Raw genomic sequence first — 71,106 nt, 5'->3', positions numbered from 1 at the left:
CAAATCAAATCCGGAGAAGATCAAGTCAACGACCCGACTCCGAAATTCAAAGTCAAACGCATATTGTTCTTGAGAGAAGAATCAGAGGATTAAATTAGAGTTTGTAACCCGCTATATTTATTTTAATTCAATAAATTATTTTTGTGCAAGTTTTTCTTGTTTGTCTAAATCGCAGATAAGAATTTGTTGCTACAAATTTTGGCACACCCGGTGGGGACATCTCTACCTCTCATCTCTTCTCTCTCTCGAAGATCCTCGAAGTGTTGCAGTGACTGCTCTACGTTCGCAATGAAGAGTGCTACTTTAGATTCATCAAGTGTGGGCTTAGTTACAAGGAGTATGGCTAAGAAGCTGCAAGCATCCTCAGAGACTAGCTCGACGCCCCAAACCATTCAGAAAGGCTTACCACCTCTTGTCAATACAAGCGCAGACATGGAAGGTTCAAAACGAGAGATTTCACAGCCCACGCCTCGTTCAACATCAATCTACTCAGAGGTGGCATCCGTCATGACAACAAACGCTACAACCATGGAAGAGCAAATTGCAAGTTTAACAAAGGCCATTGAGGGACTCGCAAAGCATGTTCAACAACGAGATTCTCAAATTGCCGAGTTGATCAGCAAGATGGACAAAGCCGAAGCTATTCAAGCTGTGGAGAATCAGATAGAGGTTCAAGACGAAGTCGAGACATCCACAAAGCAACAACCAGTTGAAAACGAGAAGGCTCCAGCTCAAGAACTTCAAGTTTCTCCACAAGGGATGATTCATGTAGATCAAGTGATGACGCTGATCAGTGGAACCATCAAAGACAAGTTGGAAGGAAGCTCGAAGTCTCCATCAACCTATGTCAAGCCATACACGCAAAGGATTGATGATCTAAGGATGCCAATGGGCTATATACCTCCAAAGTTTCAACAATTTGACGGCAAAGGCAACCCCAAGCAACATGTGGCACACTTCGTCGAGACTTGCAATGATGCCGGGACGTACGGAGATCACCTCGTCAAGCAATTCGTCCGATCGCTCAAAGACAACGCGTTTGATTGGTACATTGATTTGGGGGCAAACTCCATCGATAGTTGGAAGCACTTAGAGGAAGAATTTCTCAACCGCTTTTACAGCACTCGAAGAACAGTCAGCATGATTGAGCTCACCAATTCCCGCCAATGGAAGAATGAACCTGTCATCGACTACATCAAACGTTGGAGAAATTTGAGTCTCAATTGCAAGGATCGACTGTCTGAGACATCAGCTATTGAACTGTGCATCCAAGGAATGCAATGGGGACTCCGATATATCCTTCAAGTAATTCAACCTAAAAGTTTTGAAGAGTTGGCCACTCGAGCACATGATATGGAGTTGAGCATACTTGCAAATCAAATTGAAGAATCACCATTCCAAAAGCCGTACCGGCTCAAAGAAGTGCATCTTGAAGAAGAACAAGAAAATCATGAGGATGGGGGCAAGTCTTTTGAAGAAGCAACACCCTATGCAATATGACAAGTCAAATCAAATGAAGCACTCATCGACACGAGTTTAAAAGGTCTACAAGTTCAAATCAAATCAAAGCTCCTTGATACGAGCATAAACTATCTACATATCCAAGTCAAGTCAAAGCTCCTTGATACGAGCATAAACTATCTACATATCCAAATCAAATCAAAGCTCCTTGATACGAGCATAAACTATCTACATATCCAAGTCAAGTCAAAGCTCCTTGATACGAGCATAAACTATTTACATCTCCAAGTCAAATCAAGGCTCCTTGATACGAGCATAAACTATCTACATATCCAAATCAAGTCAAGGATCCTTGATACGAGCATAAACTATCTACATATCCAAATCAAGTCAAGGCTCCTCGATACGAGCATAAACTATCTATATGTCCAAATCAAGTCAAGCCCCTTGATACGAGCATAAACTATCAACAAATTCAAGTCAAATGCTCCTTCAGTATGAGCTTAAACTGCAAATGTTTCTCCTTGTCCACATGAGTATAAATTGTGCACGACATCCCTCAAAAGGATATATTTTGAACTACGTTATGACTTGATCCCTTTATAGGGTACGTAGGCAACTTAGAATCTCTCTAAGTTCAGTCATGATTTCAAAAGATATATGTTCTTTGCTAGATCAAGCTGCAATCAAAGTTGAGCAATTATCGAGACTCATCCACTCCAAGATGCATTGTCCGTGAACAAGTCTCGAGGGGGCATTTGTAGACGCATAAAATTAATTAATTGGTTAATTAAATTAGCCAATTAAATTGTGTCTAAATTAAATTATAATTTATCTTACAAAATAAGTTATGGAGATAATTATCAATTAATTATTGGCCAATAGGATTATTTCTTCTATTCCAAGTTATAAGAGATAAATATCAATTTAAAGAGAGCCAATCAAATCGCGCCACGTCATCAAGTAGACTTTAAGTAGGACTCTCATTCTACCACTATAAATAGGGACCCTCTCTACACAATTCAAAACACAACTGAAGAAGAATAAAAACCGTAGGAGAAAATTCTCTCTACAATATTCAAGTCGTTCTTCATCAAATTCAAGGCGTTCTTCATCAAATCGAAGGAGTTCATCAAATCGAAGGTGTTCTTCATCAAATCAAGGCGTTAAAGCGTTTAATTCGAGATTACGGTGCTAAACCCTCGAATTAACGTTATTAACATCAAATCAAGATCGAAGGAAGATTGAAAGGCCAAATCCATCAAGAACTCCAAGATCTTCAAGTCAAAATCCGTCAAAGTTCAGCGTTCGATCCGAGATTCAAGTCGCAAGACCCTCGGAAGACGTTATTCAAATCCAAATCAAATCCGGAGAAGATCAAGTCAACGACTCGTCTCCGAAATTCAAAGTCAATCATATATTTTTCTTGAGAGAATAATCAGAGGATTAAATTAGAGTTTGTAACCCGCAATATTTTATTTTAATTCAATAAATTATCTTTGTGCAAGTATTTTCTTGTTTGTTAAATTCGCAGATAAGAATTTGTTGCTACACATACTATTAGTTCGAGCCAATGGTGGAGTCAACATAGAGCTAATGTGACATGATTCTCCTAACATTTCTCAAATTCTTATTATTTAATATAATATTTATAAATTTTTGTCTATGGTAGCATTTAACGATCCGGGCGGAAAAAAAAACCTTGACTCAGATAATTATTTCAGGGGTGTGACTGTAATTATCAATACCACATGGACCTTAAAGTTATTTTAACATATCTCATAAGTGTATGTGTAATTTACCCTTTTTATTTGATATTTGCACCTCCAAAAATATCACTAAAAAGATTATGCTACCCTCGTTAACTAAAAAAATCAATATGGGATGTATTTTGAATGATTTGTTATATTTAGCGTACAAATGCTAATAACATAAAATGAAGGGTGCAATGTGGAATTAAGTCAATTTCTCAGCTGGGACTTTTTCTTAATTCCTCTTATTCTACTTATATGGCGGTTTTATTATTGCTATTTCTCATTTTTAGTATTTCTGTAGAAATTTTGTTTTCGTGATAGTTTGTATTGGGAGATTAAACTATATATGGATGGCTATATAGGTATGGATGAATAAATTGATTATATAATTATCTAAAGTAACAGATTACATGAAGATTTTTTTTATTAAAAATAACAAATATTATGAAACAGATCAAGTGATTAATGTAGGTAGTTGGAGGATTTACTTTAAATATAATAATTTTGTAAGTGATTGTCTCAATTACATTATTACAGTGACGTGCATGGTTCGAAAATAGTACACTGCATTAAATATATAGTTGATAGTGATGGTCTGATTAATGTAAAATTGAACGAATTGATAATGATATATAGATAAAAAAGTATTTCTGCAAAAAAGGATAATTTCGATATTTTCACTTAAAACATATCAAATAATACTCTTCTTTTGCTGGTTTTACATATGGTTAAAATCCACAGAAAGAAAATCAAATGGGGACTATTTGTAATATACATAATTTTTTGCCTTTAAATTTTACTCACTGTATTACTTAATACTTGTAAGTGGTAACATTGCATACTATTATTTATCCGACTTATATGTGTGTTTGTCCTTTGTTTTGATTTTATTTTATCTGTATAGTTTTGTTTGTTGTCTTGGATTATGATGATGCTAAAATATAGCTCACCTAGGGTGGTGTAGAAAATGAACTGGGAGAGCAAAGCGGATCAGTAGTTCGACAACTTGATGATCCTGAGGTCCCTGCGAAAAGAGCACACGTGAACTAAGCCGGGGGTTGATCCGGCGGAAACCCCTCCGCGCTCAAGTCAGATGTACGGGTCGTAGAGAGAATAAAACTCGAGATGGATTGCCAATAATTAGAACGTACCTTTACAAATGATTAAAACACCTATTTATATATCGGTGATTGGGTTGGGCTTACTTTGTTGGGCTCAAGCCTTACTTTGAAGGTATATGGGCTTTCGTGTAGTGGGCCTAATTAGTAGATATATTTGAGGGCCCATTGGGCCGGCCCATTTAGGTATATCAGATTATATCGGAGATCTAGCAAGAAATGCAAGACAATATCAAATAAATATCGAACGAGATGGCTCTGAGGATAAATAGTCGAAAGAGCTTAATTATTTGATTTCTATTGCATGACAAGCAATTGAATATATTCGTAGATTATAATGAATTCGAGAGATGATTCCTTGTTAGAAGTTTCAAAAACGAAGTTTATGGTTATTGTTTTCAAGACGAATTTATGACCTTTAATTGACACGTCATTATATTTGGGTAGATCTAATAACGCTCGAGAGATAAATTATAATAAATTAGTATTATGGATTAATGAACCACCTAAATAGTACTCAATTGTTATGAAAAAAAAAACTTTTCTTCTTTTCAAAGAAGTTTGGCTTAGTCCTAGATTAGGTGGTATTTACCTAAGCTTTTAAAAATAGATTATTAGTTTTTTTTTTCTGTACATAATTTGTTTTTCGGTATTTACAAAACAAATTTTTGCTTGTGCTTCTTTTAAAATAAGTTGTTTTAAGTTATAATTTTAAAATCACCCATGCATTTGTTTTATTAGTTGATTTTTTCAGCTAATATGCAAACACCCCTGACTTTTAGAAATTAGGGTAAATTACACCCACACCCATGTATTATGCTTAAATAACTTTAAGGTCCATGTGGTATCGATAATTACACTCACCCCCTGAAACATAGTTAGAAACTCTAATGGAAAAATGCATTAGATACGTTATTCCGATAGATTTCTAACGGACTATTGGTTTCAAGAAGTGGTTGAGACAACAAAGAGCTATCTATGGGTGATTTAAGAAATGTTAGGGGAGCCATGTCACCCCATAACTCTATGTTGTCTCCACCACTAGCTAAAAGTATTAGTCCGTTAGAATCTTATCGGAATAATGTATCCAATGCATTATCCCATTAGAGTTTCTAACTACGTTACAGAGGAGTGAGTGTAATTATCGATACCATAAGGACCTTAAAGTTATTTAAGCACACTTCTGGGGTGTGGTTGTAATTTACCCTAGAAATTAAATAAGCATTTAATCTCAATTTAACTCACAATTACTGACTTCTACTCTTAGGGTGCATTTGGATGGAAGGATTTGTGGGAGAGATTTCAAATCCATAATAACAAAACCCTCGGACTTGTTTGGATTGAGGGATTTGGAGATGGATTTCAAATCTCCACCCCTCCTTTTTAGTTGATTTTGGAGCAATAATTATGGATTTCAAATGACTCCAAAATTGGAGTAATTTCAAATCCATTCCCCAAATCAAATCCTTCTCCAAATCCCTCCATGTAAATGGACCATTAAATAATCTTTTGCAAACGCCTCCTAAGTTAGTTAGTCTATCGGGCGGTACGAAAATACCGACAAATGGAGCCTACTAAATGAGTTGAACAATGTTAAATGCTGCAGATTTGACTGAAAATAGTCGTTCGTTAAAACTATTCAAAAGTTTTCGTTTAAGCGTGAAAGAAAACAGTAATAGATGCCACTCCTCATTATTAATTAAAACCCACATTTCTCTGACATTCATCTCTCTCCCTTTGAAATGCTGTCTCAATAATGGAATATGTAGCAAATTTGTACTCTTAACCAATTTAATACTATGCTCCAAAATGTTGTCCCACATTCCATAATTCAATGTTCTCATATCAATAGCCTATAGAATTGGGTGAATATATAACTCAGATCTTTCATATAATATTATTATCCCTTCCCGCAACATACGTGATAAGTGCGACCTAAAATTGAAATCGCTGCAATATTATTCAAATTCAGTCAATCGACGTGGCGCTCTCTTACCCCACCTACTAAATCATTCAGTACGGGGTACGTACAACAATTTGTAAAAAAACTCAACAAAAACGAACGCTAGTTGTTAAGATCGTAACTTGACATTTTTATGATGTTAGAATAAAGATACTTCATAAATACAACGCACCATTTAGTAGGCACAGAAGTTTTTTATGAACTAGTTACATTCAAAGTGACAATATTCAATATTGTGTGATCATAATTATAAAATATATGTCATGAATTAAAAGATTATTATTTATGCATGTCAGAGGTATAATAAGTAAAATTAAGCAGGTTGATTAAAATAGTAGTGTTGTACTAGTGAGGTTAGGATAAAGGGAAAATGTGCCCTCATCTTCATACAATGCACCACGTGCTGAGGGGGAATCCTTTCTGCAACTATTTTTTTATTTATTCTGTTTTATTGCAGAAAAAATGGTGATTGGTTGAAGTGGTGGATTGGGAATGCAGAATCAATCATCTCTCTCTCTTCTCTCTCTCTCTCTCTCTCTCTCTCTCAATTAATAAAAGAAACTTGATGGGTTTGGTTCAGTGGATAGATAAGCTTGGAATATTAATTTCATGAGTAATATGTTTATTTTAATCTACCGTGACGTGGGATTATGTGGTATCATCAGTTTGTCAAGAATAATTAGGCTGTCCACCACATGCTCTGATTATATATATCGATCTTCAATTTGGATCATATTATAGGATTAAGATTTAAGTGCACTCTGTATTATTGTAGATTTAAATCGAGCTTAATTACATTAAATCATCTTTTTAGCTGTGCTGTCAGCCAATAATTATTTGGTCATCAATAAGTTATTATTTGGCGGAGTCCATAACATTATAACATTAATCACGTGTACACACTGGCAGAGTCCAGAATCTTTGAGAGGGTGGGCTTAAGCATGTTGGGTGTTCTGGAGCAGCCTCCCTGAAAAAAAGAAGAAGATATTTTTCTCCACTTTTAGAAGATAAAATATACTAAGGCAATCGCAAAAGCTCAATTACTATGAAAATTCAAGAAACATGAATATCAAGTTGATTATCAAAATTACACAATCGACTTCTAATTGATATTCAGCCTGAAATTTAAGATGAGTGAGAAGACGTAAAATTAAACCTTAATCGATCGTCGGTGGGTGATAATTTCCTACGAGCAATGGTTGTAGACCTCCAACTATGCCAGAGAACAATTTTTTTTTTATTTTAATGGAATGTGAACGGAGTTGGAAAACAGAAAATGAAGGACAAGTGAGAGGTGATGGGGCTTTGAATAAGTGAGCTTCAATGATATAATTGAGTGGGCTAAAAAGATACACCAGGAGAAAAAAAATTAGAAACGAGGGGGGCTTGAATTCAGCATAACCCTTGAGTGGGCTCGCCCCTGCATGTATATCAAATACCGTAGGAGGAAGCTAGAATAACTGTGTAAATGAGTTAGAATCGATTCGACATAAAGCTTGGTCTCGAGTTCATTTTTAAGTGTCACTTTTTTCTCTAACTTGAGGTCATCAAACTTGACTCAAGTTTTTATTAATATATTTATACCAATAAAATTATTTTTCATATTTTAAATTAATAATTTGTTTTCCCCTTTTCTATTTCCCCACTAGGATAGTGCAATCACAAAGTGGAAGTCTGAATTGCAGCATCGTGAGATTGACTCGGCATTTAAATCCCGGTCCAATTATGTATAGATTGAGCTATATGAGTCGATGGTGTTGTAGATGCTACACTACGTGAATACATCGAATGATCTAGAATAGGGGTGCAAGTTGGAACGGAATTTCCAATTTCCGCCGGTTCCGATCCGAAAAGTTCCGATTTTGGAACAACTTTTTTCATTCCGACTTCCGAAATTCCGATTTCCGAATTTTTCCGAATTTTTTGGATTGGAATTGGAATTATATAAAATAAATATGGAATTTCCGATTTCCGATCCGATTTAATTCCGAAATTAATTCCGAAAAATTTCGATTTTTTTCCGAAAAATACACCTAAAAATAATATATTTTATAAAATTCTTATTTTCCGAAAAATACACCTGTAAGGTTTGTTTTAGGATTTTGACATAATGATTTTTTGTTAGAAGTTTTATTGGATATTATGTTGTGTTTATTTATATTAATTTTTTTGAACTGAAATTTAGTAGTTATTAGTTTTACTTTTATCGACATGGATGTTCTTATTTTTGAAAAATTATGAACATTTTAGAAAATTTCGGCTAAATTTTGAAATTTTAAAGCTTATGTGATTTCCGATTTTTTTCCGAAATTCCGAAATTTCCGGGGCTTTTGGAATTGGAATGAATTTTTAGATTCCGAAAATTTTGGAATTGGAATTGGAATTGATTTTGTACTTCCGAAATTTTTTGGAAATTTTCCGAAAAGGCTAATTCCGATCCGATCCATCCGACTTTCACCCCTAATCTAGAACTATTAATTTACACATAATAAGACACACATATTTATGTACGTGTGTTTAGTGAATGATTATTTTATAGATATATGGTTCAAACCCACTTGATATGTTACACCAAGTATAACATTTCATAAATCGTGTTGACCGACGATTTTGTAGATGCTACACCCGGTGAAATACACCCTGCGAATTGATATAAGAACTAGGCGGGAAGCCGTGTTTTTTGAATCAGTCAAAGCCAAATTTAAGAATTTATTTAGAAAAAAAGAAAAAAGAACATATATATTTTCCTTCAATTATTTTTGGGAGCATCAAAGATTTCATGAGCACAACTGCACAATTAGTAAAGACAAAGATCGGATGCACCACGTGACTCAAGAATTAGCCAATTAGGTTTAAAGAATCAAAGTAGTCGGTGGGTCTTTAACTAATAGCTAAAACGCAAAGGAATCTGCAAAAAGTTAGCCTAAAGCAGATATAGCAGAGTTTTATGAATTAATAGTTGCCTATGCAAAGAAATACATTAAAAAGAGAATAAAAACATTCCAAATGCTGAAATGCATGCATACCTATTGCTTATGGTCTAAAGATTGTAGCTAACCTCATGAAATAAATTAAATGAATATTTTTTTTAAGTGTTTCTTAATTAAGTAAGATTCAATAGCTAGAGATGTTTTTAATGTACTCGGTGAACCCGGCCTCTTACAATAGTCGCAACGCAAATCACACTATATGCATAAACTTAATTAGAAAAGCTATTTGCCACGAACTTGATATAGAATATAGGGCTAAATACAGTTTGCACCCTTAAAGTATAGGGTTGGTAACACTTACCTCCTTAAAGTCACAAATGTAACACTTACCCCCTCATTAATGAATTTAATGATAAAACTTTGACTTTGAATGATGTGTCATTTTTTCTTCCCAAATTGTCCTTCTAGCTATTATATTAATGCATATATAATAATATATTTTCAATAATATTTCAAAAACTAAATTTTATAAAATATAATAATTATTAAAAAAATATTTTGATTTATGTTTAACTCCACATTTTAATTACTATAGACCCTAATATAAATAAAAATCTCAATTATTTAAAAAATATATAAAATACGTTAAACATTTGAAAGAAAAAAATATTTTCAAGACTTAAACATCCAACTTTTTTATAATAATTATTGATTTGGAAATTTATTTCAGTTACTTAAATATAAATTTCAATAAAAAAATATTTAAATATTTAGACGTTTAAATTATAATTTCTTATTAAATTTTGAATACATTTTGTGATTCTCAAAGTAAAAAAATGGGATGATTACATTAGAGTCATATACGCATAAAATAACTATATAAACTATAAAATCATAATAAAAATTCAAATAAGTGTTAATTTTTTATGAGCTACAAATGAACACAAGGTAATACAAAAATGAAACTAAAATTCCATTTTTTTCATTCCTAAATTTACAATATTGAAATAATAAAATTAAGTTTTTGCAAAGTTGCCGATTTTTTTATTATTACATATTCATTATTTATATAATTGCTAGAAGGACAATTTGGGAAGCAGAAATGCCACATCATTCAAAGTCAAAGTTTTACCTTTAAATTCATTAATGAGAGGGGTAAGTGTTACATTTGTAACTTTAAGGGGGTAAGTGTTACCACCCCTATACTTTAAGGGTGCAAACTGTATTTAGCCCTAGAATATATTGACGAAACGCACTCTTCTTACTTTATCACTAACTAGCCCATTTTTACAGGCATAATCTATATATAATATAAAAAGAGGATCTATGCCCTCCAGGCCCGGCCCTAGGCTATAAGCAACTTAGGCATTTGCCTAGGGCCTTCAATTTATAAGTATTATAATTAGGGCCCCAAAAATTATGTTTACTATAATTAGGGCCTGAAATACAAAATAAATTTTATATTTATTTATTTAAATAAAAAAATATTAACACATATGGCCTGAATTTTGTATAAATATAATATACTAATAACTAATTTTAATACATATATTTAAATTAAAATAATAATATCCAAAACATTAAATTTTATATTAAAAAAATAATGTAAAGGGCCCCAAATTTTTTTTTTTGCCTAGGGCCCCATATGGCCTCAAGCCGGCCCTGATGCCCTCAATGATTGACATGTGGCAAATGATGATGTCATTTATCAAAATTGCTTAGTTGGAGTTCAATTGATGAGGTGGATTCTTCAATTGGTGAGTTGTCAATTTTATTTTGGTATGTATTTAAGTTATTTCCTATTTAACATTTATACACTCATTTAAACAATTACCACATGTATATATATTATTTCCAAAGTTAATATTTTATAAATTCGAAATAAAAAAAAAATCTTATTTATATTTGAAGAATTTCAACATACATTTATTAAAAAAATTCATGATACTCAATTATTTTACGAATATTCAAATAATTTTCAGAAAAAAATATTTTTTTAATATTAAAATATTAAAATAAAGTAATACAATTGTTTTTTTTTTTTTGAGTTTTCAATATTTTGGAATATTCGAATATCCATTCAATAAAAAAAATTGGGATATAGGTATAAAATAAATATATTAATAAATTAATATATATTTCATAATTTTTTCATTATATATATATATATATATATATATATATATATATATATATATATATATATATATATATATATATATATATATATATATCTATATATACATATATATCATCAATATCATATCTATTATATATTGATAACTTATGGAAATAATATCACCTTAATTAATTTTAATTTATGTAAAGTTTGACTTTCAATTATTAATTATTAATTATTAATAAGTTATTTGAATTTGCATCAAATAAAATCAATCACCGGATTTGTTGTCAATCATGTCTATTTTTTATTTTATGAAATCAATTTACATTTATTTTAATTATGTCCAATTATGGTATATATATATATATATATATATATATATATATATATATATATATATATATATATATATATATATATATATATATATATATATATATACATATGTTAGTATATATGCATTTATATATATATTAACTAATATAAACAATATATGATTTCCTTAAAATCGTTTTATTTACTTATTTAGTGTGTGAAAATTAAGTATAAATACCCCAAATCTCAACCCCAACTCATTCATCTCTCTTCATCTACATTTTTTGTGTTAATCATGCTAAACTAAGGTCCTCATCTAAAACTCTTTTTTTTTTTATTCCTTTTGTTTTGTAAATCCATAATGCAATTAGTATTTATCGATGTGTTCGCTTTAAACATTTATTTGTCGTTGAATATTTATGATGTTATTCATTTATTATGTATGCGTACATATAACAATCTAACTTATGTTTGTTTTATTTTTTTTGTTTTTACAGATCCATGGATATCATCGTTTGTGTTATACACGGCGACATTAGCAAGAGAGAAGCCTTACGACGTTGTATAGCACGCATAAATATGAGCCGTGTATATTTTAAGGGTAGATTTAGAAAAAAAAATAGTTATGCATTTCCATCTTTTGACTATACGTGAGATGATTGTACGCTTGGTTTCGATGCAAATAAGATTGAGATTAATGAACTTGATTGAGCATGTAATAGATTATTTAGTGTTTATATATTTTTGTAAAAATATTAATTTTTGTGTCCATAAATAATGCTTATTTTTATCTATTTGTTCATATGTACATACATTATTATTAATTTGTACGTTCATATTAGTTTCTATAATTTTATTTCAATAAATTTGGATCATATTTATTTGTTTATTTTTATTATTATTGTAAATAAAACTGTATTTTCCATTTATATATAATATAAAAGAGGATCTATGCCATCTATGAAAGAAATGTGGCAAATGTCTGTCATATCTCCAAATTGCTTAGTTGAAGTTCAATTGATGAAGTGTATTCCTCACTTGATTAGTTGACATTTTGATTTTGGTACGTATTTAAGTTCTTACATATTTAACATTTCTACACTCATTTATATATATATATATATATATATATATATATATATATATATATATATATATATATATATATATATATATATATATATATATATATATATATATATATATATATATATATATATATATATATATATATATATATATATATATATATATATGTATATGTATATATACACATATATATATATATATGTATATATATATATATATATATATATATATATATATATATATACATATATATATATATATATATATATATAAACTTATTTTTATTGTTTATCATATATTGAGAATAATAATTAGAGAAAAAAAGAAATTAATTTTGGATATTAATTGATATGATTTTATATAAAGTGTAAATGGAAACTATATTTTTGAGAAGTAGTAGTACCTACATTTGACACATGTTTTATGTATCTTCTTTTAATTTGTCTCAAATAATTATAATTTTATTCAACTAACAATAAATAAATAATCACTAATTTCATTATGCGGCAAAATTACTAAATTTAAACGTTTAATTTATAATTATGTCAACATTACTTACTTATGAGTATTATTATTAGTATCAATATCAATATTAGTATCGGTATCAGTATCAGTATTATTATTAGTATTAGTATTAATATTAGTATTAATATTAGTATGAGTATTAATATCCATATCAATATCAATATTAATATTAGCATTAATAACAATATCAGTATCACTATGAGTATGAGTATGAGTATGAGTGTGAGCGTGAGTGTAGTATGAGTATGAGTATGGGTATGAGAGTATGAGTATGAGTATGAATATGAGTATGAGTATGGGTATAAGTATGAATATGAGTAAAAGTATGGGTATGAGTATGAATATGAGTATGAGTATGAGTATAAGTATAAGTATGGGTATAAATATCAGTAACATTAATAGTATCAATATCAATATCATTATCAGTATTAGTATCAGTATCAGTATCAGTATTAGTATTAATATGAACATCACTATTACTATTTGTCTTAGTGTATTAGCATTAACATTAGCATTAGTCTTAATATTAGTATTAGTATTAGTATGAGTATTAGTACGTATGATTATTAATAGTAGTGTTGATTTTTTATTTATTTTTTTGATTTTTTTTTTGAGTAAATTCAAGTTTATTACAAGGGAAGTAGGGGAGAGGAGACTCGAACCCTAGACCTTTACCTTATTGGTAAATGCTAGGTACCAACTCTCCTATTGAGGGTTGGTTAATAGTAATGTTGATATTCATATTAGTATTAGACTATCGGTATTAATCATCGTATTAATATTAGTATTATTAGTGTTGATTTTAGTATTAATATTAGTATTGGTTTTAGTATTAATATTAGTATTGATATTAGTATTATCAATGTTGGTTTTAGTATTAGTATTAGTAGTTGTTGTTAGTGTAATATTAGTGTCATATTAGGGTGGCATATACAATTGTACGCCGCAATGTCCAGAGTTAAAAGTAGATTTGAGATAAAGATATTTATCAACTCAAAATCGGACGATATAACTAACTTTACGAGCAATGTTGTGTGCACAAAAGATTTTCAACGAATATAAAGGTAAATCACAAACAAATGTATATTTTGATTCAATAAAATATTTTTTTTGGGTATTATTTACATGTATGTCAACTATTCAAAGTTTTCATTCATTTTATTTTATCCAAAATAATTTTTAAAAAATAATTGATCCCGTGCATCGCACGGGTGAATTACTAGTATTATTAGTTAGACGATCCTAGCTTGTAGAAACTCTGGACGAATGCCTTCTTTTATTCAGGGTGCATTCAAATGAAAAGATTTGACGGAGACATTTCAAATTTTAAATTCATAATAATATAATAATTGATTGAATTTGTGTGGATTAAGTTATTAGAGCATAAATTTTTAATTTGTATCCCTCTTTTTCTTTAATTTTTTTTTTCTTTTAGCAATTGCGATGAATTTCAAATTATTTCGTACTTAGACTCACTTCAAATTGTTCCTATTTGAATCCATCGATTTCAAACCCTTCAATCAAATTACCACGGTTCGGTTTGGTTCCGGTTCTGATTTTGGAGGAACTGGAACCGAACTGAATATTTCCGGTTCTTTATGGTTCGACTCCAAACGGTTCCTTGTTCGGTTCCCAATTTTAACCGTAGAACCAGACGATTCTTAATACTTTTTTATTTTATTTTATTATTATATTTAACTTAAAAAATACTTCAAAATAGTTATTTTTTTATTAAAACAGTGGAAAGCGTACTTAAAAAACTTACATTTTTTTTTCTTAAAAAAATATTTTTTAATTTTAAAAAATTTGAAGGAACTAATTGTGGTTTTAAAAATTAAAAAAAGAAAAAGAAAATAAATTGAAAGGGCTTAAAAAAAGGAAAAGGTAAGAATTAGTTGTAATTATAATTAATATTTAATTATTTAAAAAAAGCGGTTAGAATGGTTCTAACCGAGGTTCTAACCGCCAATTAACGGTTATAAAAATGAGGAAACGGAACCAAACCAATTTTTTCGATTCCGATTCCAAGTCAAACCGGTTCCAGTTCATTAAAAAACCGTTGACCCCGGTTCAGTTCCGATTTCGATTCTAATCGAACCAGTGGTCATGTCTGAATGTACCCATTAAATGAAAGTTTAATAGGAAACATCATATCAATTTTTTTTTTTTTTTTTGTATATTTAGTTATATATAACATTGGTTTACGATGGGCAACGATCTATCATAAACATAGTCCAGTCCCCTAGCCCTTTCCTAAGAACCCAATCAAGAATCACAAGGCTGTAAGATTTAGAGTAAAATACAATCTGCACCCCTGTACTATAGCTATTATCATATTTACCCCTTGTACTGTTGAAAAATCCAAAATGATCGCTACCGTTTCCAACCGTTAGCTATTCGTTAGTCAAATCTGATGTGGCGATTTGACCTTGGTTGTTGCCTTGTTGGTATTTTTCAAATGAGTTTAGCCTTCAAGTGTGTAATTATTTAAAGAGATATATATAGTTTCAAAATAAACTTCATTATTTCAATAAGTGGTAAATAATTAAGATGCTTCTCCAATGAAAATTTCATAAAACGTAAAAGGCATAATAGCATAAGAGCAACTCCAATTTTAAATATCAAAACTGAATTATCAAATATTCTTTGATATTTGAGATTCAATGTTGATTAAAATCTATCTATTCCAACCATGATTATCAAATTAATTATCAATTAAAAATTCATGGGTGATTTTATTTGTAACTGTCACATCTCTAACTTGTGATTGGATGTTTAGACAGTTACATTTTTGAGAACTCAATTTCCGGCAAGTATATTTGCATTCGTCCCAAGAGGTGAATTATCAAAATAGAACTCTCATTTGATAACCCTTTGGGGTTAAAAAATTCTATTTTTTAGTGTATAAATGATAGTTAAATATTTGAATACCATGTTTGATAAACTAAAAAATAAAATAAAATAAAATAAAATAAAATAAATAAAAATAAAAATATATTGGGGACAAACATAGAGTAATATTAAAATTTAACGAAAACATGACACAATATTAAATTGATCAAACTCAGAAAAATTAGAAGAAAAGAAAGAAAACAAATGGAGATCCGAAATGGCAAAATGGGCATAGAGCTGTTGGGCCGATGAACAGTCAAATTCGTCGTTCTGTGTGATTTTGTCCGTAGGTCTTCGTCTTCCTCAAACCAGCTCCGTCCGTACTCCGGTGAGGATACCTGCAACGCCGTGAGGGGTTCCCGGCGGGAAAGCTCCGACGATCAAGTCAGTGATCGGAATAAAGGGAAAGACGTGTATGTAATGTAATAGTGATTAGTGTATTTTTCTCTAGTGTGTGTGCGTGTGTTGATTCTCTTATTTATAGATGAGGAAAGCTTGGCCTTCAAGGCTTTCCTTTTTTAGGGTTTCTCTTCTCCCCCAAGTCATGTATCTTGGGCCTGTATTGTCCTGGGCTCGCCTTACCCCGTTTTGGTATTGGGCTGGCGAGTTAAGGTACTCCCACGTAGTTCCGAGGTTCGTGCCATACGACGACTTCGCTCATAGTACCGAGCTAAGTCATCATGGGTTCTTCATTATGGGCATATCATATTGGGCTTACCCTAATGGGCTTATGCTTATTTGTTACTTGTCAAACTAGCCCATATCAACTACTCCCCCCTACTCCTTATTTATAATACGAGTTTGCTCCTTCTTACCTCGTGTTATAAGTACGGAGTACGAGGTGCGAGCTCGGACTTTGGTTCATGTCTGGTTGATGCACGCAACCTTTCCACTTTTCCTCCATTTAATTACTCTGACATCCCGTGTGGTCGATTCGAGTTCCCTAGGTCATCATGGAAAAATTTCAATCAGTGCTTTCAGCGTCGGATTCGAGGCATTCTGCATTGAATCTTGGCCGCCCGAAGAAACGGTTATGATTGACCTTCCCTTTTCCCTAGGTCATTATTGAGGAATTCCAATCGGCGCCTCTTGCATCGGATTCGGGGTGACCTACTTTGAATCTTGTCCATCCGAATAGACGGTCACGATCGAGCTTTCTCCTTTTCCTTCTTCTATAAATACCTGGCCCTTGCCATTTTTTTAAGATTTTTCCTTTTTCCACCCTCGTGCTTTCTCCTTTTCTTATTACTTCTTCTCCGGCGAACCTGCTTTTCCGAGACAGAGATCTTATCCTTCGTGCCCATTTTCTACCCCGACAAAGGTACTACTTCTTTCCCCCATCTCTTATTACCCCCGCCTTTACTCTTCGAATTGATAATGTCTGCCCGTTCTCCCGATCCTTTCGGCCAAAGAGTGCCCTCCGGGGAGGGGGGTGAAAACCCCGCTTTTTCTATTTCTTCCTCGTCGGAGGAGGGACCCTACTTCTCCCCCTCGGGCAAACTCTTAGAACGGCCCAAGAAGAGGGGCAGAAAAGAGATTTCGTCTTCTGCGAGGAGTGGTTCTCCTTCCTTATCTGAAGGACGGGATCCGGATGACCAGTGGGGACCTAGTACCTTAAGCGAAGTAGATCTAGCTAACTTAGTTCGTGACATAGGCCTCCCTACCGATGTCGAGTTAATTCTGCCTTCGCGAGATGATCGCCCTCTAAACCCTCCTTTAGGCTTTAGTACTTGGTTTTCCGAGCAGTTATACTTTGGTCTTTCTTTCCCCATCTCGCCTTGGTTCTCTGAAATTGCCCAACTATGTAATGTATCCCTTAACCAAATTCCACCCCCATGCCATAATAATCATGACCGGATTTCGCATGCTGTGCGCCTGGTCGGGGGTGATTCCCACACCAGCTCGCTTCCGGAGTGTAATGGTATTAAAGAATTCGAGTCCTTTCCATGTCTCTATCTCGGCTCGTCCGGGTTTTAAGATTCTGATGCCACCTAATAAAACCGATGGGTGGCAAGGTCACTATTTCTTTGCCAGAAATCCTGTTGACACGCCCTATTTGTGTCCTTGGCTCGCCACCCTGCCTGAAAAGAAAAGGGGGAAACCTTTGGCGGTTGACGAATGTTTGTTAAAAATGATATCCCACTTTCAACCGAGCCACGGCGTCCCGGATAGCCTCACCAGCTTTCCGCCGATGCTTCGCCACTTCCGTTTTCACGACAACGGCACGTATTCTCTAACTCGGGAAGATTTAGGTGGGTTTGGTTATAACACTAATTCTTACTTCGACTCATTGTCTTACTTCGGTCGGTTTGTTTTTTGTTGCTTTGCTAGTTATGTACTTGTATGTCTTGTTTCTCACCCACTTATCTCCCCTTGCCCGTCTGTTCCGGTGCGTAGATCTAAGGATGAAGAGGATGTTCCGAGGTGACAAGCCGGCTACCCGTCCCTCCGAGCCAGAACCTGGGTTCGAAGCGTCCGAGTTTCAGCGCCCTCTAATCGCTGAATCCGAGAAAAGATCTTCGGAAGAAGGGGCTCTAAGGCCCAGGCCGTCGAAGAAAAGCGCCGCTCCTCCTCGCGCCCGCGGTGGACCTCCCTCGCGAACTGAGGATTCTGAACCTCCTAAACGATCCTCCGCAATAGTTCTCGCCTCGTCACCGCCTCCTTTCTCAACCGAAGAGGTGGTAGAGAGAGAACCTGCTCCGAAGAAACGGAGGTCTGAGTTGGCCCTTGGGGCGGCTGGGTCATCTTTACCGGCCGACTTTGGACTGCACCTCTGCCGGAATGCTGAAAACGCTATTGCTGCTTGCCGGTCCTTGGCATTCCCCAGCGATGTCGCCCACTTCGGGCAAATGAGTAAGGGCGACCGACTTGAGTTGCTTCTTCATAACATTACACAGGTTTGTTTCACTCTGTTCCTGTGAATCGGTCTTTGCCATTGCATCTTGTATTCAAGATTAACTCTATTTAACCTCTTTGTGAGTGCAGCAATTCGCCATCGCCTTTTCGGGTCCCCTGGGGTGGGATGATGTCTCGCGCGAGGCGTATGATAATCAGAAGAAAGAGGTGATTCAGCTCCGGAAGGAAGTCCGGGGCTTGAAGGAGAGTCTGGCGATGTCGGAGTCATCGAAGGAGGGGCTGTTTGCCGAAGTGAAGAGGCTGAACGAGAGAGAGAAGACCCTTGAGGCTGAAAAAGACTCCCTTGTATCCCACAATGCCAGCTTGGAGGAGAAAGCTAAGGGACTTTCCAACGAGCTATTCGCAGCTGGAGTACAGGCTTCCACTAATTTCACCGAAGGGGTGAAAGATGGGCAAAGGTTGTTCCCGGGGTCGCCTGAGGGTCTTCGCTTCATCGAGGAGTTTGTTCGCCGCTTCTTTCACCGATTATGGCGTTCCACCACTTTTACTCGAGAAGCTTCAGGTTTAGCTCGTTTCTTCTTTTCGTCGGCGGTTGCGGCTGTTCGGAAGAGGTTGGGCGGTGCCGGCATCGAGTTCCCGTTGGTGGAAAATGAACTGGCGGAGGACCTCCCCGACGACGTGATTCCGGGTTTTGAGGGGGATGTTAATGAGGATCCCAACTTAGAATGGTGGAGGCCGGTTTATCAAGGCCTCGTCGAAGAGTTCTCCCGTCAAGGGGCCATTACCGACTTCGCCGGAGACATTGGGGCCCTTGGGACAGTGACCATTCCAAACGATGTGCAGCCGGAACTTGTCTCACCGTCCGCTCCAGATGCTGAGAATCGAAGTGAAACAGACGCGGCGGTCCCGAAGTGAAGGCTGCCAAAAACTTAGCCATTTTCTTGCTTGTATTTTGATTATGTATTTTTAAACATTACCTTCTTTATTTCTTTCTGTCATGTATCTTTAACAATTCCTCCGTTTTTCAAGTTTTTACTTCGAGCTTTTATATTTGTGTCGTTTCGAACTTCGGACGTAGTCTGTCAATATCCTCAATGATCTTCAGTAGTGATTATTCCTTAAGCTTATCCATCAGTTCAATCCTGTACCACTCTTGTATTTTAACTTAGTACCCAATCTTAATACCTTGCTTACGAATGCGCGAGTTAACGCCACCATAAAACACGCGAGTTAATCGCCACGCTGAAACACGCGATTTAACGCCGCAACGAAACATGCGATTTAACGCCACAATAAAACACGCGATTGAACGCCACAATAAAACACGCGATTTAACGCCACAATAAAACACGCGAGTTAACGCAACAGCGAAACACGCGATTTAACGCCACAATAAAACACGCGAGTTAACGCAACAGTGATACCGCGAGTTAACGCAACAGTAGGACACGCGAGTTAACGCCACAATGAAACACGCGATTTAACGCCACAATGATACCGCGAGTTAACGCAACAATAAAACACGCGATTTAACGCAACAGTGATACCGCGAGTTAACGCAACGGTGGGACACGCGAGTTAACGCCACACGCGATTCAACGCCACAATAAAACACGCGATTTAACGCCACAATAAAACACGCGAGTTAACGCAACAGTGATACCGCGAGTTAACGCAACAGTAGGACACGCGAGTTAACGCCACAATGAAACACGTTATTTAACGCCACAATGATACCGCGAGTTAACGCAACAATAAAACACGCGATTTAACGCAACAGTGATACCGCGAGTTAACGCAACAGTGGGACACGCGAGTTAACGCCACAATGAAACACGCGATTCAACGCCACAATAAAACACGCGATTTAACGCCACAATAAAACACGCGATTTAACGCCACAATAAAACACGCGAGTTAACGCAACCATAATAACTTAAGTAAATAACGCAAGTACTTTTTTAACGTGGAAACCCTCCAGATAAGGAGAGAAAAAACCACGGGGCCTAGCCCAGATCGGAAAATGGATGTTTATTAATGGTTTTTTGTGCGTACAAGGTGTGTCTCAATCTTATTGACTACCTGCCTCTTTCTTCTCTCTTCTTTTTTTTTTTTTTTTTTTTTTTTTTACGCGAAGAAGCGTTTCAGATGTACTATGTTCCAAGCCCGAGGTAACGGCTTCCCGTCGATGTCTGCCAACTCATACCCTCCGCCGGCCAAACACCTGGTGACTGTGTATGGTCCTTCCCAATTAGCCTCCAACTTTCCCGTGTGTTTTAGCGCGTCAGCTCGTCGCAAGACGAGGTCTCCGATCTGGAATGAGCGGGACCGCACCCCCTGATCATACCGAGCTTTGATCAAGTTTTTACTTCTTTCCATGTGCAAATACGCCGTTTCCCGGAGATCGAAAACTTCGTCCAGCTGTGATCTTAAAGCATCATCGTTTGTTACTTCGTCAAATGCGGCGATGCGGAGCGTGTCCATTGCCACTTCGACCGGTATAACTGCTTCAGTTCCATAGGTTAGCCGGAACGGTGTTTCGCCAGTAGCTGCTTTGGTTGTGGTCCGGTAAGACCAGAGGACGGAGGGCAACTCGTCTACCCAGCTTCCACCTAGCTCGTCTAACCTTTTTTTCAATCCATTGACAATGGTCCGGTTTACGGACTCCACTTGTCCATTGGCCTGGGGGTGCGCTACTGCTACAAATTTTTGTGCAATTTTCATCTCTTCGCACCACGCTCGAATTTTCTTGCCGTTGAACTGAGTGCCGTTGTCCGATACAAGGCTTCGAGGTAGGCCAAACCGACAGCAGATATTTTTCCAAATGAAGTGCATGACCTCGTCTTCTGAGATTTTCGATAAGGCCTCGGCTTCAACCCACTTGGTAAAGTAGTCTACCGCAACAATGATGAACTTTTTTCGGCCAGTGGTTTGAGGGAATGGCCCCACCAGATCGATTCCCCATTGGGCGAAAGGGCATGGAGCACTCATGATGGTCATTTCCTCCCCCGGCTTGTGGATGAGCGAGGCATATTTTTGGCATTGTACGCAGTGTTGAACATATCGGTGCGTGTCCTTCTTCATGCCAGGCCAGTAATATCCGGCCCGATGTAATTTCTGCATGAGGGCCCGAGCTCCTCCATGCTCACCACAACCACCTCGATGTACTTCATCCAGAACATGCTTTATCTCCTGCTTTCCCAGACACCTTGCATCTACTGTGGTGAAGTTCCTTTTATATAATGTCCCATGCCGTACGTAAAAGTGCCTTGCCTTATATGCCAAGCGGTGCTGCTCTCTCTTGGTGCCAGCTCGCTCTCCTCTGAAGTATTTGAACAAAGGCGTTCTCCAATCGGGCTCTTCGTCTATTACCATTATGCCCGGTGTTGGGGTAGGGGCAATAAGGATAGTGATCTTTCTTTCAATACAATCGACGACTGACGACCCGACTTTAGCGAGGAAGTCAGCTCGCTGGTTGTCGTTTCTCGGAATTTGATGCATGGTACAGACCTCAAAAGTTTCTTGTACGGCTCGGGCTTTATTTACATAACTCTTCATTCTATCGTTTTTTATTTCGTAGTCCCCTTCGAGTTGGTGTATTACCAATTGAGAGTCGGAGTATATTCGCACCACTCGCGCTCCGAGCTCTTGAGCGATCTCCATACCTCGGATAAAGGCTTCATACTCTGCTTCATTATTGGAGACCCGAGGTAACCTAACGGCAAACTCGACTTCCGTTCCAGTGGGATCAATAACTATTATCCCTGCCCCCGCTCCCGAGGTCGTAGATGAACCATCCACGTAAATTTTCCACTCTTTTTCGATGGGTATCCTGGTGGTTTCTCGGATGAAATCCGCTAGCGCTTGTCCTTTGACCGAGGTACGGGGTTGATATTGAATCTCGTACTGTCCCAGCTCGATGGCCCATTTAACAATTCGCCCTGACGCGGTAGGTTGACCTAGGGTCTGCCGAAGGGGTAAGCTTGTGCGAATCACCATGGTATGCGACAGGAAATAAGGCCGGAGTCGTCGCGTAGTGAGGACCAGCGCGTACGCTATTTTCTCGACTTCAGAATATCGGCTTTCCGACGTAGTGAGGATCTTACTAGTATAGTAGATCGGTCTTTGTTGATTATTAACTTCCTTAAACAAAACCGAACTGATGGACTCATCGCCCACTGACAAGTATACAAACAGGGTTTCACCCTTTTCAGGGGTGCTAAGAATCGGCAGGCAAGTAAGAGATCGTTTTAATGCTTCGAATGCGAGCTGGCATTCGGTGGTCCATTCGAACTGAGCTGTTTTCCTTAGTACTTTGAAGAAAGGCAGGCTCTTATCAGCCATTCGCGATATAAACCGAGCTATGGCTACAACTTTTCCTGCCAAGGACTGGACTTCCTTGATGGAACGAGGAGGTGTCATCTGAAGTACGGCCTCCACTTTATCTTGGTTTACCTTGATGCCTTCCCGATTAACAATGTATCCCAGGAACTTTCCAGCTTGTACTGCGAATGCACACTTAGCAGGGTTCAACTTCATTCCATATAAACGAAGAGTTGAAAAGGTCTCAGCTAGGTCTGCGAGATGCGTAGAGCGCCTCTTGCTTTTAACTAACATGTCATCAACATAAACTTCAATGTTGCGTCCGAGTTGGGCCCGAAACATCCTATCCATCAATCGCTGATACGTGGCTCCTGCATTTTTCAGGCCGAAAGGCATCACCACGTAACAGTAAGTCCCTGTGGCGGTGACAAAACTTACTGCTGGCTGGTCCTTTTCGTCTAGCGGAATTTGGTGGTATCCTTGCGAGGCATCCATCATACTAAGTAGCTCGCATCCAGCAGTGGCATCTACAAGCTGATCTATGCGAGGTAAAGGATAATCGTCTTTCGGGCAAGCCTTATTTAGGTCCCTGAAATCGATACACATTCGCCATTGGCCATTGGCTTTCTGTACTAACACCGCATTGGACAGCCATGTAGGGAACTGAATTTCCCGGATGTGTCCGATTTCCAGAAGTCGTCGAACTTCCTTCTGTATGATTTCGTCTTTTTCGGTACCGAAGTGTCGCCGTTTTTGCTTGACAGGCCTGCACTCGGGTCGTAAATTAAGCCTGTGTACAGCAGTTCGCGGTGATATACCGGTCAAATCACTTGGTTGCCAAGCAAAAACATCTTCATTAGACCGCAATAACGCTATCAACTCGTCCCGAAGAGGTAGTTCTAAATCCTTACTTATCCGGGTTTGTTTCATCATCCCGGGGACGAGGTCGATTGTCATCAATTCGTCCATGGGTTGTACATGATTAACTTTATCCTCTGGATCAACTCGGGGGCGCTTCTCGTCTCCCAAATCTTCTTTGGTGAGGGTATCGCGTCGGCCTTTCTCTGCTATCTTAACCATTTCGACATAACACGATCTCGATTGGGCTTGGTCGCCTCTGACCTCTCCCACCATTCCATCAATTGGAAACTTAAGCTTTTGATGAATGGTCGAAGGGACCGCCCGAAAGGTATGTAACATCGGTCGCCCTATCACGATATTATACGAGGTTGGCGATCCTTCGACAAGGACGAAATTGACAGTTTGAGTGCGTGTTCGAGGTGGCGTTCCTATAGTGACAGGGATTTTAACTTGTCCAACCGGCGTCAGGGATCCTCCTGTGAACCCAAATATTGGTGTGGTGACGGGGAAAACCGGGAGGTCAAGCTCCATTTGTAGGAAGCACTCGTAAGATATGACGTCCACTGAACTTCCGGGATCAACGAAGGCGCGAGCGACGTCGTATCCTCCCACGTTAATCGTGATGAGGAGAGGGTCACAGTGAAAATCATCTAGGTCTGCTTCATCTTCAGGACCGAACGAGATAGTGGGATATTGACGATACTTCGGTGTAGAGATTTGGCAAACTTCATGATTATTTTTGAGGCTACCGAGATGACGTCTCCTAGCCCGGTGAGTATCTCCTCCCGTAGGACCCCCTGAAATCATCTGAATGTACCCTCTTTTCGGCGCTGGCGGTGGGGGCGGTGCTCGTGGCGGGTTCCCGAACTGGGCTTCACGCTTTTGTCCCCGAGGTGAATCTATCTTCACAAAATCCCCGATCTTGTTATCTCTGATGAGACGTTCCACTTCGTCTTTCAGATGTGCGCAGTCGTCGGTCGTATGTCCGTATTCGTTATGAAAACGGCAAAAAGTACCCAATGTCGGATCTCGACGGGGGGCTCCGCGAGCGGTCCTAGGCCACCGCAGATCAGCTCTCTTCTCGATCGCGTACAACACCTGGGACAGAGGAGCCGTAAGGGGCTGATACGATTGGAATCGTGATCCCTTAGCGTCTGAGGCGATACCTCGGCCGGGGGTACTAGCATCCCTTCGAGGTAACAGTGGTTCTTTGACTCTTTTTACTTCGTTGGCTCGTGTGTTCGCGGGTTGGTGAGATTCTTCTACTTTCTGCTGCCGGGCTTCTTCTAAGTTAATGAACCTAGACGCCCTCTCTAGGAGATGGTCAAAATCGGGCGAAGGTTCCAGCGCCAAAGCTCGGAAAAACTCATCATCTCTCAGTCCTTGCGAAAGAGCTGCCATGAGCACCTCGTCGCTGGTAGTGGGGACTTCTAAGGTAGCCGAAGTGAATCGTTTGATATAGTTTCTGAGACTTTCTTTCTCCTTCTGACGAACGCTGAATAGTGACAGAGAGGTCTTCTTACACTTCTTCGAGCTAGCGAACTGGTTCATGAAAGCTTTGGCAAGTTGTTCAAAAGATCGGATGGTTCCGGCAGGTAACAGACCGAACCATGCTTGGGCCGGGCCTGCTAGAGTGGTGACAAAGGCACGGCACTTCACCCCTTCTGTAAGCTGGTGAAGTGAGGCAGTGTTGTTAAACCGACTCAAGTGTTCGGCTGGATCTGACGTGCCGTTGTACTCAAATAAGATCGGTCGGTAGTTAGCTGGTATAGGGTCGCTATCGAGATGACTAGCGAAAGGGCTAGATCCTACGAGATCTCGCGCTGGCCCACTTCGTAAGGCCTTCAACTCATCTATATCGCGTCTTAAGCTGTCAACTTCTGTTCTAACGCCATGACTATTACCCCCTCGGTTCTCCGAATAACTATCGCCCTCGTCCTCAGCTCGTCCTTCGTTCGGAGAACGTCTGGGATCTCTCCTGAGTCGGTTATCGTGAGGCAAATTTTGGGTGTAGTTTCGGATGGCCGCGGTGATCATGGTTTCCACCTCGTCCCGGGTATATGTACGCTCATTGGGAGCCTGAGCGGGGGTTGCGGCTGGCCTTCTTGAAGCAGCTTCGCCATCCGGGAACCCAAAAGAGGGGCTGCTTGGGGTGAAAGGGATCCGACCCTCCTTTTCAGGTGTAAGGAAGCTACACCCCGACTTATCTTTCTGAACGGACGATGGATCAGCCGGTGTACTGCGAGCTACTGCATCTAAATCCTTCTGCAAATTCCGGGCAGTGATATCTCCTTCTTCCATTGTTCTCTACGTTGATAGCTCAGATCTGGACTTCCGGGGGGTAGATCTGATATTTTCCCGGAAGTTATCCCCAAGTTTTTTAGATGTTTCCCACAGACGGCGCCACTTGATTTTGTCCGTAGGTCTTCGTCTTCCTCAAACCAGCTCCGTCCGTACTCCGGTGAGGATACCTGCAACGCCGGGAGGGGTTCCCGGCGGGAAAGCTCCGACGATCAAGTCAGTGATCGGAATAAAGGGAAAGACGTGTATGTAATGTAATAGTGATTAGTGTATTTTTCTCTAGTGTGTGTGCGTGTGTTGATTCTCTTATTTATAGATGAGGAAAGCTTGGCCTTCAAGGCTTTCCTTTTTTAGGGTTTCTCTTCTCCCCCAAGTCATGTATCTTGGGCCTGTATTGTCCTGGGCTCGCCTTACCCCGTTTTGGTATTGGGCTGGCGAGTTAAGGTACTCCCACGTAGTTCCGAGGTTCGTGCCATACGACGACTTCGCTCATAGTACCGAGCTAAGTCATCATGGGTTCTTCATTATGGGCCTATCATATTGGGCTTACCCTAATGGGCTTATGCTTATTTGTTACTTGTCAAACTAGCCCATATCACTGTGTATATATATATATATATATATATATGTATTCGCCGTCTTTTGTTGAAAGACAATGTTAAAATTTCATAGAAAAGTCAACTATATATATATATATATATATATATATATATATACATATACATACAATCCACGTGTACGTATCCTCCTCATTCAAGAAAATCGGCCAACGCCGCATATAATCTTCTCTCTCTATAGAGTCTAGACTACTATAAATACATGCACATATGCATGCAAAATTATCAGAGTGATCTAATCTTATCAAAATCATCACTTACAATATATTATTAGCAGCAATATTCAGAACTTAGATATGGCGGATTGTCCAGGCAAGAATTTCTGGCCGGAGTTGTTGGGGGCCAACGGCGACGCAGCGGCGGCGGTGATAGAGAGGCAGAACCCTAATGTGAACGCTGTTGTCTCGACAAATCCAACTCCGACAACTAGAGACTTCAGGTGCGACCGCGTGTGGGTTTGGGTCAACGCGAACGGTGTGGTGCTCCGCGCTCCTCGCGCCGGCTAATTAATGTGGAAGAAATAATTTGATGTTTAATCAAGAATAAGTTAAATGTATTATTTGTATTATGTTTATTGTTGTAATAAAGTTGATATTGCTTTTTCAGCAATATTTAATGGTGGTGATGAATAAATAACTTTTTTTTCTATATATCTTCATCACTTTCATAAACTTGATAGCATTTTGGAGCTTCATGAAATATGAGTGAATTATATTTAGTATCTCTATGAAAATTGCAACTGCGTTATTCACTACAAGAAAAAGTTGCATTAGCGACACCCTAATTGTGACAAACGCAAAAGTTGTCACTTAATGCACACATTAAGTGACAACATTTTTTTTTATTGTCACTAATAACTCTTTTTGTTGTCACTTAATCCTTATTTATTGTCACTATAGAGCATTAGCGACACCCAGTTAGTGACAAGCATAGTGATAACACTTTTTGCCTAACTATTTGAAAAATAGGTGTTGTCACTCAAAAGATTTTTTTTTTTGTAGTGATTCTTCCTATCATAAAAAAATTTAGCAAATACTCCATGTATTTATTTTTAAATTTTTGGATTATATATTATTACATATCAATTATTCAATTTTTTTGTTCAATTGTTTTAGTTTAAGCTATTGTATTCGATATGCAGTTAAAGCAGTTGTTATTAAATATAGTTTTAATAATTAATTTGGGTTAAATGAAGAATTTGAATAATTAAGGGATTATGATATGGTACACACTGAGACCAAGAATGTACTTGCGTTTTGTACACGAGTTCATTTTTTTGATATTTATCCCTTTTCACCTATTTTGGCTTAATTAATTATTTACACTGAACCGGATCGTTTGTTTTTTTTTTTTTTTTTTTTTTTACTATTTTGTATTGCATATCAATTTGTGATCTTACTCTTTTGATGAATTGTTTTCTACTCAAATATTTCCGTGTCAATTACTAATTGGTTAAGTGTAATTTATACACTCAACAATTAACTTTGATTTGATATCCAAAAGTAATCGAACCAACCTTGCCACTTTACACTCAATAGTTAACCTTGCCACTAATTGTTAGGTTATGTTTGTAACACATGATTAGTCTAGTGTAATTTACGTATTTCATACACCTAAATGATTGGATGTGTATTTTTCATTATAAAAAAAAAAAAATTATTTTACAAATTCTTGTTGCAATTAAATAACATTTATTCCAACATATAACGATCTAGTTTGGCTCGTAAATTTTATATTGATTCTTCTCAAAATACAAACAAATATTTTGTTTCTTTATCAAATTATCCTTTCAAAACACGTACAGTTAAATCTTTTTAAATTAATAGTTCGGATTAATAAAATTTTATTAATTTAGCGAAATATTAAATTATTGATCTAATAATTTAATACGTTTTTATCAAGTTGGGGCTAGAAGAAAGTATTATTTAAGCGAGATTATTAATTTATTGAGTATTAATTTATCGAGGTTTTACTCTACGTCAACTTTCCAAAAATAAAAAGAAAAAATATATTGGGGCAAACATAGATTAATATTAAAATTTAAGGAAAACATGAAAAAATAACTGATATGTCTAATTGAGCCAACCCAACGGGCTTACAATTTTATTATTTACTGTGTCACGAACCCAATATTGAAGACCACTCCAATTGATGTCCAATCATCTTAAAATAAGGTTTGGGCCCGACAATTACAATCAAATAACTTCAGTCCAACCAACTCTGTATAACTAATAAATAAAGATGGCACTTCATTTGTTAAGGTAGGTTCAATATTCGAACTATACAACTCCCTGAGTTCTCTCTACAACTCTTGCAATACAGACGACTGACTTGAGCGCCGGATCAACCCCGACTTAGTTTACGTGTTATCTGATCTCAAGGTCATCAAGCTCGTGAGCCAGTGATCCACTTTGCTCTTTCACCTCATCCTACTTCAACTACTTAAGGGGTCTTAATTCTAGCTTCATTAATAACAAACATTATATTAAATTAAAACTCAGAAAATTAGAGAAAAGAAAAAAAAACAAATGCAGATCCAAAATGGCAAAATGGGCAGAGAGTTGTTGGGCCGATGAACAGTCAAATTCGTCGTTCTGTGTATATATATTCGCCGTCTTATGTTGAAGGACAATACTAAAATGTCATAGAAAAGTCAACTAGATATAGATATATACAATCCACGTGTGTATACGTATCATCATTCAAGAAAATCGGCCAACGCCGCTTATCTTCTCTCTCTCTCTAGACTATAAATACATGTACAATATATTGCATGCAAAATTATCAGAGTCTAATCGTCATAAAATCATCACTTACAACTATTATTAGCAGCAATATTCAAAACTTAGATATGGCAGATTGTCCAGGCAAGAATTTCTGGCCGGAGTGGTTGGGGGCCAACGGCTACGCAGCGGCGGCGGTGATAGAGAGGCAGAACCCTAATGTGAACGCTGTTGTCTCGACAAATCCAACTCCGACAACTAGAGACTTCCGTTGCGACCGCGTGTGGATTTGGGTCGACGCGAACGGTGTGGTGCTCCGTGCTCCTCGCGCCGGCTAATTAATGTGGAAGAAATAATTTGATGTTTAATCAAGAATAAATTAAATGTATTATTTGTATTATGTTTATTATTGTAATAAAGTTGATATTGCTTTTTCAGCAATATTTAGTTGGTGATGAATTGATGATGAATAAATAACTTTCTTTTCTGTATATCTTCATCGCTTTCATGAACTTGATAACATTTTGGCGTTGCATGAAATATCTGTCATCTAATTATATCAATCCAATTACAATTTTATTTTGTTCTTTCTATTTTTTTTTTTATTTTGTTTAACAACGTAGGCGTCGTAGGGTAACACGACTCATATATAAATAGGGGCGGAACCAATATCAAAACGTAGAGAAAACTAAATTTTTGTTACTCAGAACCTAGCTAGGAGCAGCCATAGATACTATTAATTATTAATATTAGAAAAAGAACATCTAGATTTTCACTAAGCAACATGCAAGTAAGAACTAAATGCACTCATATATAAATTTTAATTTTTATGAACATTGAAAGATCATGAAACATACTACATCAGCTTAAGAAAATATATACAGAGCAAAAGTTTAATTACCTATGGTGAGACATCCAAGAGACACCAGCACCATGTGAAGTAATTTTATTTATTCATCCTACCCAGACTTTAGAATTTTTGTCTTATTTTCTTCTTCATCCTATTGATTGTGTGGTAATTAGTTTGCTTTTTTTTTCATCATGGCTTATAAGTAGTTTCATTTAATTAAATTATGTGTTTCATTAATTTATACCAAAGATTTAAAATTTTATGTATAACAATTATTCATTTTAGATATTATTGGACATGTTATTGAAAGGGATGATTTAAGAGAACTAAGCAAAAATGGGCGCCTCCGCCACAAGCTATTGGAAGTCGGCCTTCAAAACTTATTGTTTGCATGCGATATTTAATTTTTTGTTTATATTTATTTTTGTTTCTTAATTTTCCAATTGTTAATTCCAGTGGCAAAACAGGACCAAAACGAGAGTGGAGAAGGGCTTAGTTCCGATGCAAGACGTATAGATGGCCTTTTTACGTTGGTATATTGTCGATAGTTTAGTTTTGATTACGTTAACTAAGTTATTAAATCTAATTACTTTTAAGCTCAACATGAAAGACATAGTTGATGATTTTGGTCCTGGTTCAATTTTTTGATCTACTAGCACTAACTGATTCAATTCGTCTGGAACAACAGTAAAAAAAATTTTGTTTACTTTTTTTTTTTTGTTTTTGCGTAGTATACTTAGTAATGTTCCACTGATGAATTATTAATGAATGATTGTAACAGAATTTTTGATCATACGATACATCAAACGTTTGTTTATATTTTTACAACATCAAAACAATGCAATTTGGGTTCTCAAGACATTGTAAAAATAGATTTATATTGCTAATTTTTAATTAAAATAATATATATTATAATCTAATTATAATATTTCGAGCCTGCAAAAAGAAAAATAAATCCAAATAATTCTAATAATGATTGCACTAAATTTCTTGGGGATCTGATGCATCGCACTATATTATTTTTCTGGGGTATTGATAAAAAAATATTCATAGATTTTAATTGAAATAGAAAAAGTTTTAACCATTTTAAGTATTTTGTTATAGTAAATTTGATTTTATATTTATAATTTATGTAAGATTGTAGTGGAAAAACATATTTGCAAAAGCTTTGAGGGGTCAAAATTAATATTTAAAAAGTATAATTACAAAATTACTTTATAAAAAGAGCAAAGTTCGTCTTGCATCCTGAATTATGAGTTGTGTCACATACACACCTCTCAATTATGAAACTACCAAATAACTTCCTATATTTTGGTCGAACTTACAAAAATGTAAAGACATTAGTCTGTAATGTTTTATTGAGCAATTACAATCTTACCCACCTTTAGTCTATGGAAAATATATGTCAATTTTAGTACTTCGAAATGTATCAGCCAAAATAAAAAATTAAAGTCACTAACGCTTTCATTTTTTTCCAACATAACTCATCGCAAAAAATATTTAGATGACTATTTAAGCAATTATTTAGCCTATTTTATTAAGTTGAACATAATTTTTTTTTGTGGGCATTAAATAAATCCACATGAGTGTGTATAAGAGAGAGGAAAAGAATAATAAAAATATACTATCCGAAAAGATTAGAATTTTGCTAGTGGATTTGCAAATTTAATTTGCTATGAGTCATTAGAGAAGAAAAAACGGCCGGGAAGTAGGAAATGAGAAAATATTAATAATTAATATTAAAAAAATACCATTATGGTTTCTTAGGTTGCCCTAGCATTTCTTACTCTTATATATAAGATTATGAAAACCTGATTACGAAGTTTGAATATATCAAGGTTCTAAAAGGCGGTTATCGGGTACGTGGCGGTTTGGGACCGCCACACGATAAATCGGCGCGGCGGTGATTTATCGGAGATAAATCGGAAATATATCGGTTTTTAAATTTAGTGTAATATATTTCTAAAAAATTATTTGTAAATACTCAAAATATATATAAAAGAATATGTAAACATAATTCTATCATATCATTCATATGTTATTATATAATTCTAATTACTCAATAAATAACAAAAATTTAAAAATAGTAAGATCATAATATAATAAAAGATTCTTACGAAATACAAATACTACGCAAGTCTTTCGCATCAATAATTAATATAAACACAACAAAGCACAAAGCATAAATTACGGGGTAGTACTTGGTTTGGTTTTGGAAGTTGAAAGAATTGGAGAAAAATAAAAAATCAAAACATATTTCATTTTAATTTAAATTAAAAAAAAAAAAAAAAAAACCGATTTGTTGACCGATATATCGGTTTGACCCGCCAAAAAACCGCCGCAAACCGCCTCGCCGTAAAAAACCGATATTCCAAACCGCCTCAACAAAATTGTAAAGGTTTATAACCGATACCGATATGGCGGGCGATATATCGACCGCCACGACCGCTATTTAGAACACTGGAATATATTAGGAGTTTGAGTTATATTGAGTGAGATGTTTAACCGTGATTTAATCTCATATTTTGAAAACAAAGAAGCAGAGTTACAAGAGATTAATCTGGTTGATAGTTAGTTCTATATATTTCTGAAGGAATATACCTAAACCCAATAATTCCTAAATTTTAATAATAGCAACCGACCAATGTCTAAAATTAGGGTCAAACCAAATGCATGTTTTATTCAAATTTATATCTGAGTTTTATAAAGTTTTGTTTGAACTTTTGATTCGATAAGAAATCAAATCAAATTGAGCTTACATCACATAATTTTTCTCGTTGTATTTCACCCGGTGTATTATAAAATAAACCAAATATGATATACTTTATAATGAGATCGATTAAATATTTGATCAAATCCAGAAATTGCGGTGTTTCCCAACTAACTCTCAAAGGCCAAAAATCCATGAAAGCATGTGTCCCATTTGACCTTCATATTATGTAATGTCATTAAAATAAATTCAAACATTGATTTTTGACCCAGATAAAATCAATGCGAGAAGCTTCAGTCTTGAATGTTGACCATAATTTTCTTCATCGATGCCTTTGACATTTAACTACCATTTCACATTATATAGTAGTTGTAATAAATAACAAATTAAAATAAAAATTGCTCTCACCACTTCTCACTTTTCAGTTCATTAGTCTCTCTCCCCTTCAAAAATATATACTCACAAATAAAATAAATAATGGCTGATGCATTGACAGAAGATCAGATTGCTGAGTTCCGGGAAGCGTTTAGCTTGATCGATAAAGACTCGGATGGTGAGTTTCTTTACGTAATTTCTTTGTACAAATTAAAGAGAAAAATGTGTTTGGTAAAATGTGGTTTGTTTTTTGTAAATAATTAGTGTGTATGAGAATTTGATATATTATATTTATCGATGAAATATTTTTTTTGTTCAAGGGTTGATCACGGTGGATGAATTGGCGTATGTGATTCAATCGCTGAATGGGCATCCAACGAAGGAAGAAATTCAAGAAATGATGAATGAGTTTGATGCTGACGGAGATGGCACCGTTGATTTCGAAGACTTTTTGAGCATTATGGCAAGAAAGATGAAGGTATATTTAAAAAAAAAATATTAAAATAAAAACAGAGAGAATTCTATTTTTTTTGTTTTAGTTTTAATTTCAAATTGCTTAAAAATTGTTGGAAAAATTGGGTTTAAGAAAATATTTAAGTGGGTTCCGTTGGTCGAAAATGGAAATATAATTTAAATTCACAATCTATATTTCGAGTAGATGAATCTAATGTAGTTAATTTCTCAACCTGTGACTATTATACACTTTATAGAAAATAGTATAAATTTAATCACAGTATTTTATATTGTAGTAATAAATATGAAAATATATATTAATTATAAAAAAAAATTAAGGGACCAAAAAACCATATTTACAAAAAATGGAGGGCCCGGTTGGCCTTATTCTATCGATTAATAATTAATTTAATCATATGTTACTTCTACGTTTTCTTGAAATTCTTATATGATTGTATTGATTTTATTGTGATGGGTTGCACATCATTCATTAGGATTTAGGTGTATGTAGGTAGCTTTTGGTTTGAAGAAGACTTAACTTAAATGGAGAGTTTTTACTTCTTAGGGGTGTTTTACTAATTAAATAGAATCATAAGGATCTTTTGGTAATTAAAATAAAGTAAACACAGGGTACCAAATGTAATAACCGTAAAAAGAAATATATGAGCAAAATCCTATCTAAATTAATTGGTCTTGAATTTGAGATGGTATTGAAAGAATTTGGAGATGCCATTTAATTAAGTTGGTTGATTTTGATAGGAAAATATAACAGAGGAGCTGAAAGAAGCTTTCAAAGTTTTCGATCGGGATCAAGATGGATTTATATCGGCAATTGAGGTAATCCAATTATTATACGTTTAGTAATTACTAACCAATTAATAATTAACTAGTTATTATTGAGTATTAATTATTCACTAAGTAACAAAATACTTAAACCCCCCAAAAAAAAATACTAACAAACGCGCATGTTGGGCGTGGGATCCGCGCTCGTTTTTAGCGTGGTGCAGGTTATTTCACGCCTGTTTTGGGCGTTGATAGGCAAAAAATAGATTGCTTCAAAACTAAAACTTTTGAAAATTGAAACTGTATTCCTAAATTTATAATTCAATGTACTACAGTTTGCAGTAGTCAAATATGATTTTTAAGACTAACAATCACACGAGAAAGGAACCTTGAACTATAAAATGAAGAAAAGAGATTTGATGTAGATTTCTTTTAACACGAAATTATTTGTGCTAACGATAAAGATTAATGAGTTTCGGGTTATGTGGATATGCAGTTGAGAAATGTGATGTTGAATTTGGGAGAGAGATTAAGTGACGAAGAAGCTGAACAAATGATTAGAGAAGCTGATTTAGATGGAGATGGACTTGTCAGCTACGACGAATTCGTCAGGATGATGATGCTGATGTTAGCTTCATCTTGATGACTTTTAATCATGTCTCTCTCTCTATTTTTTTTTTAAATTATTATTAATTACAAACTTGTTGTTACAATTATTTATAGAGAAAATTCGGATCCTCAATAATTTAGGGACAAAATAAAACAAATGAAACAATGAAAAAAATAATAATAATGTGACATGTATGTTATGAGCATTTTTATTTTTCGAAACGGGAACCCGCGTCCACATATGTGTATGAGTGGTGTTTGCAAATGATTATTTAAAAACAAAAGTTAGTGTTGTTCCTAGTACATAAAACGGACAGTGATTTAGTAAAATAATTAAATAAATTAGTTGAAATACAAAAAGATTAGCCGGGGTGAGAAAACTCTTTCCTTAAGACAATATTGCCCCGCTACGATGCTTACGGTTATTTGTAGGGTTGGCAATCGGCCGTGTGAACGGAGTCTGGGTCGGCTCAAACTCATATACCATCGGGCCTCATTATTATATGCTCAAAAGCTCAAATACCATCAGGCCTCATGCCTATATGCTCAAACTCGGCTCATATATATTTTTCGGGTTTTGGGTTTATATCGGGCAATAAAACAATTACATATTTTACAACTTTGCAATCGGACAAGTCAATTTTTCAAGCACATGGGGGCAAATCGATGCAACTGAGAGTAGAATGAGTAAAGTGAAATCGAGCCAAAGTACAAGGGAGAAAGTGAAATTTACCGTAAAAAAAAATATGTGCTTCAACGGAGTATTTGTAGCAAATGAAATTATTTTCGAGGAACTTTTAGCAAAGAAAAGTATTTTTGTGACTTTATCGCTATTTAATGTTACAAAGGGGACTATTAGCTAATTTCCCTAACAAATAGTGAAATTAAAAATAAACAATGTTTATTAAGTGCCTGATTTTACTCAAAAAAAAAAAAAAAAAAAAAAAAAAAGAAAAAAAAGTGCCTGATTTTATTTCGGATTATTTCACAGGGTTGAAGAAAATATGACAATTTAATGCTACACCAAAATTCCCTAGTTATTGAATTTTTTGTTCCAACTTCTGAACACAGTCGACACCACAAGGTTTGGAATCGTGAGAGAGAGAGAGAGAGAGAGAGAGAGAGAGAGAGAGAGCTCAACTTTTGTTTGTTCTTCCCCTCCCACCGATCGTCGGCATTTGATTCACCTATCTCCTTTGTCCGCCGGCGAGATCTCCGATCAGGTAATTTGAATTCTGGATTTGTGGTTGAATTATCTGTCGGTAATAATAAGACTGGTGAATTTTGGTTTCTTGATGAGGAAGTATGGGTTTTTTGGTTAGGTTTTTTTACATTAGGTCTATGTAGATACACACTGTGATATTTACCAATTCGATTGATTAAAGAGCTGTGGCAATTGTGTTAGTTTCTCTCTCTATCTTCTAAACTTCCTTTGAGTGCTATTCAGTTATGAAAAGTTCCTTCTTGTAGTCTGTGTACCTATTTGGTTTTAAGATGTTGCAATTTGGGAAATTGATCAGGGACAAAAATTTAGAGCTTCTGATCATCATTCGTTTATACATTACTAATAATCGTTTGAATGTGATGTGTTGTCATTTTTATTGTGATATATACATATTTATATATGTATGGATAAATGCACTTTAATTTATCCTTTGTAATATAGAGCTACTATGGATACCGTAGTCCATTACTGTGAGTTCTTCCTAGGCCAATAGTTGAAACTCCTTTTCCGCTGTTACTTTTGTTTGGTTGCGCTTGTGATCAGAGAAATAAGAACATACGAGCTTTTCATTCGTAGTTTAATTGTTCATTATAATGTATAACTTTATTGTTTTTGTTGCAATGAATTGTGTTGCTGTGCAAATATTTTGTTCGCACTGTTATTTGTTCGATTATTGAGCAAGATATTACTGGATTTGCTGCGTCTTGCTTTCTGTCCACCATTTTACTCATCATATTTGTTGGATTACAGAAGCTTTGACTTTGCTAGGAGAGATCTAACACGACTAGAAATCTTCATGGAGACTGAAAATCCTAAAATTCCAACTTTTCCGTTAAGGCCAGCCGTCACACCCTTTCATGCTCCACAAAGTGCACCACCATTTTTTTCATCTGGTCCGGTGGTTGGACCGGAAGCATCCCCTTTTAGGCCTGCACCTTATGCTTCCTCTCAGTTTCCTTCAGCTCCCTTTGCCTCCGCACCTTTAGTTGGATCAGTGGCACCTCCCTTCAGACCTCGCCCGCCAGGTGGATCTAATGAACCGGTTAGGCCATATGGCCCACCAAGTGCTGGATTCCAAAACCCCACATTTTCTTCAACAGGTCAAGTAGGGTCGGTGCCCGCAGGCCCTCCTCCGACTAGGCCAAATTTCCAGCCTCCGCCACCACAAATGGGGCCATCTTATGCCACTGCCAGGGGTACCTTTGAGCCAGCTTTTCCAGGGTATGCTAATGGACAATCGAACTCTGTAGCTCAAGGAGGCTATGGTCCAACTCCTTTTCTTGCTCAACAACGAGGTTATGCTCCCGGTCCACCACTAACAACTCCATCGAGCCTTTATTCAGGGAGCCCAATGCAGCACCATGGCATTGCACCTCCTACTGCAAATTCACAGGGCTTGGCAGAAGATTTCAGTTCACTCTCTCTTGGATCTGCACCGGGATCATTTGATGCTGGCCTTGATGCTGCAAGTTTACCAAGGCCGTTGGATGGTGATGCGGAACCAAAGTCTTCTCCGGAGATGTACACGATGAACTGCAGTTCAAGATTTTTACGACTGACGACAAATGGCATCCCAAATTCTCAATCCTTGTCATCAAGGTGGCACTTGCCTCTTGGGGCAGTTGTTTGCCCTCTGGCGGAATCTCCTGCTGAGGTTAGTCTCCATTGCTCGTAAGATGCTATATAGCTATATAGATCTTCCGCTCTTGTTGACCCTAATTGTGTCTTGATTTTCTTTCAGGAGAAAGTACCAATAGTTAATTTTTCTACCACAGGTATCGTTCGCTGTAAAAAGTGTCGCACTTATGTGAATCCGTTTGTGACCTTTACGGATAATGGAAGAAATTGGAGATGCAATATGTGTTCATTACTCAATGATGGTAATTCATTTTCGAACTTTAACTGATATTATATGTTAATTATTTATTTCTCTGTTTTGAATATTTTGACTTTACATTGTTGCATTGAATGGTATAGGCCCTTTGTCGGTAGTCTCGTATTCGTTTTTATGCTTTTTGGTCATACCATTACAGTTAGATGTTACTTTTTCCAAATTACATGGACTAAGTGTTATCCTCATTACAAATAGAAAAGGATATATAGAAAGGAAATGGTAATCAAGTATTTTGGCTCTAATCCTCGGTTTGGTGCTTTCTAAGTTTTTCTTTTTCTCTTCTGTAAATGGAGTTATAGAGAGTTCTCTTGTCTCGATGGCTTTCACATTGGTTCCTACTTGTAATAAGAACTCTCTGGTCTTCCTTTCAGTAAGGCCTAAGGGTCATCAACGAGAAAGGGCAGATCTCTAACTGCCTCTTGCAAGTGAAAGCTACCAAATAAGACCTCATTATACTTGCAATTTTCTTTTTCTTTTATTATTATTTTTTTAATGGGGTCTCCATTCTCATAAGGTGGTCTACTGCCAAGTGACACAATTTACATAGAAACCGTAGTACATATCATCTGCATCATTAAACCCATATTTTTTTGCATGGCTGTCAATTTATGCATTTTGATATTTTCAGGTGAAATTAAACCCATCATTTGCTATTCACTTTTAGTCTGCAAAGGTGCATGGACTGGACTGACTTATCTTAAATTTCTTATATCCAGTTTCAGGTGAATATTTTGCACCGGTGGATGCTAGTGGAAGAAGAGTTGATTTGGATCAACGGCCTGAGCTTTTGAAGGGTAATGTTGAGTTCATTGCTCCAGCTGAATACATGGTCCGCCCTCCAATGCCTCCACTATATTTTTTTCTCATCGACGTCTCAATTTGTGCTGTTAAAAGCGGAATGCTTGAGGTAAAATATCTTATCAAAATTAATATTGTAGTTAGAAGGTGATTGTCCATTTTGTTATTCTGATGCATGAACTAAAATGCTGGTTGCTCAAAACTTGCTGTTTTTAATGCACAATTGTCGAATGTTTGGAACAAAATGGGATTTGAAATGCAGGGTATTGTTAATTCATAGAAATCCTTTCAGAATAGCTTGTTTCTGAAGGTATTTGTTTGTTGTTGGGAAAGCACAGTATAACTGCTTTGAAACTATTTATTCATCTTTTTATACCCTACCAGGCACTATCAGAAAAAAATCAGAACTATTTCCAGATCCAGTTCCCTGCAAACAGTAAATGGGTTATAAAATACTTGTTTCTATTCTGATATGATCAACAGCAAGTACCATAATTCGTAGCACCAGCTTCGGGGCTCTTTTTGTGCTAGTTTCTCATGAATTTCTTATGTTTTTTGCCACTATTTTTTCAATGTTTTCCTTTAGCCATAGCTGCTGTGTAGTTGTTGCTTTCAGCTAAATTGCATAATATCTAGAAGCAGATAGTATATGTGATGACTTCTTATATAAATTTTGCCAGTAAATTTGTTTTTCTGTTTGTAATTGTTCAGAAAACTTATTATCTTGAGTTTTCTTTATGAGCTGATTGGGATGGACGTTTATTTCTATCTCTATCTGAAACAATCAAGAAATTTTAAATATAGCGAGTTAATTTGTCAGCTTCTATCTTATGTACTTGCTGAATCAATGCTTAAACACATGATATTTTGCAGGTTATGGCGCAAACTATCAAGTCTTGTTTGGACAGCTTGCCTGGTTCTACTCGAACACAGATTGGCTTCATAACTTATGATAGCACAATACATTTCTATAACATGAAGGCAAGAGGCACTATGGAAGTTTTATTTTAATTGCATTTATAATCTACTTTATTTGAGTTGCTAAACATCTAGTGTCTTTTTCTTGCATCAGTCATCTTTAATGCAGCCACAGATGATGGTTGTGTCAGATCTGGATGATGTATTTGTTCCATTGCCCGATGATCTTCTGGTCAACTTATCGGAATCTAGAAATGTGGTGGAGGCATTCCTTGATAGTTTACCCTCCATGTTCCAGGACAACATGAATGTGGAATCGGCATTTGGGCCTGCTCTTAAAGCTGCATTTACTGTTATGGTGTGTGTTTGATTCTTTTGTTATGCTTCTTTTAACTCTGACCGTTCTCTTTAGATTTGTGTTACTGTAACTGCCTTTATCATCTTGGTCATATTTGGCTGTAATTTTAGGTACCTTGACTCGTGTTGTTGCACTGGGAATCTGGTTTCCTTTTAGCCTGGCACTAATTTTCTTTCTTTCTACTATCAGAGTCCACTTGGCGGTAAATTGTTAGTTTTCCAAAATACCCTGCCATCATTTGGTGTTGGCCGATTGAGGCTGCGTGGAGATGACACTCGAGTTTATGGGACAGATAAAGAACATACATTACGAGTACCTGAAGATCCATTCTACAAACAGATGGCTGCTGATTTATCCAAGAATCAGATAGCTGTAAATATATATGCTTTCAGTGACAAGTACACAGATATTGCATCACTGGGTATATTCTTGCTTGCTTCAATTTTGTGTTTAGAATAATCAGAATGGGAAGTATGAACAGTGCCAATGATGTCTCATTTAAATTATTTGATATGCATCAGTTCCTATAATTTCTGGATTTCATATATGTGACGAATTCCGTAAAATCAGTTGAGTTACTATCCCATTTATGCGTTGACATCTGATTGAGTTAGAAGTTTTTAAGGTACCTTTCTAGTTTTGCTGTTCAATGGGTAGGTGAATAAACACATTAAGGAGATATAGATTCTGGGGATTAGAAGCTAGAGGAAGAAAGAAACTAGAATTGCAAAGGAAGGCTAACTGTAGTTCTTCTCTTGGGACTTGATACTCCCTATCCTATGCCTTAGATAATAATGATCGAACCAAAGCATAGAGAAGTCTTCATTTTTGCTTTCTCTAAATTTAAATCTAGAAAACATTTGGATGCACTGGAAATCATCAAGTTTGGCTTATGCTGATTTCTATAAAACATGTTTAATTACGATCTGACTAATAGTTTGTATTAAAAAAATTAGGAAAGTTGCATTGATTTGCTACCCATGTGATTAAAATATATGCATTTCTTGACTCCTGTTTGAGGTTCTTCACTTTTCTAAGTTGGCGAAACACACTATTATACAGTAATGGAACTTGATAATCAATTGTTATCTAATAATTATGGTTTTTGTATTGCTTTATAGGAACACTGGCAAAATATACTGGTGGCCAAGTGTATTATTATCCAAGTTTCCAGTCAAGCATTCACGGGGATAAATTGAGACATGAGTTGACCAGAGATCTTACTAGAGAGACTGCATGGGAATCAGTACTGCGAATAAGATGTTCAAAAGGTAAATTCATGCAGGTAGCAAGAATGATAATTCAATAGTTAAGCAGAAAATGCTATGCTATCTGGACAAAGACGCGACAGTATGAAGATCCATTCTGAATCTTTCCGTCATTTTTGGTCTAGTTCTGAGAAGCTTATGTATTTTCCATTTTGTTTTGGTCTTTTGTAGGACTGCGCTTCACATCTTATCATGGAAATTTTATGCTAAGATCTACAGACTTGCTAGCACTTCCTGCTCTTGACTGTGATAAAGCATATGGAGCACAGTTTTGTCTTGATGAGACGCTATTAACCACACAGATCGTGTATTTCCAAGTTGCATTGTTGTATCCTTGTCTCTTTTAATCAGACTTTCATCTTGTTAAGGTTTTCTTTATTCTTGTACTCTGTTTAAGGTTCTGCCCCCACTTTTTCTTTTTATGTACTTTTTATGTCATTGAGGATAGAGAATAAAAAATACCTTAACGAATGCGAAGATATACATCATCTTCTGGAGAAAGACGAATCAGAGTACATACTGCAGCAGCTCCTGTTGTTGCAGATCTAGGAGAGATGTATCGCCTGGCTGACAATGGGGCAATTGTTTCTCTGCTTTCCAGATTAGGTTGCGCTTTCTATTCTTATATCTTAAAAACCACCCCTCTTCAACTAAGGCAAAAAATAAAATGAGAAGATAGAAGAATCTATTCTTTTTACTTGATTTTAACAGACTAGTGTTTGACACAAACTGATCTGCAGCGATTGAAAGATCATTGTCTTACAAGTTGGAAGATGCTCGAAATGCAGTTCAACTTATGATTATCAAAGCCCTCAGAGAATACAGAAATCTTTACACTGTTCAGCATCGGTTGACCGGAAGGATGGTTTACCCTGAGTCACTGAAATTCTTGCCCTTGTATGGATTAGCAATTTGTAAATCAAAGCCTCTCCGTGGTGGATATGGTGATGCGCTGCTTGATGAACGCTGTGCTGCTGGCTGTACCATGATGACTTTACCTGTGAAAAAAATGTTGAAACTTCTCTATCCGGACCTGGTTCGTGTGGACGAGTCTCTTGTAAAAGTAAGTATCTCGTGATTTCCATATTATTCTCAGATGGCTCGTGATTTTGTTCTGAAGCAAATCTTTCCAATTCTCAGATATCTCCTCAAACTGACGAGTCTGACAAAAAGAGGATCCCACTTACTGTAGAGAGCTTAGATACCAGAGGTCTTTATATCTTTGATGATGGTTTTCGGCTTGTTTTGTGGTTTGGTGGCTCTATTTCACCTGATATTGGTAGAAATTTGCTCGGTGAAGACTTTACTAGTGACTACTCAAAGGTGGGCTTCTTTTACTTCTCGTTTTGATATTTTCTTTTGCATCAAATTTTCACTTTGGTTTGCAGCTCCAATATCTGGTTACTGATTCTAAATCGGTTGTATCATCCAAATGGAGGTAAACCTACGTGTTTCAAGTAGGCACTTAGACACGCATGCTTGTTTGAACAGGCTAAATGCTTGGGAAATTGGTTAGATGGTTGTACTTACTGCAGCAAAACAGTTGGTTTCGAAGTTGGGATCCTGTTTTTATCATGGGATTACTGCAGCAAAACAGTTGCTTAGCTGATTCATGGGGATTATGTATCATAGTTGTTTTACTTACAACTCAGTAATTATGGAACAGTTTAATTATGCATCAATAATATGGTGTTTAGGGTAGGTTTTAATTCATGAATTGGTTACTAAATGGTTTCTCTGTGTTTTGCCGAATCCAGGTTAGCCTTTCTCTGCGAGACAACGAAATGTCAAGAAAGCTAATGAAGATAATTAATAAATTTAGGGAGAGCGATTCATCGTATTTTCAATTATGTCATCTCGTGAGGCAAGGTGAACAACCAAGAGAAAGTTTCTTCCTCCTCACAAATCTAGTGGATGACAAGAACAGTGGTGCATATAGTTATGCTGACTGGATTTCGCAACTATACCGACAAGTTCAACAAAATGCATAATCTTCAGGTACTCATCTTGTCGGATTTGAATTTTGTCATGTTAGCTACATGCCGAAAGATTTTTTCTCCTCCCATTTGGTTTTATGGAAGGGTCGTAATAAATGAATATCTTCTCTTTCAACATCTTTGTCTCTCATTTGGTGCATGCTGGATAAATCGGGCCACATGTTTTATGTAACTGTTGATCGGACAAGTTACAGTCTTTTGTGTTTCCCTTTAATTTTAATTTTACCGTATTAATAGTTTGATATCATGATTTTGAAGTTAGTTCAAGTTTCCGATTTCTTATGAGAATCTCTTTGTTTACGATACAGCTATAGTTTGCCTAGTCTTGTGAATCACAATTACAAATACGGAGATTATTATCTACCTAGCCTTGTTTTAGACTAGACATGTAACATCTATGACTGGATGCTTAACATTTCGTCGTATGACCTTTTTTATTGCTGAAAATACGAATAAGTTTCTTCTCTTATGAATTATCCATTTTTTGTAGGTAAATAATATTCTAATATATTATGCGAGCAAGGTGTTAGGTTCCAGTCAAAATCCATATTGCCAAGTTCATAACGTAAGGAGCGTGACTCTTCATGTGTTTACGTTGCAGAATTTCCAGATAATATGCTGTCTTTCTCCTGTTAAAAATGCTCGGTTTGGTGATTCACTGGATCACGAGTTAAAGGGGATTGAGAGATACGGCTTTTAAACGATTTCTTTATACATATTACTAATTGGGATAAAAAGTGACATAATATCTAATTTATGAGTAGTTCTTTTTGGTTTGAACTTCGATTTTTGGTTATAGCTTGTCATAATATTTGTTCGTGAATTTTAATCTCATTCTTCTTTTCTTAAGAGTTAATACTCATGATATGGATTCTTATTTGGGGCTGTATATATTTTAGATGTGGACCGGTAATTTCTCGACTCAACTTTAGCTGTTACTGGAGTGTTTCCTGTGCTAGGCCTCGTTTGGTTGGGTAGATTAACCATTATTAACTAAACAATTGGACTTTATTTTGATATTTTGTCTCCCTAATAACTTGCCGGGTCTGACCTGCAAATATTATGGTGTTATGGCTTATCTTGCCTTTTATGGTAATTTTTTGTTGGGCATCCCGGGGTCTGATAAAATAATTGGGTTTTCATTCAATTATTTAATTTTTTCTTGGGTAATCTTATCTTGCCAACCAAATGAGGCCTTAGACATCAAAAAATTCAGAGAAAAACGATAGAATTGTAAAAAGATAAATTCGTTTGAGCAGCATGGATTAACCTTTTGAAGTATATACAAAAGCTCCAAACAGGTCTAAACAGACATACCAAGAAACCTACAACATTTGTAGTTTGATCCACACACAAATTAATATCAAGAATTAATGGTAAAAAGAACCAATGCTAATATATATAATATCATAGTCGATTAAGATACACAAAGGAAACTCGATAAAAACCAAACGAACCTACACATAAAAGATAAGTTATCTCGCGTCGTGACACCATCAATAGGTGAAGCTGCCATATGATCTGATCTTCCCTTCTGTGTGCATGAAAGAGAAGTTAAGATCATGCTGGCAGCTTTATCTACTAACGGTGCACGGTTGCTCCATCCATGCATTATAAATATATTTTGAATGTATACTTTTCTGTTCGATTACTATGGTGTGGCGGTGGAAGGTGAACGTGGCCGGCAGAAATGATGGTGGTTAAAGTAGTGAAAACTTGGAAGGAAAATTGATGAATATATATGTAGATGTTTATGGTGAGAAGTGAGGAGGTTTTCGATTCTAATATTGAGTTCTGTTTGGTAGATATAAAATATATTATGGTATTAATTAATAGATTAATACTGCTTTATGAGGCAGCAGGGAAATGTGTACATAAACAAGTTGGATATTGTCACGCGGAAGAGCCACCACCATTCGAAGGCACGACGTGTGCGACTTCCTAAATTTGACTCGTGTTTCCTTTATTATGAACCGGGAACTAAAATTAGGTATAAGTCTCTAATATAGTGCTTCATGTTGGAAATGCATAAGCTGGATTCAAAGTATTGAATGTGGAAGCATACATGAACGTGTCTCTTGGTTTAGTTTTCAATGATTATGGTTCATTTATTGTGCTAGATACATGAAGGAAAATCCTATCTATGTAGGAGTTCATTTGTAGTGTGTCAAAACTAAAAGAAGAAATCTAGAGAGGAAAAAAAGAGTGCTTTTCAGTAACGTCTCTTCATATCTGTGTTGATTGAGTGAGAATATAATTATAATTATTGGTAAACCGTTGCCTCGACACAAAGATCAAATCGGAGAGAGTGGAAGAACTTCCCTTGCACTTTACCTCCATCCTGGATCGCCGGGTACCCTCTCTCGTTTATGTAACTTGACCCCCTAAAAATGTTCCAAAATATGAACTGCCATAATCTACCGGTGATTGTAACTGCTATAATACTTGTGTGTCAGCCAACCTTCAAAGGAAAGAGGTCGAAAACTTGCTTAGCTTTTTTCCTCTGTCTTAATCAACTGTGTCCTGGCTCTGTCACTCTTTTTCCGCGGTAAATATGTGAGAAGTAATCAATATCTCGACATAAGTCAAGAGGCAGATATTGTGCCACTCCATCTTGTCGTATGAAATTGACGTGCAACTTGGCTCTCGAGACTCATTCACAGAATTCCAACAAGTTATCCCATTTCTCTAACGCCCACAAAAACGGAGTTGATGCTCTCACATCCATAGCATGAGTAGTTAAAGCAAGTGAATGATTTGAATTTTGAGTTTTTTGATGTTATCTCCACCCAATGGTGATTTCAAAAATTTGTTATAGGGTGAACTTAAATTTTCAGAGGAAGCGACCCTGGAATTTATTTTAAGATTCTTTGTTTTTTTTTTTGCATAAACTATGACATTATTAGAAAACAGAAAGAAGAAAAAGAAAATACAAATTTTAGAATTTTTTTTCATTAATTTAAGTTTTTGGTGGCTTAATCAAAATATATGTATAATATGATGATTTTTTTTTATAATTGAGGGGGGCTTTGACTGTCAACAGTACCCTATCCATATGGTAGACCCGTCAATGTCTCCACCACTCCTCTCAATTTTGATTTATTCATCTACAATTTAATTACTCTAGATTGTTAAATCGATCCAACAAAGTGAATTAGAGCCACATTTTAATAGTAATAACGATCACGACCACAAGTGGAACTTTTCCATTTTAAATGCCTGCAAAAGAGAACTATGATCGTTGAAGCATACAAATGAAAATTTTCCTTGGTCGACAAGATGTTTGCAAAGTGATTGACCAAAATATGTTGAATCAAAGAATTTAACTTCGTTATGCCAAGCCGAAATTAAGGCATTCAAAGAAGACAAGTTGAAAAATCAAACAAAGATCGCTGCCCGTCATCCAACTCAGCATAGATTATAGTAATTTTGAGAAAAATTCTCATGCTACTATATTCGAAGTAAGCATTAGGCATTTTTAGCAATACTTGCAATACGACTCCAATCACTTCGTGGATTGTTCGAGTCTTTGGGCACGATAAACTCCTAAGAAATTTCTAACTACGCGGTCTCAAAAGTGGTTTTGATCGTTAGTCAATTTGAGAGACAGTGGCGAAGCCATAATTTTATATGGGGTATACACATGAGGGTGTTGTAACGGATTTCTAGTTACTACTAAGGATAATTGACCAAATATTATGGGCTAGCAAAATTTTTGGTTGACAAGATCTAAAGTGACTCAACCATGCAAACAAAACCGAAGTTTGCATTAAAATATCACTGACCAATTGAAATATTATTAATGACTCTTCCTCTACAATTAATTTTTAAGGTTGTTACTACAAGAGGAAAACAATTAGATTAATATTATTTACCAGAAACAAACGAAGAAATTAAAACAAAAGAAAAATGATCGTGCGATTGTTTATTTCTAAAGAAAAGCTAGCTAGAGGAGGAAGAGGAGGAGGAGGAGAAGGGAATACATAAATCACTAAATAGGTAAAAACTAAAGAGAAACTAATGATACTTATTATTAAATAACAAGAATGTTAACATAATTCCGATGTCGTCCAGCGGTTAGGATATCTGGCTTTCACCCAGGGGACCCGGGTTCGATTCCCGGCATCGGAACTTTTTTAATTTTATATTTTAGTATATTTTTTAGATAACCTAAATAATTTGATATTTAAATTTGTAAAGCTGTGATAATCTTCCTCCACTCTGAAAGGAGTTTTTGTTGGGTCAACAATATTTAATTAGATTTCAATAGCTTAATCATTCGTATGTCACGTTCGGTTTCAGTTTCGGTGTCACGAAAATAATTAAGAATATTTGTTTCGTCATGACAATTATCTTACGTTTTTTTTTTTTTGTTCTTTCAAATTTTCTTTTGCAGATATATCAAACAAAGGACAAGGAAAAATCTCTTGGCTATATGCATACTTTATTTTTATTAATTATATGGTCCTGCATGCAATTTCCTTTCTTTTCCATTTTCCTCCCAACACATCGCAATTCGGACGACTTGTTAATAATCGAACAACCGAGATATTAAAATCTAGAATATGAGTTTATTGGCATATTGAAACAGATAAAGTTTTTGGCCCATAGCAGTTTTGTTTGGTTGTTCAACTCATTTGCCGTATATATATATGAGATGATCGATGGTTGTCGTTATTCCGCAATTGGCTGTCATTTTCTCCTATATAACTGATATACGACGGCTTCAATCAATTTATTGATGATTATAAATTTATCTATATCCTCATTTTATTTCCTCCCCCTCTCTCCATTTATCAATTGATACCTCTAAATTTTTTCAACTCAACTTCCGAGGAAATTTGAAGCAATTTTAATATTATTGCATGCACTTCCGATCCGCCCTGTAAGTAGCGGTTAAATCAAGTGAGTACAGTAGATCGATAATCTGCATATATAATGATTTTACTTTCTAGTAATTGTTTTTCAATGAAGAGTGTGATATATATCTAGGGCTACTCTTGTTTACGTAATCTTTTTTACGTTTCGTATCAAGTACACGGTGATTTGTTTGCATAACATTTCAAGATTTGGGCAAAAACCGTTGTATTGTACGTTGAAGAATCTTTTATAATATACTCACTGCCACTGTCAGTACTCGCTGTTTTCGTAGAGAAAAATAAAAACATATATTTTGTATATTATTATAACGGAATTTAATTTGTTCACGATTCATTACCATTCATCACGATTTAATGATGTCGTCATGTCTACACGGTACTAATTGCATACAAATAAAAATTCGTAGTGAATTTCTTGTGTACGTGTATATATGTATGTATTTCTCTTTCAAACTTGAGATACGTCTTGGATTTCATACTTGAATAAGTTTCGTTTTTAAAAGAAATTTAGATGGATATCATTTTCAGCTTGTGAATTCAATATATTAATTTGCTTTATTCGTTAGGCACGTCTGAGATCGAGTCGCTAAAGTAGCTATGCGAATATTCAAGCAGTCCCTTTTGTTTGTTTTGCCTGTGGTGCCAAAATTGTTGATATACATATAGTATCGCGTGAATTTGGTCCCGACGACTCGTTCGAGATCGATATTTTATTCGTTGCCGTGTTGACACTCAAAGTTATTTGTTTTGGAAAAGAGCCTTCCTTGCATGGAGATTTGCATTTTATTACAAGAGGGGGGAAAAGAGAAAAGCACATGGATGAATGAAAGCTTGGTAATAATGGGTTTGGAAGAAAGAAGAAAAGAAGAAAGAATATGTGGTAGGCCTCTTGTTTGTTTGAGATGAGATTCCCCTCTTGAAATATGTCACATGCATCTCTTTAGAGAGAGAGAGAGAGAGAGAGAGAGAGAGAGAGAGAGAGAGAGAGAGGAATATAATGTTTTTTAGTTTGTCTGGTTGTGAGAGTTGTTACATGTTGGTGGAGAATGGGTTACTTTTATGTTACATCCCGGTGAAGGTTAAATTTAGTGGCGGAGCCAGGAATTTGAGACAAGCTGGGCTTAGTATTTACGGGAGTTCGGGGACAACGTTCCCGATTTTTTGTTTTTTTGATTCATTCACATAAAATAGTACAAAATAACTACAAATTTATAAACTAAAACTAATATAGCATAATGTTTTTGGTGGATAGGCTAAATTAAATTACTTGGGTGGGTTAAATTAAACTATTTGGGCGTATTAGTTATATATAAGTATAATATATAGTATACGCCAAAGGGTGGCTCCGCCTGGGTGAACTTTTATCGTTGATCTGCCCACACTAATATGTGTATATGAATGATAAAGATCTGTCCAGTATATTTCACCAGATGTAGCATAGTATAGACAGTGGAGTGGAGGACCCCATGCCACATCTCTTTCAACAGTGCAAATAGTATGTATTCTATATATATTCTACCTTAATCTGCAGCTTTCAACTCTTACACTACTTTCTAAAAGCAAAGGGATATACCATAAAACACAGCCTATTATATTATATTGTTTATCCTTTGAATTTTCCTTTTTCTTGTGTTGGACCATGCATGCATGCTTAATTCTCATCTTTCTTGATGAATATACCTCTTAAAAGCTATAAGCTATAGTGGGATTTGTTCATGCTAACAACTTTACTTAATTCTCATCCTTTTTTTTTTTTTTTTTTTTTTTTTTCTCTCAACTATGGGATTGTGATTTGTGAATATACCCTTTTAAAGCTCATTTGCTTAATTCTTTGCTTGGACCATGCTTTGCTAGGGAAGTTGACTATTACTTTGTATACACATTACTGCATATGTTTCTAAATAACTGTTGTTTAAGGTTTCGACTCATTAAAAAATCTAATAAATATGTATAGATTTCAGTGAAAATATTTACTCTCCTCATTTTAAATTAATTGTTGCTTTAGAGAATTTTTGTTTTGTTTCAACAATCTGTTATTGTAGAATTACGCATCTACTACTTTTTCCTCAATTTTGACCTCATGTTCTATAGTAATGGGTCTAAATTACCTTGTAATTACTTAGTGTTTCAAAATAAATGTCATATATAGTAATGGGTCTAAAGTTAGTGTGCATATATAAAGAAAATTAATAAAAATACGTGCATTTTGGTAAGTATGACTAAAATACCTTTCCGTTAATTATCTCTTAAGTAATTAAGAGAGATAATGGCAAAATGTAATTAATGCATCATATTAATTCTAAGATGACAGATAATATGATATTTTCCTCGCAGTTAGTTTGAAAGAAAATGAGTAATTATCTTTTTTTTTTTTTATTAGTTTTTCCTTTACTTTTGAGGATTAATGTTTGATATAACTTATGAGTGACAAGGGTAAACATGAAAAATAATAGTCCCTCCGTTCCAATTTAAATGACGTTTTGAATTGGTTTCACACATATTAAGAAAATCAATCAATGTGCGTAGATTATAAGTAAAAAAAATATAGAAAATCACTAAAATATCTTTGATATTAATTATTTTATAATTAATTAATTAGGAGTGTATAAAGAATAAAATTGAAAATAATGCAATTAATATTTATTGAAAATCTAAAATAATTTAGAAAAAAAAAACTCTCTAAAAAGATAAATAATACGAGACAGATGAAATAACTAATACAATTATCATGGAAATGTAATTAATTGTTTGAGATGTGTGTGTGTGTGTGTTTTGGAGGGGGCTAACTAAACATGGGAAGTGCACGGAATTTGAGAAAAGAGTCTCTACGAAAAGGATGCTAATCCCAAGATTTTAAGATAATCACCGTTGACATTTTTCTTTTTTTTTGTTTTTCAAATTTTCTACTCTTTTCTTCTTTATGGGGGGTTGTTTGTATTTGTACCACTAAATTCCGGACCACCACCAACAAAACCCTTGCACAGAAACACATACAAAGAGCATCAACCCTTACACACTTTTGTACTCACGCTTACACCATCTTTTCATTTAAACCCTTTATTATTATTATTTTTTTTTCAAATGAAGAAATACACGATCAACTGTATAGGTGCATTGAGTAAAACTACATTCTCATATACAAAACGTGATATACCTAAAGGGTAGAAATTGAATAGATTAAATTCAAATTAGTATTTTTGAATTTTTCTTTTTGCAATTTTCTTTGTTAGTTAAAAAATGATTCCAATACAAAAAAGTTTTTTTTTTTTTTTTTTTTTTGCAATTTTCTAATTCCAATTAAGAAAAAAGACAGAAAAAATAGAGAAGAATCGAAATTCGAAATTTCAAAAATTTAAATGATAAAACTTGGCTAAAATTGATTTTTTTTTTTATCTTGAAGAGAAATAGAATTTTCGGAAATGAAAATCGAATCGAGAATTGGAATGTCATATTTATTGCAATGTTGATAAAAAAAAATTAAAATCGGGAATCTTAATTATTTTTAAATTCGGAATAAAAAAGTATTGTTCCAAATTTGAAAATGTTGGAATTGAAAATCGTATATTTTGTTCCAATTCAGCCGGTAGCGTATATACCCAAAAACCTCATCAGCTGATATTTTTTTTCACAATATTCTGTTTAATAGGAATTATTGCCATGTTCGGGTTCGGGTTCGGGTCGGATTTGAAGGAACAAATTACAAACCAGTTTTACATGAGCAAAGAATTTTATCATGATTACAATTTGCAGGTTATTATACTATGAACTTGCGCTGCCCATAAAGTCTTTACATATGACATCAATGTAGATTGGTCATATAGAGTAAAGTGTTCCATTTTTGTGTGACATAAATAATTTGGTATAAAATAACCAAACAATGTAAAGAAACCAAAAGATAGTTTAAATTAAAGCATCAATTATTCCAAATTTATCAATATGTTTCGGCTATTTAGCACGGAAAATTCAACTTCTTAACGTTTTCGGCCGTGTTTCGGACACGTTTCGTTTCGGACATTCGAGGACATCTGCCGGACATAGTATATGCCATTTTGCAATTTCTAAAAAGTCATAAACATGTCTGAATAATAAATTTTCAAATATTTTTATTGCTTCCCTTCTTATTTACACAATTTAATGATCAATTGTTAATTGATAGTTGATAGTAAAATTTATTTTAAATATGTTTATATGAAAAAAATATAAAAGAAATTTATATATAAATAAAAACTTATGTGTATATAGCATATTTATAATTATATCCCTACAATTTTAATATTTACAGGTTTCTCTCGAACTCCCGTATCCTCATTTCTGGGATATGCCGTTTCCCCATGTCCGTATCCGTGCTACATAGCATTTCGGGGTTATATTGATAAATGTTTTTTTTGAATGATTGATAAATGTATTTAATATAATCGACTTTTTTGGATGTAAAATTATAAGCACACGCTATATGCATATTCATAATATATTTTACACATTGATTGTGGATTAATGATATTTAAACAGTACATGAATTTAAAAAAAACATTAGAAATTAAAAATGAAATTCCGATTTGTCTGAACAAAAAAAAAAAAAAAAGAAAACATTAATAAAACGGTCTCCGGAAAAAAAAAAAAAAAAATGATTAAGCAAGTCTAAATTAATTAACAGTCTCTGTAATGGTGTGCGGTTCTACAGCAATTGCCCCAATCATCGGAGCAACTTTCACCATATCCAAACCCTTCATACTTCAGCATCCCAGAATCATCGCCACCGTACGGAACACCAAACTCCACACCGCCGCCGGCACTCCCTCCGCCGCCGCCACATCCTCCAGCGAGCCCCAGAAAATCCCTGGTGAAGCGGTCATCACTCTTCTGCCACGTGGCATTATTCCCCTGCATGTCCAAGGGGGCCATGGCGGCGGACCCCACGTGACCCATGGACCCCATCGCCGCCGCCTTCTGGAGGAGCGCCGTGGCCGAGAGGGCCGCCGGAGGGGCGGGGGTGATGCTGACGTGGATGGGCTGAGTCGTCATCATCATCCGGAGGCTCCTTTCTTGGTAGACCGGCGGTGGCGGCGGCGAAGAGGGTGGGAAGTGGAGGGGTTCTTGCTTGATGTGTACGCGGTTCAGTAGATCATGCGAAGTCGGGCTAGGGTTTTCGTACGGGTTCGGGAAGTGGCGGTTGTGCGACGACGAGAAGTGGACGAAAGACGGCGGCTGTGGTGGTGGCGACGGCGGCGGCGGTAGAGAATTTTGCGGGTTGATGAAATGGAAACTGGGCTGGTGGTGGCGGCTGCCGACGGTGGAGTTTGCGGCTGCGGAGAGCCGGGCGCTTTCTTCGGCTAATGCATCACAAAATGCCCTATGTGTGATGAAGCTATCCTTCCTGTACCATTTAATTAGTGTATTATTATTATTAATTTTTCATAATTACTATTTCATTAAATTTAATTCGAAAAAAAAAAAAAAATTAAATTAAATGGAATATTAACCGGCGGTTCATAGAGGGAGAGAGATGACAAATGTAAAATGTTTTTGCATGCAAAAATGAGGTAAGACAAACCACTCATAGCTGGCTAAAAAGTTTTACAGGAATCTTTTTCCCAATGACCAAAGCTTTTTTGTTTCTTTTTCCTTTTCACTTTCCTTCCCTTTTTTTTCTTTTTTTTAATAAAATAAACCAACACGCAACCATATATGTGTACTGGGATAAATCACATCAGAAGTATAAAACATGCAAGTTCTGGGCGGAACCAGTCAACCACATATGTATATTGGATAGACCACACCAGAATTATAAATTACACAAGTTCCGGGCAATTGACTCCTTATAACTCTACCAACTAAACCATCATTACGGACAGTAACAACGGTACAATTATTTTTTAACGAGAGAGAGAGAAAGAGTGTTAATTGTATGAATGATGAGCAAGTCACAAAATCTTATGCTACACTGTACCGTACTTTTTGGTGCAGAGGCTACGAAAACAACCCTACCTTGTTACATGATGACGTTCTTTGCAGATTTATTAGAATTTTACAGTCCGGTCGCAAAATAATGACACAACCCTTATTGCCATATATATATATATATATATATATATATATATATATATATATATATATATATATATATATATATTCTCAAGTAGCCATGATTACACAAGTACTATTAATTTCATCTGTAAATCCATCATTGTTTTGTGCAGGACTACATCTTTTATCCCATAACAAGTTCAAGTATACAACCAAACAAACCCTCGTGCAAACGCTTCCTCCACTTTAATTATTTTTTTCAAAAACAATTCTTTTAACAAAAAAATTAATTCTTTTAAAAAAAATAATCGAGACGAAGAATTGAAAGAAAGAAAGAATAAATGTTACCTAGCGAAAAGGGTACCGCAGTCGCATTTGTACTCTCGGGTACCGCAGGTCTTTGAGTGGGCTTTCCAATCGGACCGGACGGCGTAGATCTTATCGCACTTTTCGCACTTCCATTTCTTCTCGCCGTGTTTGCGGCAGTAGTGTTTTTTGATGCCGGTGAGATCGCCCAAAGCCCTAGACGGGTGGTGGTGCACGCAAGTCGGCTCGGGGCAAACATACGCTCTCTTCCGGTTCTCGTTGCCATTTCTCTGCTTGAGCTTCCACGGTAGGTTGTGGCCTCTCCTGTGGAGCTGCAGGTTTTGATCCCTCTGGAAACCCTTGTTGCAGATCTCGCACACGAATCTGTTCGTCGCTAAAAGGCTCGTCGGCGATAGAGCAATCACTTCTGCATCAGGGTCTGGATCCATCCTCATATGTATATATATAAAAACAAATTATTCGGAATTCAATAAAATAAAATAAAATAAAATGAGATATAAGGATATGATGAAGAAAGACCTGGATTTCCGGGGAGGTTACGCTTCTTCTTGGGGAGAACCGGTGGGGGCGGGGGCGGCTGGTCGGAAACTGAGGGGGGTTTGTGGAGGAACATGTGGTTGAAGGCGGGGAAAGAGTCGTCGGAGATTGAATTGGAGAGAACTGCAGGAAACATGATGGGAGAGAAATAAAAAAGCAGAAACAACAAAAAAAAAAAGAAATCCTAGCTAGTGAGTGTTTGTTGGGTGTAACAAACCCTTCATAAAAGCCCTTAAAAAAGAAGGGAACAGGTGTATGAAAACCAGACAGAAAAATGAGCTGAATATAAATCCTACCTGTTGGATACAACTAAGCACTCATCCCATTCCATTACATGTGTCACTCACTACTCATCTATATATTTCAAAATGTATTTTTCAAAAAAAAAAATACATTACTTTTTTTTCCTTTTTAATTTTGAAATTTAAATTGTGCTTACTATATATCAAGAATCTGGAGGAGAGGAAAATATGTGTGAAGGAGCTAGTGATGAAGGGTAATAGTGTGTCTTAAATAATGTAATGTAATTAATAATTACCATCGAATATTGCTTCTCTGAACATGTCTGCAAATAACAGTAGCTAGGCCAATCCAAATTTGATCAATTATAAATAAATTAAAACCCCAGATAGAAAATGGCACCAAACACCAGGAAACAACGTTTGTTATAAGAATTCTGAGAGAGAGAGAGAGAGAGAGAGAGAGAGAGAGAGAGAGAGAGAGAGAGAGAGAGAGAGAGAGAGAGAGAGAGAGATATTTGATCTCTTTCAATTCATTACATAATGTTTTTAGTTGATTGGTTGAAGTAAATAAGTGAAAAGCAAGAATGCATGAAAAATATATACTTACAAAATACAGTCATTAGTACTTTTTGTGTCCATGTACTTTTGTTGCTGTTACAAAACACCCAAATCCTAAAAAGGGGCATTCATTTGGATGTAATGATTTAATTTATTAAAAGTAGGGACTCTTAAACCAAGAATTATATTGTAAAATCTATCTTAAAAATAAATAAATAAATGAATAAAACTTTAAATATATATAGATATGTATGCATGGTGGTAAAGACTAAAGGGTTAAAGTAACAAAGTGGAAGAGATGATGATCATCATGAAGCTGTTATTTATGCCCATTTTTTTTTGCTGTTAGGCCCACACACACCTCTATATATATATTTTATAAAGCATTATTCAATTATATCATAGGATTATTGACTATATATAATCAGCCTAGCTATACACATGCATGCAGAGTATTACATCATCAATTAGAGACAAAAAGCACACATTACTTCCTCTTTAATTAGAATAATTAGATATGTCATGATTTCTTTTCTTGTTTACTTCTAAAGTTTGTCATTATTAATTTGTTCCCATCAAGTATTGGGAGGAGAGATAATATGATGATTTGGCTAAGGTTAGCAAAGTTTCTTGCTTTGGATGACATTTTGTCCTTTATTTATTCAAAGTCAACTATGTCCACATTTGAGTATTTCTTCTGAAAATTGGCTCAACACTCCTTCCTTATTTTGGTATTTATACAAGTTGAAAATTAATTTTGTTAGATTAAATAGTGTCCCTTGACTAACAAAATTTATATAAGTTAAATTTAATTATTTATATATCTACATAAATGCCCTCGAGTAATATTTATTTGAAAATTATTTATGTAAAACTAATGGAACAAATTCAACATATCACTCTTTATCTCTCCCCTCTCACATCTCTCTCTCTCTGCAAATTATAAATTCAACAATATAATGCAAATTATAATTTTGAACAACATAATGCAAATTTCAATTATTCAATTTTGTTATTTCAAATTCAGTTTTGATATTTTACATTCGTTTTCGATATTAAAATTGTAAAATAAATTTACAATTGCAAAATGTAAATTGTAATAGCAAAATGATAATTCAACATCAAATTAGTTATTACTTCAGCAAATAGCAAACAACAAAATGAATGTAAATTAGCAAAATCGATTTTGCAATATATGATGCACATTATATTATTTTTTCTGTTTGCCTTTTGTATTTGGAGAAGTCATAGGTAGCTTGTTGTTTGCAATTGAATAATGCAAATTATATTTACAGTTTGTTATTTACATTTGGCGAAGTCATAGGCCGCAGTGGTGGTTTTATGAGTATCTAGAATTTTGGTTTAGATGTTTTTTTCAACAAATTGATTTTCTTTTTTTTTGTTAAAATTGGGAAGCGAGATGTTTAGGGGAATAATTGATTTGGTAGAGATATTTTGGGGGATTTGATTTGGTAGATAGATCTTGGGGGTTTGTTTTCAATTGATTTATCTGCGTTATTTATTGTAGGATGAGTATTCACAAGGGAGGCAGTTTAACTACATGTCCCCATTTATAAATGGAACGAACTGTATATACTGAAAAATGTAGATAAAGATGTTCATCAAATCAATAGATGGAGATGCATGACGTACTGTTCTAACTGGGTGGACGAGACTAGCTAGTGGTTAAAATCGGTGAAGAAGTCTTTCTTCCTCCTAATGCCATAGGAGACAAAGAAAGTATTGCTTGAAATTAATGCCATTAGGAGAAAATGAGGTCGTATCTTGAAGCTAAGAAGATGATAACTTAGCTCGAAGCTAATGCCATTACGAGATGGTAGAAATTTAGCTCGAAACTAATGTCATTAGGAAAGGAAAACAAAATCTTAACTTGAAGTTAATCCCATGAACAAATGAAGAAATCTAAACTCGAAGCTAATGTCATTAGGACATGAAAAAAGCTTAGGGATATCGTATCACTAACCTTGGGTAGATAGAACAAGAACGTGAGGATAGGTCACTGCACGCGCGTAGGTAATAGACATCGGAGTCCCTGATGTAAAGATGAACACCTGAGTCTCAACCCTGCAAAACTAAGACACGTGAACTAAGCCGTGGTTTGATCCGATGAAAACTCCTACAATGCTCAAGTTATAAGTTGTCTAAGCAAGCAGATGACTAGAAAAATCAATACAAGTTCTAGGTATGAGGGTGATACGATCTCAAAAGTATCAACAATGTTTTCTACACAAATTGCAAGAAAAGACTAAGAAAATAGTTTTATTATTCTACATAAATAAATCTAAACCTATGTACTTCTTTAAATACTAACCAAATAGAATCCTAATGCATCTAGAAAACCTAAAAAAAAAAAGGATAACTATTAAATAAACAATAAAAGATAAATAGTAGGCTAAACAATACTTAAGTAAATAACTCAAAGCAATTGCAATTCTATCCTAACTCTATTTCTCCATGTGATTGGTCGTATCATTCTCTTTCCCTTCAAAGCAAACCTTGACCTCAAGGTTTAGTTTCAGAAAATTCTTCGCCGGAACCTTGCCTCTCTCACTCCATCTCTCGACCTTTAGTGAATCAATTAAATTGATTTCGCCCCTCGTTCATCCTTGTATGTGGTATTCTCGACCCCCGACATTAAACTTCATCGTTCTCATACGGTAATCAATCCACATTGGTCCAAGACTCTCGAGCCAAGGGATACCAAGTACCACGTCCGACCCATTTATTGGTAAAACAAATAGAGTGGTCTTGAACTCGTAACCTTTCAACGTTATCTCATTCAACTCATATTCATCTTGACACTCTAATTTTTTCCCGTTTGCCACTCTAACTGAGAGTGGTTTAGTTGGATTACCTTGCATCTGTAATCGACCAGCCAAGTTCAGGTTAATAAAATTTAGACTCGACCCGCTATCAATTAATATCTCAACCGGCTCTTTCTTAAGCATGCCCATCAAACGCATCGTCGACACTCCATCCTCGCCTTCTAATGAATTTAAGGAAATACGGGCTTCTTCCTCAAATTTTTCGTCGCCTACGGCTCCCAACCCGTCAATCTCAATCAACAATGCTTGCGTTTTTTTACATTGGTGGCCTCGGACAAACTTCTCGTCACAATTATAGCATAAATTTTTCTCGCGTTGTTGTTGCAACTCGTCCCAAGTCAGTCATTGAGTCCCAGAACTAACTGATTCTCGTTCTGCTGCTATCGTCGTGACTGGGCTCGTCCAACCTCCCGATTTCTTTCCAACTTGCAGCTGCTCGTCTTTTCGTTTGGCTAGTTCAATATCTGTTTGTAAATACTTGGGTCTGAATAGCCGTACGTCACCTGCTATTTCCTCTTGAAGCTCTGCCATAAACGCACCCATGAGCGCCTCTTCCGACCAACACGGTAGATAATTCATCAAACGCTCAAAATCCCCCAAGTATCCTCGAAAATCTCCTTACTGCCTTAGCCGACACATCAATTCGTTTGGGTGTCCATAGTCACCGTGGCCAAAGCGCAGTAGAATACCCTTCTCGAATTGCCCCCATGAGATCTGGTTACCCCGATTCGCTCGTTCGAACCATTGCCACCATTGGTTGGCGTCTCCCTCCAGATGATATGATGCAAGCATCACTTTCTTGTGGCCGTGCAGATCATTGGCCAGAAAGAATTGCTTCGCAAGGTTGAGCCACACTCGAGGCTCTTCACCGCTGAACTTCGGAAAATCCATCTTTACATGGGTACGCCGCCTTTCACGTTCGCCGCGTCCTGATGTCCGACTCCTAATCGAAGCATTAGATGCACGACTGCCCTCACTTTTGTTGCCAGACGAATCGCCTGATGATGGTGGAGACGGAGCATTCCTTCTCCCCCACGGGTTTTGCCGTTCATGACCTTGTTCGAGAAACCGCTGCATTTGCTGCATCGACGCCTGGATCTCTTGTACCGAGTTTTCCAGCCTATCAAATCTTTCTTTGTTCGTTGCCATGATCGTAGCGGAGCTTTTAATGTTATCTCAACTTCGCTCTTGATACCAATTGATACGATCTCAAAAGTATCGACAGTGTTTTCTACGCAAATTGCAAGAAAAGACTAAGAAAAGAGTTTTATTATTCTGCATAAATAAATCTAAACCTACGTACTCCTATAAATACTAACCAAATAGAATCCTAATGCATCTAGGAAACCTAATAAAAAGGATAACTATTAACTAAACAATAAAAGATAAATACTAGGCTAAACAATACGGAAGTAAATAACTCAGAGCAATTGCTATTCTATCCGAACTCTATTTCTCCATGTGATTGGCCGTATCACAGGGCTAGACAATAGAATATAGCTTTATAGTGGGGTTATTTGAGATAGCTCCCTGAGGCCTTTTTAATTTTTTTTAGTAAACCATTAGTTCTAAGTTTCATTTGATATAAACCCAAATAATTAGCTTATACCCTTTCAAACCCTAATTAGAGTTTTTTTTTTTTATCTTATCTTATTATTTTATTTTGATTATTATTATTTTTATTTATTTATTTTAAAAAAAATTCCAGCGGTGGCTTGGGTGGTTGGAGCTCCACTTAGTTGACTCAGCATTAGTTAACTTCAACTAGTTGACATTCATTTTTTTTTTGTTTTATCTTTTTATTTTTTATTTTAACTTTTTTTTTTTTTTTTCCGGCAGTGGGTCATCAAAACTTCGGTTAGCTGACTCATCATTAGTTAACTTCCATTAGTAGACATTCATTTTTTTTTGTTTTATCTTTTTTCTTTTATTTTTAATTTTTTTCCGGCGGGGGGTCTCGGAGCTCTGGTTAGCTGACTCAACATTAGTTAACTTCAATTTGTTGACATTCATTTTTTTCGTGTGGGGGGGGGGGGGGGGGGGGGGGGGTAATCGGTGCTCTAGTCAGCTGATTCAGCATTAGTTAACTTCAACGTTAGTTGACATTCCATTTTTTTCTTTTACGACGGCGGATCATCGAAACTCTAGTTAGCTGAGTCAGCTAATCGGAGCTCCAAAAACCTACCACGGAAAAAAAAATTAAGAAAAAAAAAAAGAAAAAAATGAAAATAGAAAAAAAAATGGATTGTTCAAAGTTAACTAATGTTGAAGTTAACTAATGCTGAGTCAACTAATTGGAGCTCTGACGACCCGCGGCCGAAAAAAGATTTATGTCAATGTTAAAGTTAACTAATGTTGAGTTGACTAATCAGAGCTCCGACGACCTGCGGCCGAAAAAAAATGAATTGTTTAAATTAACTAATACTGAGTCAGCTAACTAGAATTCTGACGACCAGCCGAAAAAAAAAAAAACTGACCGGGTCAAACCGGCCTGGTGGGCTGGTGGGATGGAATGGGGGTTGGTTGAGCTTATTTGAAATATAAATATGTAGGACCATTTTGAGAATTAATGTTATTGTGGATTCATTTCAAATGAAAGTTAAAAGGGTGGGGCTATTTGTAGTGACACTTGAATTTGTGGATCTATATCAAATTCGCCCTTAATAATGAGCCATGGGTCTTATTTATAGTTAATTAGTGGTAGAATCTCAATTAGAGCATAACTCTAATTTGAGTTAAATACCTTGATAGGCTTGTAGGTTTAAACTAATCAGATTAATCCATTAGCTAAATTATTTGTAGATGAGCTATATTTTTGGGCCTATTGCGATGGCCCAATGGGGTATATCACTTAGTTTCAAGATAATGCCATTAGAAGATGAAGAAATCTTACTGATGCCATTAGGAGAGGAAGAAAACTTAGCTTGAAGATGATGTAATTATGAGAGGAAAAAAACTTAGCTTAAAGCTAATTCTATTAAGATATGAATAAAATTTAGCTCGAAGTTATTGCCATTAGGAAAAGAAGAAAGCTAAGCTCAAAGTTGATATCATTAGGAAAAAAAAGAAAGGTTAGCTCAAACCTAATGTCAGTAGGAGAAGGAGAATAAAGCTTTTCTTGAAGCTTATGCCATTAGAAGAGAAAGAAAGCTTTGCTCGAAGCTAATGTAATGGGTGAAAAAGAGAGCTTAATTTGAAGCTAATGGCATTAGGAGAGCATGATATCTTACATCGAAGCTAATGCCATTAGGAGAGGATGAAAGCTTAGCTGAAAACTAATGCCATTGGGAGAGGAAGAAAGTTTAGCTCGAAACTAATGTCATTAGAAGATGAGAAAAGCTTAGCTGAAAGTTAATGCCGTTACAAGAGAAGGAAATCTTTGATCGAAGCTAATGCCGTTAACAGATGAAGAAAGATTTGTGGAAAGCTAATGAGGAGGGGAAGATATCGTATCTCGAAACTAATATCATTAGGAGATGATGAAATCTTAGCTTGGAGATAATGTGATTACGAGAGGAGGGAAGTTTAGCTCGAAGCTGATGTCATTACGGGGGGAAGAAAGCTTAGCTCGAAAATAAGGCTATTAGGAGATGAGGAAAGTTTAGCTCGAAGCTAATGGCATTAGGACAAGATGAATGTTTAGCTGGAAGCTAATGTCATTAGAGGAGAAATAAAGTTTTGTTCGAAGTTAATGCCATTAGGATAGGCAGAAATCTTAGCTCGAAACTAAAGTCACTAGTAAAGAAAGAAAACTTAGCTCGAAGTTAATGCTATTAGGAGAAGAAGAAAGATTAGCTAGAAGTAATGCCATAGGATATGAGGATGAACGATTAACTGGAAGCATGACGTTAAGAGAGAAAGAAAACTTTCCTCAAGCTAATGGCATTCGGAAAGGAAGAAAACTTTGCTCGAACTAGAGACCTTTAGCAAGAAAATTCGAATTTGGGTTAACTGTTCCAAGTTTCCTTGCTCCAGCTATTAGGCCACCCCTTGTGGGGCATGCTAGGCTGTCATTGATTTGTTTCCATGTTCTATTAGAAAATTAATTAGTCCATATCTTTTAGAGATTTTAATGTAAATTATATTCATGAACTAACTTTTTTTCATGTTTATGCGAGCATGGTTAATAAAATTTGTTTGTTGAAAACGAATGCTATGAGTTGTAGCTCACAAAGATCCATATACTTTAGGTGTGAGGTTGTCAATTAAAAAAAAAAGAAATTGGCAATGAAGGAATTCGCATCTAACTACAGGTGCACTAGGTAAATATACACTCTTGTGAATAACGACCCGTTGTTTTGGTATCTGTTGCAATAAAGCCACAAAGAAAACCGGCATTTAAAAAGAAATATTTAAAAGATCTCGGGAAAGGTTGGTCCACCGTTTGAAAGCATTTCAGCATTGAAGGGATTTCAAGAGTGCGGATTGAGGAGCGATTGTGGTAAAGACACAATATTCAAGTATTTTACAAGAAAGACATAAAGATAAAGAAAGTCTTCACTATTTTAACTAAGTCCAAATAGTGTACACGTAAATCCGAACTAGTAATATCTTGTTTGCAGTTACTATTCATGAATGTATGGTACATTTACATCTGAACCACATTTAGTTTGCTTTACAAACAATAAATTGTCAATGCAAACTAATTTATGTTATAACAGATAACTAGTTAAAACATGAATTTTAGTGCGTTAACAAACTAGAATATTTCTATACTAAGGTTGTTGGGCATCTGTCCGAAGATCCAAATGGCGCATCCAACACTTGCCACAAACTTCGAATCAAACACACGGTATAGATCGAAACAAGCCCAAGACACAAACCCTAACCTCTCAAGTATGATTCATCTCTTGGAGGAATCAGCATTAACTCGTAGAAAGAGTTAAGCCAATATCTCAAATAGGAATCCACAAAATCACTCGTGTTTCACGGAAACTGAAAACTCCGAATAATTTGCCAAAGATACATTGAAGAAAAAACAGGGGAGAGATAAGCATTCTGCCGATAAAAGTAAGGGAGAGAACGGCGGATTGTGTATCCAATATTCATTCCGGCCGCAACATAGGCATATAAATCAACAGTGTCAAGCAGCTTGGTTGGTTTTAAGCACATGCGATTAATTAACCAGCATACATACAAGATTTCAAAACTAAACATTGCAATTTATTTAATTATAACCGGACCGAATTGATTTAATTATAACCGAACCAAACTAAACGACATTGCAATTTGATCCAAACATCATATCCATGAACTAGTACTATATATATGTGATCACACTATATTGTTGCTATGCTTTTGTGATTCAATATTGCAACTGTGAAGCATGTAATTGCATGCTCCAACAGCCTCTCCCACCGTCAAAAATATCCATTCTTGCCCTATTTTCTCCAGGAAATTCGACTTGTTCAGCTTCTTCATTACCTCTGCCCCCGGATTTACCAATGCTAGCTGCATTCGATAAAAAAAAAAAACGAACAAAAAAAGTCAGCCGTATCTCATAATATATACTAATTTTTAGACATGAAATATTTTGGCAGAAGAAAGAAAACAATACAAAAAAAAAAAGAACCTTGAGCCCTCTCCGATCTGCAGTCTTCTTAACCTCGTCGAGCATACTAATACCACTCGTGTCAATGTTTCCAACGGCTGCAAATGGAGATCATTGGAATGTTATTATAAATGCGATTTTCGTTGCTTTAATTAATTTCTACATTTTTTTTTTCGGTGTACGTAAAGTTTACTAATTAATTAATTACTCACCGCTCATGTCGAGTACAACATACTGCAAGACTGTTTCTCCAGATGATTTTAACTTGTCTTCCTCATCATCGATCCATCTCGAGATTCTGAATCCAAAGGAACGATAATATAATTAAAGAAACACCAAAATTATTTGAAATTAATTAGGTCATTATATAATTTATTATGAGTTATACCTTTCTCTCAAGTAATTCGAATTAGCAAAGTAAATCGGAGAATCAATCTCGAGAATCAAAACTCCGGGAACGTTAGTTGCGTTCTGATACTGATCGACGCTTCTGTACACCTTAGAATCGGGCAGATTGCCGAGCACTAAGGTCTTCGGTCTTGCCACAAATAGTAGCACCCTCATAATGGATAATCCAATCTGCATATACAATCAATTATATAAATTATTTGTCAATTAAAATAATATTCGAAATCAATGAATTAATTAATTGGTTAATTAGTATACTTACGGCAAGGCCTAAACCGATTTCAATGTTGGCGAAGACTACACCAATGTACGCGCTCATGCAGACAAGGAAGTCGAATTTGTCGACGTGCCATAGATGGATAGCCGCCTCGTAGTCAATTAGGCCGAGCATTGCAGCTACTATTATGGATGAAAGTACGACGAGCGGCGTGTAGTAGAAGAGCGGAGTTAGAAATAATAACGTTATCATAACTGCAAATGCCATCACTAAGTTCGAAACTGCGGTTTTGCATCCCGCGTTGAAGTTCACCGCCGATCGCGAAAACGGACCTGTCGAAATTATGTACACCGTTGAAAAACGTCCAAGATTTGGATATTGAATGTGTATGGCTATTTAAAAGTACACACATCGGGACGAAAACACACATATCGTCGTGAAATTGTAGCAGCAACATTGCGGATAATATTCGAAATGCATATATATATATATATATATATATATATATATATATATATATATATATATATATATATATATATATATATATATATATATATATATATATATATATATATATATATATATATATATGGATACCTGCAGTGAGGTAGCACGAAGTGCAGGAACCAGCAATATTCATCATGCCAAAAGCAATCATCTCTTTGTTACCATCAATATGGTAATTCTTGAACATGGCAAAGCTTCTCCCCACCGCTATTCCTTCCTATATACAGTTAAACCTCTATAAATTGATACAGTCGGGAGCAGCAAAATTCTATTAATTTAGCAAAATATTAATTTGTCGAATTAATAATTTAGTACGTTTTTTACCAAGTCGGGACAGAAAGAGACTATTATTCAAGCGAGGTTATTAATTTATCGAGGTTCTACCGTATCACCACATACACGACAATTAATAGTTTCTTTAATATATAATATTCGGGTTTATTGCAATTAGTACCCCCTGTGTTATGTAAAATTACTAAAATACCACCCCGTGTTATTTATTAGCAAAATTCTCCGATTCAGTTGCATTTAGAACACAACGTGTCCCCTTAAACGGGGTACTAATTGCTAAAGAAAATTAAATTATAGGATGATTTTTGCCGATAAAATAACATAGGGTAGTTTAGCAATTCGATATAACACATGCAGAGTAACAACTCATAATTACAATAAACTCTATAATATACACTTACAGCGAGAGCTATAATGCCGGTGACAATGCCGGTCTTGATTGTTCCGGTAAGATACCGCGAGTCGAAGTTAAGATCCGTTAACGATGCCGGATTTATCCCTTTCTTCAAATCTCCGATCTGCATGCAAAATATTTAATTTAATTATCGGCGTCCTCGTCGTTCATTATTCAAATGTCACCACCATGTAAGAACAATTAACAGGGTGGCTATAAAATTAATTACCACTTGGACACCATGTTTTTCAGCATGGGTGAAATAGACCAAAAGACTTCCCAATACTACAGATGTCAATGGAGCCATTGCAGATACCCAGAACAACTTTGGCTTCATTTTGCTCTGCAAATTAGCAATTAAATATCATTAATTAGTAATAATATATGATTAATTCATGTGCATTAATTAAATTCATTGATATATAATAATATTTAAATTATCGTATATCAATTATTAGACTTACAAAGTATCTGGAGAGCAGCAGGTAGAAAAGGAACACACATCCTAGTACAGCACTTTCCCATCTCCACTGCCAATTATATATATATATATAGCATAGTAAAATGTCACTTTTTTATTTCATTACACAATTTCACTATTGATGCAGAATCTACTTTTGCAAATAGATTTAAGTTTATTTTAATTGTTATATTAAATTGTTAACAAGCTACATACCCATATTTTAGTATTAGTAAAAATTCTCTTATGATTCAGAACTTCATCTGGGTTGGGATCGAATCCTAATGAGAGGTTCACTAGAGATCAGAAATTGTTGAAGAAACAACAAGATCTTTCTTTTGTCGCTTTCAGTGGATCGGAAAATAAAAAATTGGTTACTATATTCAAGATAATTACGTAGGTGCAAAATACTGTCTAAATATACTTCATCCTATTTTATCAGATCCTGGGTGTGATAGGGTTCTGAAGGATGAATCAGATATGGACGATTCCAATAAGAATATAATACAAAGATTTTTTTTTTTTTTTTTTTTTTTTTTGTGTAATTAAGATAAATATAAGGGTGATGAATGTAATAAACTCGAAAAAAGTATCATTTCAATATAATTGGTCTTCATAAAAGAATAAGGATAAAGTAATGCATATGCAATGTATTTTCTCCGTTCCAAAATAAGTGTCATGACATGTGGTCATATTTTTTCCTTCACATATGAAGTGTCGGTTTAGAATTTCAAGATAAAATTAATTATGTTTTGATTACCAATTCTACCTTGTATTATGTATACCACTAATTGATCTTTCTTTAAAGTTTGTAAGGGGCAATTTAGGGGTTTTCCATTAGTAATGAAGAATGAAATATTTAATAAAGTTGTCATCAATTCTTGGTTTATTATCAAGAAAATAAAAGTATAAGGCATTTGGCAGGGTCGTTTCTGAGATTTCGGGGGCGCCTAGGCGACCGCCTATTTTATCTTCCCTCAGAACCGGCCCCAGGCATCGAGCTTCCTCATACCAATTATTTTGGACAACATGGAAATTAATTAAGCGTGGGGCATATATTTTAATGCAAGGAGAAGCACTTACGTAATTGCAGTGGCAAAACCGGAAATGTATGGCATATATTGTTTTCTCAATTGAATAAAGTAGTTAAAGATTTCGATGGCTGTCCGAATGGTCGGCTAAGGTTGAGAAAAAGATATAAACCTGACTCTATCGCCATTTAATTAAATTGACTAAGCCTTACAAATTTCAATATCCGGTATTATTAGGGGTTCGTTCGTTTACCTATCCCTGATTAAATTGGATTGAATGAGATTGAATTAATTATCTACTGACTAATTAATTATTTAATTAGTAAGACGTTCGGTTCATTAGGTTAGATCTTGTACTACATATGTTAAATTCTGGTATTATATGTGATTTGTCTATAAAATATTTGATTTAATAAAACTAACATGTGGTTTGAAGGATAAAATAGTTTTTTACTTGTTTAGTCACTCCGTATTAAATTAATCTCGGAGGTGGAGGTGTTACTAATTTAATGAAATAGTAGAAGTTAATATAGGACTTTGATTTTAGTCTTTCAAAAAATATGAATCTTGCCAACAGAAAGTGTTACTAGCCCCTACTATTTAGTTGTCAGAACCTTCTAGCTAGTGGATTTCAAAAAAATTCTTCTAAATACTATAGCTAGATGTAATTGGTTCGACCAAGTAATTTAATTTAGCCTACCCACAAAAAAAAATGTGTTTCTTAGTTAAAGTTCATAGATTTTTAGTTATTTTGTTTTACTTTATTCGAATGAATCAAAAATTTCGTGACTCACTGTTTATTGCGGTAATCGAACGGGCCCTAACAATGTAGATCTCTCTTGGGACCAGAAGGTGTGGCTCATTTTGTGATTAGGGTATTAATTAAAAAAATGGAAATAAATAGAAATAACCGCATCTTTTGAAGGGTAAATTTGTCAATTTCTTTTTTTCTTTCGGATTTCAATAATTAGGAAGGAAAATTATTTAAATTATAATCTTTTTTCATCTTTTGAGATCTAAACTTAGAAACATTTAATAAAACTTGAATGATAATTGATTATAATAATATATAGATCTACCTCATTCAATAATGCATGGTAAAAAATTGAAGGGGCCGGGGGTAAATAAATAAAAAATTGAAATTTTACTCACGCTATGAATTTGAGTAAAAACAGAACGCATGACAGAGATGATATCGGTAGCATGGGTAAAATGGTCAAGTCCAAGTATTCCTTTCAGCTGTTGAAGGCAAACCACCGTCGCTGCTCCCCCCATGAACCCTACTATAGTTGCATGCGACAGAAAATCCACGATAAACCCAAGCCTGCACCATTATTATATTAAATATTATTATTTTATTTATTAATATTAAATTTGAAAAGAAAAATGATTTATTATTAACCTACTTAATTAATTACCTGAAAATGCCCAAGGATGCTTCAAAAAGACCCGCGAAGAATGTGGCGGTGAAAGCAAGATGGAGATACAGTTTCGGATCATCGGTCGGACTCACCACTTCGCTCAACATGGATCCCGTCAGAAGCGATCCAACGGCCACCGTCCCCACCGCTAAATCCCGCGAGCTTCCCATTACAGCATATATCAACGGCGGAACAAAGCTCGAATCTAATATATATAGTTCGTGTTATAAGAATAAAATTGAAAAGAAAAAAAGAAAAGAAATTACTCCGTTCATTTCATTTCATATTATCTGCCACTTAAAATCTCCAATAGTGCATTAAATGCATCTGTTTTTCCAGTTTTACCCTTACTAGTTGGACTTTCTCAAAACACCGACTCTTTTATTACCTCATTTGTCGGATAGGCTATTTTAGTCTTTGTCGAATGCCGTTTTTATGACTAAGCGTATTTAATGATTCTCTTAATGTTTGTGTAAAACATCTTAAACGTTATTGAATTTGCCAAATATTAAAGAAAATATAATTATTTAAGTTAATCATGCCTAGTTTGCCCTACCAAAAAAACAAGGCTATGTTTATATATATAATATGAAATTTGCATGGTACTCACAAAGACCGAGAATCGGCGGCAAGTTTGCGAGCTTGGCGTAACTAATCCCCTGCGGTATGGCAAGGCTGGCTATAGTGATCCCGGCAATGAGGTCCGCTTTAAGGAACTCCAACGTGTAACGCGGACCCCACTCAAGGATCGGGAAAATATACTGAAACCCCAGTACGAGCTTCTTCCTCGGCGGTTGGTTCTTGAACTGCCGTAGCGGGTCGTCGGGGAAGAATGTCTCCTTCAACGTATTCGTAATAGACTTCACAAACGGCTGCGGTGGAGGGATCGCCACCCGGTGGTTGGCGACCGTGGCGGAGCTATAGTAGTTCTCGTTGAACGAAGGGTCGTAAGTATGGTCGGCGTTGCCCATATTTAAAAAAAAAAAAATTAGACTTTAATATTGAAATGTGATCAAGGTTGGTTTTAATTTTTTTTGTTTATGTGATATAATTTGAAGGGATTTTGAGGGTGATATATATAGAGGTGACAAGTATATATGGGGGGTGGGGGGTTGTTTTTGTAGTGGAAGGGGATAAATATAAATTGTAACAATTGTTTGGTGCGGTGTGGGGACAAAAATAAACAGAGACACACATGAAGTTTGGTGCTACTACTTTGGACTTTACTTTTTTTCTTTTATTTTTGTTGTGTCATTGTAGAATAATTTTCTCACTCCATTCACTATGGTTATCATGACAGCAAGGATATATATATATTGCT

At 35.5% G+C, this 71,106-nt stretch overlaps 7 protein-coding genes, 1 non-coding gene and 1 pseudogene across 11 annotated transcripts in view; 6 read left to right on the top strand and 3 right to left on the bottom strand.

The window, feature by feature from the left end:
* The window catches only part of LOC105950221 (protein LONGIFOLIA 1), an 8,820-nt gene extending 4,914 nt beyond the window's left edge, over positions 1-3,906 (bottom strand). The window contains exon 1 of the mRNA XM_012973566.2: positions 3,219-3,906. The gene's annotated coding sequence lies outside the window, so the exon portion shown is untranslated. The remainder of the gene's footprint in view (positions 1-3,218) is intronic.
* Positions 3,907-16,542: 12,636 nt separating this feature from the next.
* LOC148765396 (uncharacterized) lies at positions 16,543-20,051 on the top strand. Its single transcript, XM_088814318.1, has 2 exons — positions 16,543-19,066; positions 19,155-20,051. The coding sequence occupies exons 1-2, from the start codon at positions 18,503-18,505 to the stop codon at positions 19,938-19,940; spliced, it is 1,350 nt and encodes a 449-aa protein (XP_088670444.1). The 5' UTR covers positions 16,543-18,502; the 3' UTR covers positions 19,941-20,051.
* A 7,285-nt stretch (positions 20,052-27,336) lies between these two features.
* On the top strand, positions 27,337-27,777 carry LOC105950163 (inhibitor of trypsin and hageman factor). The gene has a single exon (XM_012973484.2). The coding sequence runs from the start codon at positions 27,424-27,426 to the stop codon at positions 27,631-27,633; it is 210 nt and encodes a 69-aa protein (XP_012828938.2). The 5' UTR covers positions 27,337-27,423; the 3' UTR covers positions 27,634-27,777.
* A 2,116-nt stretch (positions 27,778-29,893) lies between these two features.
* On the top strand, positions 29,894-30,341 carry LOC148765395 (trypsin/subtilisin inhibitor pseudogene; annotated as a pseudogene). Its single transcript, XR_016029702.1, has one exon. The product of XR_016029702.1 is annotated as a trypsin/subtilisin inhibitor pseudogene (transcript).
* A 3,475-nt stretch (positions 30,342-33,816) lies between these two features.
* Positions 33,817-35,852, top strand: LOC105954050 (uncharacterized). Its single transcript, XM_012977720.2, has 4 exons — positions 33,817-33,963; positions 34,106-34,263; positions 34,998-35,075; positions 35,518-35,852. The coding sequence occupies exons 1-4, from the start codon at positions 33,888-33,890 to the stop codon at positions 35,662-35,664; spliced, it is 459 nt and encodes a 152-aa protein (XP_012833174.1). The 5' UTR covers positions 33,817-33,887; the 3' UTR covers positions 35,665-35,852.
* A 648-nt stretch (positions 35,853-36,500) lies between these two features.
* On the top strand, positions 36,501-44,967 carry LOC105954051 (protein transport protein SEC24 A-like). Of its 2 annotated transcripts, none has more exons than XM_088814068.1 (14): positions 36,501-36,853; positions 37,606-38,509; positions 38,597-38,735; positions 39,466-39,656; positions 40,421-40,528; positions 40,620-40,823; positions 41,013-41,244; positions 41,945-42,094; positions 42,263-42,419; positions 42,570-42,697; positions 42,832-43,154; positions 43,232-43,414; positions 43,849-44,089; positions 44,690-44,967. In XM_088814068.1, the coding sequence occupies exons 2-13, from the start codon at positions 37,652-37,654 to the stop codon at positions 44,080-44,082; spliced, it is 2,907 nt and encodes a 968-aa protein (XP_088670194.1). In that variant the 5' UTR covers positions 36,501-36,853; positions 37,606-37,651; the 3' UTR covers positions 44,083-44,089; positions 44,690-44,967. The 2 variants fall into 2 exon arrangements, with proteins under 2 accessions (XP_088670194.1, XP_088670193.1); XM_088814067.1 differs by having other exon boundaries at positions 44,579-44,967.
* A 3,180-nt stretch (positions 44,968-48,147) lies between these two features.
* Positions 48,148-48,219, top strand: TRNAE-UUC (transfer RNA glutamic acid (anticodon UUC)). Its single transcript has one exon. It is a non-coding gene; the product is annotated as a tRNA-Glu (tRNA).
* A 5,286-nt stretch (positions 48,220-53,505) lies between these two features.
* On the bottom strand, positions 53,506-56,529 carry LOC105954052 (protein indeterminate-domain 12). Of its 2 annotated transcripts, none has more exons than XM_088814029.1 (4): positions 56,395-56,529; positions 55,839-55,979; positions 55,341-55,737; positions 53,506-54,342 (listed from the first exon to the last, which is right to left on the bottom strand). In XM_088814029.1, the coding sequence occupies exons 1-4, from the start codon at positions 56,417-56,419 to the stop codon at positions 53,616-53,618; spliced, it is 1,290 nt and encodes a 429-aa protein (XP_088670155.1). In that variant the 5' UTR covers positions 56,420-56,529; the 3' UTR covers positions 53,506-53,615. The 2 variants fall into 2 exon arrangements, with proteins under 2 accessions (XP_088670155.1, XP_088670156.1); XM_088814030.1 differs by lacking the exon at positions 56,395-56,529 and adding an exon at positions 56,153-56,270.
* An 8,114-nt stretch (positions 56,530-64,643) lies between these two features.
* On the bottom strand, positions 64,644-71,071 carry LOC105954103 (sulfate transporter 3.1). Its single transcript, XM_012977772.2, has 12 exons — positions 70,396-71,071; positions 69,783-69,990; positions 69,517-69,688; positions 67,338-67,403; positions 67,103-67,216; positions 66,881-66,997; positions 66,279-66,405; positions 65,724-66,010; positions 65,442-65,632; positions 65,266-65,351; positions 65,075-65,151; positions 64,644-64,953 (listed from the first exon to the last, which is right to left on the bottom strand). Exons 1-12 carry the CDS (start codon positions 70,754-70,756, stop codon positions 64,777-64,779), a joined length of 1,983 nt encoding a protein of 660 aa, XP_012833226.2. The 5' UTR covers positions 70,757-71,071; the 3' UTR covers positions 64,644-64,776.
* Between the last annotated feature and the right edge of the window lie 35 nt (positions 71,072-71,106).

The sequence above is a fragment of the Erythranthe guttata genome, chromosome 14 (assembly GCF_056151865.1).
Source record: "Erythranthe guttata isolate IM_541 chromosome 14, IM_541, whole genome shotgun sequence".
Classification (NCBI taxonomy): Eukaryota; Viridiplantae; Streptophyta; class Magnoliopsida; order Lamiales; family Phrymaceae; genus Erythranthe; species Erythranthe guttata.
This window is presented reverse-complemented; position numbering and strand designations above follow the sequence as displayed.

What these genes read in the sequence shown, in the direction of transcription:
- LOC148765396 (XM_088814318.1), top strand. Translation starts at nt 18,503, where the DNA reads ATGTACTTGTATGTCTTGTTTCTCACCCACTTATCTCCCCTTGCCCGT. An exon ending in TTCTTCATAACATTACACAG is followed by an intron (nt 19,067 to 19,154) that starts GTTTGTTTCACT and finishes TTGTGAGTGCAG; the next exon opens with CAATTCGCCATCGCCTTTTC.
- LOC105950163 (XM_012973484.2), top strand. Translation starts at nt 27,424, where the DNA reads ATGGCGGATTGTCCAGGCAAGAATTTCTGGCCGGAGTTGTTGGGGGCC.
- LOC105954050 (XM_012977720.2), top strand. Translation starts at nt 33,888, where the DNA reads ATGGCTGATGCATTGACAGAAGATCAGATTGCTGAGTTCCGGGAAGCG. An exon ending in TTATGGCAAGAAAGATGAAG is followed by an intron (nt 34,264 to 34,997) that starts GTATATTTAAAA and finishes TGATTTTGATAG; the next exon opens with GAAAATATAACAGAGGAGCT. An exon ending in GATTTATATCGGCAATTGAG is followed by an intron (nt 35,076 to 35,517) that starts GTAATCCAATTA and finishes GTGGATATGCAG; the next exon opens with TTGAGAAATGTGATGTTGAA.
- LOC105954051 (XM_088814068.1), top strand. Translation starts at nt 37,652, where the DNA reads ATGGAGACTGAAAATCCTAAAATTCCAACTTTTCCGTTAAGGCCAGCC. An exon ending in TATTTCCAAGTTGCATTGTT is followed by an intron (nt 42,420 to 42,569) that starts GTATCCTTGTCT and finishes ACGAATGCGAAG; the next exon opens with ATATACATCATCTTCTGGAG. An exon ending in TTCTCTGCTTTCCAGATTAG is followed by an intron (nt 42,698 to 42,831) that starts GTTGCGCTTTCT and finishes ACTGATCTGCAG; the next exon opens with CGATTGAAAGATCATTGTCT.
- LOC105954052 (XM_088814029.1), bottom strand. Translation starts at nt 56,419, where the DNA reads ATGTTCAGAGAAGCAATATTCGATG. An exon ending in CAGAGAAGCAATATTCGATG is followed by an intron (nt 55,980 to 56,394) that starts GTAATTATTAAT and finishes TGTTTCCTGCAG; the next exon opens with TTCTCTCCAATTCAATCTCC. An exon ending in TGCGGTACCCTTTTCGCTAG is followed by an intron (nt 54,343 to 55,340) that starts GTAACATTTATT and finishes TAAATGGTACAG; the next exon opens with GAAGGATAGCTTCATCACAC.
- LOC105954103 (XM_012977772.2), bottom strand. Translation starts at nt 70,756, where the DNA reads ATGGGCAACGCCGACCATACTTACGACCCTTCGTTCAACGAGAACTAC. An exon ending in TTTTTACTCAAATTCATAGC is followed by an intron (nt 67,404 to 69,516) that starts GTGAGTAAAATT and finishes TATAATTGGCAG; the next exon opens with TGGAGATGGGAAAGTGCTGT. An exon ending in TTCGTGCTACCTCACTGCAG is followed by an intron (nt 66,011 to 66,278) that starts GTATCCATATAT and finishes TAATTTCGACAG; the next exon opens with GTCCGTTTTCGCGATCGGCG.